Below are 70267 nucleotides of genomic sequence, written 5' to 3' on the forward strand. Positions count from 1 at the left end.
CATTTCCCTGAGTGATGAGCAGTAAACTCCTAATAAGGAAAATCATGCCTGTGTGCATGTTTTGGGGGCAGCAGGGAAACAGGAACCCCAAGAGATGTGTAGGTGGGGACAGCTTTTCAAGGAATGTGCAGGCAGACTGAATCTCCAGCACACGCCAGAGGCTAGAAAGGAAAGGTGAGAAGAACACAGGACCCAGTGGAGCCAGAAAGGGGTCCTGGGGCTTCACAGTGGAACAGCTACCTGGACCTCCCCCACCTGGAACCAGGTAGGAGGCTAGGCTTTTGGAATCCAGACACTTGTCACCCCATACATTCCCATCCAAATGCACTGACCCCATCCCTACATAATGGAGGGGCTCAGAGGCAGATCTCTGAGAGCTTTCAGAGAAGTTCTGAGAAGGGTGGACTAGGTTGGACATTGGCTGGATCTGCTGCTGAGCTGAGAGAGAAGGAAAGCTGGAGAAGGTAGCCTAGAGGTTGTGCCGCTAGAAGAATCGGGCTCGCGGTGCACCTGCGGAAGGCCTCTCACGCAGCAAGACCTTGGAAAGGGCAGCAGCGTTGGGCGTGGCCTGGATCCTGGTCCCAGCACCACCACTAACTCCTCTCTAACTACTCCTATGCTATTTTTTAAAACAACTTCTGGGGCCTCGGTGTCTTCATCTATAAAATGGGAACAAATAATTCCACCCTAACCATTTCATAGTATTCTGAACAAGAACTGATTAAAGTAATAGATGTAACAGAGCACTGAAAATTGTAATAAACCTGAAGGGATAGGAGAGAATTTCATATATTGTTTATTTTAATTAATTTTTTTTTTGTCACTGTCTGAACCACTAGTGTGGCCTCTGCCATTTCTTGCTGACTTGGAGTTCTCTGACCCTGGGTGCTGGGGTTTTATTTTCCCATCTAGACTGTCTGCTGGCAGAGAAGGCTGAGGTGATAAAAAAGTACTTCTCCATCTCCCTCCCATTCCTGTCCTACCCCATGCACCCCTGCCTCACCCAGCATCTGTGCAGGGCAGCTGTGCCACAGCGTCTGCCGAGGGGCTGACCAACTGATAGCTTGGCAGCTCATTCGCGGCGATATCCAATTTTTCTTCGAGCATATAGTCACTGCCTTCCCATCTGTTTGGGGGTGCGGCGGGGCGAGCAGCCAGCTCCCATGCCATCCAGCGTTAGAACAGAATGCTACACGCTTCGTTGGCAGCAACGTGGAGTCAGGCTAGACTACAGACGGGTTAAATTAACTAGAAGGCCTGAGGAATGAAAAGGGAAGGGACTGTGCAAAGTTCTGAGGTTTCTCTTCTGAGGTTTTTTGGTCTTTTCATTTTTTTCCTGAAATATTTTAGAGTAAGTTACAGATATTATGATTTTTCATCCCTAGATACTTCAGTTTGCGTCTCTGAAAAATTAGGGCATTTTGATGTAGCGGGGTGTGTATGTGGTGTGAGTGTGTGTGGTATGAGTGTGGTGTATGTATGTGGTGTGTGGCGTGTGTGTGTGTGTGCTGTTAGTGTGTGTACTGTGTATGTGGTATTGTGTGTGTATGGTGTGCATGTAGGGGTGTGTGTGTGGTGTGGTGTGTATATGGTGGGTGGCTGTGTTAGTGTGTACGTGGTGTGTGTGCTCTGTGTGTGTGTGTATAGTGAGAGTGTGGTGTGTGTGTGTGGTGGGTGCTGGGTTAGTGTGTACGTGGTATGTGTGCTCTGTGTGTGTGTGTATAGTGAGAGTGTGGTGTGTGTGTGTGGTGGGTGCTGGGTTAGTGTGTACGTGGTATGTGTGCTCTGTGTGTGTGTGTATAGTGAGAGTGTGGTGTGTGTGTGTGGTGGGTGCTGGGTTAGTGTGTACGTGGTATGTGTGCTGTGTGTGTGTGTATAGTGAGAGTGTGCTGTGTATATGAGTGCGTGTGTAGTGTGGTGTGTGTGAGTGTGTGCTATGAGTGTGGTGTGTATATGTGCTGTGTTAGTGGGGGGGGTGCGTTATGGTGTGTGAGCGTGTGTGATGTCGTGTGGTGTGGCATGTGCGTGCATGTGCGTGTGGGAGGGCGTGTGTGTGTGCAGCACAGACAGCTCTTTTGGGGAGGGTTTGGATGCTGCTCTACTCAGAGGTAGGAGCAGGGCCCAGAGAGTTCTCTTCCTACCCCTCCTGGCTCAGCCTGGGTCTCCCCAAGTCCTCAGAAAGTGGGGGTGCCGGGAGCAGAGAAGAGAGCAGCTGGGGAAAGTTGACTCAGGGCAAAGTCCCCTGTTTCTCTTCTCCTCACTGCCTTTCTCTTAGGCACTTAATGCCATTGCCAGGGAGCCATAATCTCTCACTGGGAAACCTGGGCAAAATCGAGTGCCGAATGTGGTACCCAAATTGCAAATCAATAAAGTCTGAATTAAATATTGATTTTCCCCCTTTCCTTGCAGAGAAGTTTCTGTAGAGTAATTGGCTTGCTGGTTTTGTTTTTGCTTTTTATTTTTCATCCAGATCTTTATACACCATATTACTGGAAAACTAATCCTGCGAGGCGAGCACGGTGTTCCCCGACCCTCCCCCCCCACTCTGGTAACTTTCCTCTCCAAAGATGAAATGTTGGCAAGTGGGAAAAGTGGTTCATAAAAATGGGATGTCTGCCATCAGCCCACAGGCTGTGGCTGGGCAAAGGCCAGCGCCCTGCCCCCAGACGCCCCTTGGCTTGGATATCTAGTCCCAGAAGGGAGAGCGAGACACCATCCCAGGCCATGGAAGAGATGCACATGGAGCCTTACCAGGGCCTGGGCCTCTTGGGACCCACCTAGGCTGCTCTGGTCACACCCTCCTCCAGGAGGTCTTCCATGATCTGCCCCTCCTAAAACCAAGGGCTTTATTTTAGTCCGTTTCTGTTGCTTATAACAGAATGCCTGAAACTGGATAATTTATAAAGAAATAAAATGTATTGCTTACAGTTTTGGAGTCTGGGAAGTCCAAAGTCCAGGGAACACATCTGGTGAGGGCCTTATTGGTGGGTTGTGACACTTCACAGCAGGGTGTCACATGGTGAGAATGGGCTGAGCAAGAGAGCTGACCTGCTCACTTGCTCTCCTTTATAAAGTCACTCGGAGCCACGCCCATGACCGCCATTAAACTACCAATGCATTAATCTGTTCACTAGGCCATGTTCCTCACAATCTAGTCACCTTTTCAAAGCCCCGCCTTACGATTACCATAATAGAATTTCCTACCTTCTGAACGCGGACACAGTGTGGGTTAGGTTTAATACATGGAACTTTGGGGGACACAATTCAATCCATAGTAGGCTCCCATCTTCAACACCTCCTCTGAGCTTCAGGAGGTCCTGAGCCTTAAAACGATCATGGTGCTTTTCTCAACTGCCCCATGTAACATAAAATTGAACATGAGATAAAGTAAGAGTAAGGAATGCCAAAAGAGATCTGATTTTTTCCACAACGATGACTAGAGTATCACACGGTAGGTCATTTTAGCATTTGTAGGGTATGCCTGCTTTGCTGGGGTTCCTGCAAGTGTTTGGAGCAATGGGTGTGGTGGGAGGGCAGGCCCATTTCTGAGGGGAGGCCTGGGGGCTTGTGGTCCTGGGGGCTTCCTCAGCCTCCCTGGAGAGCCTGCGGATCCCGGGCTCTAGGCAGCAGAAGGAGCTCCCCACCCCCAGGCCCTGCTCTCCTTCCTCCCGTGCATGGCAGTTTCCTGGGCCTCCTGCACTTCCCGTCAGCAACTGGCTCTAGCAGCAGAGTCTGTGTTCCCAGAGGACCAGTCTGGAGGGGAGGCTGTTCCAGGATGAGCTTGTGAGCAGAGAAGTTTAATTACTGCCTCCCACCAGGCTGAATGCTCTGTGTCTCCAGAGAGCCTCCCTCCTGAGCCCCTCAAAGTTCTTTAGGAGAAGTCCTGCAGGTCTCAAAGTGAAGCTGTAGAGTGTGGAAAGTTGGGACTGGCCCAAGAGACTCCAGAGCCGTCCCCAGCAGGTGGACCCAGGGCTGCAGCCTCCATGCTGCTTCATCCACCTTCGCTGGAATCTCCTTAGCCCCAGACTCTGGAATGGGCCAAATCTGGGTTTGAACGGTAGAGAATGCATTCCTTCACGAAATACTGAGACCTACTGTGTGCCAGGAGTGCCGAGGTGAGGAATACGGAGATGACAACACTGTGATGTTAAAGAGACCTCTCTGGGGAGACAGACACGTAAACCACTACGATATAGGGTGATACAGGGTGCTGTGATAGGTATATCCCCGACAGCACTTAAGAGGGACACCTAGGTCCAGTGTGAGGTGAGGTCAGGGCTAATTCTGAGCTCATCCTTATGAATGGGTTATTAGCCAAGCCGAAAAAGGGCTGGGGGACAGGGAAGGGCATTCCAAGAAGAGGAAACAGCATGGTGCAGAGGGAGGGAGACTTTTAGGGGCTGTGTGCTGGGTGCTGGTGCTGTCAGAAATGATGGGGCAAACAGGTGGACCTAGGGGTGAAACCGCAGAGGCAAGCTGCCCGAGTGAGCGGGTATCTCTGATTGGGGGAAGTCTGCACAATGGGACCAAATGGGACCAGCTTCATGGGGATTTGAGGAGGTAATGAGCTAATAAGATGATCTGTATAATGTGCTTAGCACCTGTCTAGCCTGGAGCTAGCAGTCTGTATATTTTAGTTGATATGATTATTGATGAGCTGTATGACCTTGCAAAAGTTATTTAATAGCTCTCACCCTCAGTTTTCTGGTAAAAGAGGTATTTTTTTGTTTGTTTTTGTTTTTTGAGATATGTTCAATCGTTCGCAGATGGAGGGGCTGTCGTATTTTCTTTGACTCCCCAGCTCTAAAGCAGTGCCCAGTATACAAACGTCGGTCTCTTTTCCTTCCCTCCCTTCTTGTACTTCTAGCCGTTAAAATGCTTGAAAAGGGTAGCAGCTGTTTAGTTTCCTTTCAGTTCGGGGTGCATTTCGCTCAATATCAAAAATCTGTATCAAAAATAGATCTGACTCCAAGTTCAGCACTCTTTCTACTAAACTCCAGTTGCTACAACATATTTCAGTCTAACAATGATGTACAGATTTCTGCCTAACAAGTTACGGATGCACTAAAAAAAAAATCTAATAGTAGTAAGAACTTGGAGAAATGGGCATATTTATACATTGCTAGTATAATGTTTTAGATGTAATACATAAACTGTTGGAATCCTTCAGGATAGCTAACTGACAATATGTATCAAAAACCTAAAAATGTTCCAGTTATTTTTTCCCAGTTATTCTTGATTCTGTCAGAAGTCCCAAGGAATTAATCCTAAATACACAAAAAAACTTGTTGCATAAATATATTTGTTGCTGCAATACTGAAAATAGGGAAAGATTGGAAACAAACCGTACAATCAACCCTAAGAGAATAGTTAACTAAATTATGACAGAGCCACCTCCTCAAACTTATGAAGTACCTGGAGTGGTCAAATTCATAGGGACAGAAAGTAGAATGGCTAAAAATGGTTAAAATGGTAAATTTTATGTTCTGTATATTTTATACAATTAAAAAATAATAATGCATTGAAGAAGACTAAAAAGACATGAAAAATTCTCTTTTCTGAAACGCAATTCACTTAAATGGACCTCGTTTTGAGTGTGGAACATGAAATAATAAACGAGACCAAGGAAAACTTTCATTCATTTATTCATTCATATCATGAAAACAATATTTATGTAGCAGGCAGCGTGTTAGGTACAGGACACACGGTGAGACTAGACCTGGACCCTGACACAATTTCTCCTCAGTGATGATCTGAACCGGGGGACTAGCAGTTCTAGGAAAACCTATCAACCTTTCTAAGATAATACAAACTGATGTCTCAGGTGCCTTGACTTTGCACGTTGGAGATGGGTTTCTCTGATGGAGAGGTGGGTAGGTCCCAGGTCAATGAGATGGGTATGGCCACTTCTAATGAACCCCCTGTATTGCCCGCATCCCCAAGACAACTCCTCTGGAAGGTGGTGGCTGAGCAAATCAGCTCACTTGTTTTTAGGATTTTAAGAGCAGATGAGACATGTGGAACAACCAAGCAAGTACATCCCCAGAGAGGCACTCTGGGGGGCTTCTGGGTTGGTGTCCTGTCCTCACAGCCATGAGGAGGACACGGTCCATGTTCAACACTTAGCCACAGTCGGGGAGAGATGAAGGGTGCTCTCCTGCAGGCCAGGGCCTCTTTCATGCTTGCCAGTGCTTACTAGAAAAACGTTTTAAAACATACTTAGACCCGGGGGGGGGGGGGGGTTAAACACAAGAAGCGTGGGTAGTGCTAAATGTCCCAATGTGGAGGGACTGGGAGTGAGAGCTTGAGGAGGTAGGACACTGGGGCAGCTTCGTGCTCCAGACTGTCAACACTGTTTATTGAGCATCTATGGTGTGCCAGGCGTAAGGTTACAGAAGCAGCATAGAAAGGAGTTAAGTGCACAGACGGTAAAGATGGATGACCTGGTTCATGTCCTGGATCTGCCACTTAAGGTTTAGGCACCTTGGGTAAATTATTTAACCAACTCTGTGACTCAGTTTCCTCATCTGCAAAGTGAAGATAATAACATCTACTTTGTAGGCTATTATGAAGATTAAATGAGTTTAGAGTTGCCAGATGCTTAAGGCAATGTCTGGCACATGGTAAGCACGACGTAAATCTCTATGAAGTGAGATTCAATAAGTTATCGGCCCCGTGGAGCTGACAAAGTGAGAAATTCTTGCAGCCTGAACTGCCAAACCCCAGACTCAGGCCTGTTATCCTGCTGTTGTCTCCAAGCACAGAGCTCTCTCCACGTCCTCTCTCTCTCCCTCTCCTCCCCGCTAAGGTTCCCTTTGTCTCCTCCCATCCAGGCAGCTCACTGGAAGATGGGGGTGTAGGGGGTGTGGAGCCCCCAGAGGCTGGGAGCAGGGTGAAGCCAGGCTGCCCGTGCTGGCTGGCGGCGCCTGCACCTCCTGCCGTGCTCCAGGCAAGGGCATGCCAAGAGCAGGCGGATGCAGATCGGGATGGAGGCAGATTAATATAATCACTATATTACCAGCCCCACTCACTCCCCTACTCTTTCCCTTAATGGTGATTATTATACTTATTAGAGGCTCAGCTGCCAATGGTTATTGATTCTCCCTGCTGCAGCATTTTAATCAGGGATTTGAAGCTACTGTTGGTAACACAAGTCTCCGAGGGCCCCAGGACAGGTGCAGAGCTGGGCATTAGGACAATTTCAGCCAGGCAGGCAAGGTCCCCAGGGTTCCAGAGTCATATAGAGCACTTAACCCAGAAACATTCTGCCTCTGTCTGGTGGCAGAGAAGTGGGAGACAGAGAGGGGCATAGCACCACCTTGGGCTTCCCTCCACAGAGGCTGACTGGCAGTTTTTTCCAGCTGGGACATGGCTGGGGACTTGCTCTGCTGGGGACACCACCAAACTTCCTCCCCTAACCAGGGAGGACTTGCTTCCCTGCCCCCTCCTGGGTCACCCAGCGTCCTCACCACACACTCCTACCAGTTGGTGCTAGGGGTGAATTGAATATATTTGGGTGTCTATGGAGCTAGGTGAGGAGCAGTGATGCCGGGAGTGGGGGGGGGGGCAGCCTAGCTGGATTGTGACCATGACACTAGGAGCTTTGCTCGCTCTGTCTCCTTTAATCCTCACATCATCCTTTCCAATGGCACATTATTAAGCCCATTTCTCAGAGGAAACAGTGACTTACAGAGTCAATGTAACTTGCCCAAGGTCACTCAGCTGGGTCAGGGCAGAGCTGGGATTGGACCCAGGTCTTATACTTTTGTAGGTGAGAAAAAATTCCATTTCACAGATCATTGGTGACAGAATCTTCCCGATCTATGAAGATGTCAGTCCTGCACTGCCCAACCCTGTGCTATGCAGGTTCTGAGGACCTCAGGTGAGTTTTAGACTCATCACATAGGTGAACTAAGCCTGTCTGGTGTGACAGCCACCTGCCAGGGCTCTGGAGTTGGGCAATGGCCCTGGACTGGGGGAAGTTCTGTGGCCAGCTCTGGCTCCCCATGTGTCCTCCAGGTCCCTTCCCCATTGGTGTGCCGAGGGTAAGGCTACTGGCTGCCTAAGGCCTTTCCCATGACTGCCAGGGGCAGGGAGGCACTTGTGGTCCCAGGGTCCTGCTGCTGGCTGGTGCCTGGCAGTCCCCCAGTGCACAGGATGCTATTGTGTCTCCTGGCTGAGTTCGTGGGAGTCACGTTCACGTGAGCGATTACAGCCAGAGCAGAAGGGAAGAGTGGCCAATAAAAGTCAGGTGAAAATGTAATAAATTAAAAATATTGAACTTTATGAGAATGAATTCCCTACACCCACAAACACGAAGATGTACAATGTGAATATTTCTCAGTTCTTCTGAAACTATGAAGTGGATTAGGTGTTAACAGCTAAGACAATTGCGGGCTTTTGTGGTTGACGCTGTCGAATTCTGGGTCCAGGTGCGGACCCACCTGCCTGCTCGTGCCACAGGGTCCAGGACAGCTGATATCCCAGGCACGTTACTGTTGTATGTTTGTACTGGAAAACATCTTAGAAATCCTGTGGCTGATGCTCTAGCACTCTTTTGACTTTCCAAGAGAAGGCAGGATGAATGGAGGTTCCTCTGGACACGCCCCACACAAATACGCTCCTGGGAGGGGTGCCCCTTTCCTCCACAGGGTGCACCAAGGACTCCCCAGCTCTTCTCCCTGTCTCCTTGGCTTCCTTCTCCTCCCTCCTTTCCCTGCCTCCTATGAGTCACCTCAGGGCCTGATGCAATGGCAGGTGGTGCTGCCATCTCTGAGATCACGTTGGCAGACTGGCTCCTGTGCCTCCGACAGCATTGCCCATGTCTCCCTCTGGCTCCTGTGGGTGCAGCCTCAGTCTCTGTCCAGTCTTCCCCACTGAGTCTCATCCCCAAGGCCAGTCTCTCTGGCATTAGAACCAGCCTTTTTTCTTTTTAAAAATTGGATTGTGCCTCTTTCTCTGTCTTCCCCCAATGTACTAGCTCCTCTGGGATCTTTCAGAGAACAGCGAATGTGCCCTAGGCTGACTCCCCAGCCCAGAGGCTTCTGACCCCCCTCCCCTCCCTGTGTGTGGCTCACAGCCTCTGCAGTTCAGGCCCAAGCACCCCCAGCCCAACCAACTCGGCCAAGTCGCGCCCTGCTTCTCCATCACTCCCCTGCCCGCACCCCCACGTGCAGACGCTCAACCATACTCTGGTGAGTCTGCGTCCCTCTCTAGGAGGAAGCAGCTGGGTGGGATCGGGCTGGACCCTGCTGATGAGCTGTGTGTTATATCACAAAGCTTGCCACCCTCCTGAGCCTTAGGTTTTTCTTATCTGTAACATGGAGATGGCACCTGATTGAAGGTATGGATCAAATGACATGGTGGGTACTCCATAGACCCTAGTTCCCTATTTCCCTTTCCTCTGTCTATCTAATGTGTGTCCTTCTAGCTGTAACATCTTGGGGAATGTGATAGGCCTGGGAGTTAGCACCTGGCAGGCCTGGTGCTGGCTGGAGCTGTAATGTTGCTGTGGGGTCACCTTGCCCTCACCTGTGACACCTGCTTCCCACTCCCTAGGAGTGACATATCTGGACCCATGTAACCCCAATGGCTCCTAATATGCCCTGAGCCTTGGTGAATGGGTCACAGCAAGCTGATACCACAGAAAGGAAAGGGGCCAGAGCTGTGATCTTGGTTATGATAATGAGCATTGTGAGCTTCCCCGGTGAAACTTGGAAATGCGTCTCCAGTTGGGATTCCAGTACAAAGGGTCTTTGTTAATTGCTCCCCTGCTGTCCCCATTGCCACACACATCTGCTGTTCCTGGGCTGTTCTGATGGCACTGGGGGGGGGGGGTAGAGTTCTGCTGGGAAGGAAAGGAACCTTTCCTGGGGGAGGGTCTGGGACACATGCCCCAGGAACTGTTCTGCAGTCTCTCAGAGGCCCAGAGCAGCCCCATACCTTGGTCACCATGACTGCTGGGGCACCATGAGGAGGGAGAGCTTAGGGCACATCATACTTCTCTTACAGCACAACCGCAATATCCTCTGTTTGCTGAGCTCTAGGTGCCAAATAATGGTAAGCAGTATGTGTGCATATGTTGTCTAATGTAGTCCTCTTTTTTTTGGCGGCTGGTGGGTATGGGGATCCAAATCCTTGACCTTGGTGTTATAACACCACACTCTAACCGACTGAGCTAACCAACCAGCCTAATGTAATCCTCTTAACAGCCCTGAGAGGGGGTGGTATTCTCATTTTACAGATGAAGAAAGTAAAACACAAGAGAGATAACATACCTAAGGGCAGAACTGAGATTCAAACCCAGGTTCATCTCCATGAGTTAACCAGCCCAGGCCTTGTTTTGGGAGAGATTGCAGTCAAAGGCATCTTTTCTCCCTGTTTCCCACACTGGTCAGGAGAGCAGGTGCAAGGTGCATGCTGGTGGGGGTCCAGCAGGAGAGATGGCAAATACAACCAGCCTTCCCTGGGTTAAAGGAAACTGGAAGAGGAAGGCAGAACATACTGAAGGGGATCAGAGAAGAGCCATTCCTGGGAACTGGAAAGAGTGTTGCTGGAGGAAGAGCCGCCTGACAAGAGCTTTGTGGAGGACCCCAGGCTGCAGGGTGTGTGAATGAGCAAGTGAGGCCCCACAGGCCTTCTCCACAGTCAGCTCTCTAGAGCTGGTTGGTCTAGGGAGCCTGGTTGGTGCAGTCTCAGAAGGTGGTCCTCCTGGCACAGGGCACAGAGCAGGGTGGGGCAGGGAAGAGGGAGTGAGCAGGATGCCTCTGGAACTTTCTGAAGGACAGACAAGGCCCTGATGCTTTGGGCCCCTGAGAAGGAGTGGGCTGGGGAGCGGTCAGTGCTATTCTGCCTACGTCCAGGGCAGCTGCTTCCTCCTGGCTTCTCTGACCACCACTGGACATCCTGGGTGCAAGGGCCTGGGGGACGGTTCCTGTTCATCCCTGTGGGGACTCGAGGACGTCCCAGACATGAATAAGGGCCCACCTGGCAGGGATGGGAGGGCCAAGAGGGGATCGAGGTGGAGATGGGAAGGAGTCAGGCCTGAGAAGCCACCTGGGAAGGAAGAAGGAGCAGAAGAGAGCATGCACGACCCTCCTGACCCCGCCTTCAGCATGCCCCTCGCTGTCCACAGCCTTCCATTCCTTCTGCAGGCTGTATCACGCCTGACTGTGAGCAAGGATGGTCCCTGCCACACAGAAGCATGCCCTGGGCAGCTGTCCATGTGCTGTGTGGGCCCTGGCCCTGGCCCTGGCCCTCGCCCTTGCCTCTGAGCAAGTGAGGAGGGGCAGCGCCCACTTACTGCTGCCTCCACCACGCCCTGGCCCTGTCCTGAGCTGTCTTCTGTTGTTAGCATTCCCGCCTACAGCTGTCACGGCAGAGCATAAACTCCCCAGGACAGGGCATGTGTTCGAATCATCATTATCACCCCCACAGGGGTAAGAAACCCCAGGGAGTGGGGTTCTCAGCTCTGAGATGCTCTGTGATCCTGACTGCCCCATGCTCACCTCCAGAAAGAGAGACTTTTCAACTACCCCACCAATAATGCAGTCGTTTCTGTCTGTTGGGCAGGTGAGACCTATAATACCAGCTCCAGAAGCTCCATCCCCCGTGCCCAGCATCTTGTCACATTAGCTGCTTAGCAAGGGAAGGTGGCTCCCATGACTTCCGTTTCTTTGTTCCCCTCCTCCCCACCCCAGCAGCTGACAGGAAGTGAGAGAACAGTAGTAACCCGCCAGCTTCCCCAGTGTCCTGTGTGCACATGGAAGGGATGCCATGCAGCCTGGGGGCCTGGGCAAATGGAATTCAAGGGCTCGGGGAAGAGTAGGCTGAGGCCTTATCCATCACACCTATGACTGCTGGGCCTGCCAGGAAGCTTAAATGGCAGGGTGCAGCTCCTGGAGAGTTCGGCTGCAGTTCTACTCTAGCTTGGTCCCTGGGATGGAGTCCTGATCAAATTGAATCACAGGAGATGTCCCTTTCCCTCTGCTGGCTGCTGGATCCAGTGTCTCCTATGCCTGAAGGAGTGAGGTGGCATGGTGGCGTGATCTGTGCCAGGAGAATCTGGGGCTGAGCCCATTTCTGGGGCACTGGGGCACTGGGACAGGGAACAGGGCTTGGCTGCTGGACAAGCCACCCTCAGTGTACCACAAGAGTTTTCCAAATCCATAGCCCTGAAGAGAGAAAAGAGATGACCCTGTGGACCCTTGAGCTTTCACCTGCCCCTCTCTGCTGTCCCCAGCCTCTCTGTGTCATTGTGTCACAGAACTGAGGATCTAGTTGGAGAGACAGGTGAGAGGATTTGGCTGAGAGAGATCCAGCTCCCTGCCACCATCCAGCCCCGAGAGCCTCTTTTTTCTGAGTTGCTTTGCCATCGTATTTCTCTTCCTGCTCAGCCCACCGGCCTCAGCTGCTCTGAGCAGCTCCTGCCTCCTCATCCGTCATGTTGGCTGCGGGGCCCCAGAGCACATCTTGCAGAGAAACCTTCCTGCCCTAGGCCTCCAAGGAGCAGGGCTCAGCTGTCAGAGAAGTGAGTGGTTTCCAAAAGGGTCAGAGCACTGGGCCCCCAGGATTGATTGGCTATGAATTATGGATGTCACACCCCAGTCAGTCCCCATGCTCCAGGGCCTTCCTTCCCTAAGTCGGCTTCTTCTCTCTGGCATCCCTTCAGCACATGTTCAGTTGACAATAGGTGTACTCCTGTATTGATACTACTTATTGGCTGCTTTTTTAATAGAGGGGTTTTGTGCACACCCTCCCGCTTAGATCAGGAGCCCTCTGAGTGTGAGGGCTGTGCCTCTTCCATCTGCTGGAGCCCGGCCAGCCACACCTAGCGGTGCTCAGTATTGAGCCACCTTGTGCCCAATGATGGGCTGTGGAAGAAAGAGTGGTTCGCCTCCAGGAGACCCAGGAGATGTGCGGGAGAGGTAGTCCTCAGCCTCTGAGGGCAGCAGGTCCCCGGAGCAGTTTGCAGCACTCTGCTCTGATCCTTCTTTACCCTCCACCCCTTCTCTTCCTTCCTCTGGGCCACGAGTCTCTCCTTTAGCTGCTCTCGCCCCTGCTCTCTCTTCCACTTGCAGGCCCCCATGGCATCCCCAGGTCCACCCCTGGCCAGTGCCCTCCCTGCCCCTGCCTGTCTCTGCCTTTCTCACCTGCCCACATGCAGGTGTGCTCTGTTAGTCCTCTCATGCCCTCCCCTGGAGCGAGCTGTCCCTTCTGCTGAGGAGTCCCTTATCCAGGAAACTATTTCAGGCTCTTAGGTGGATGGTTCCTTGGATGCCTCCTGCCCCTTCTCCCATCCCCCTGCTAGCACTGTTTCTACCCAGAACTCTCATCTTTCTGCTAATTCTCATGGCATCAGCCTCCTAACCAGCTATGCAGACTCCAGGCCTGTCCCCTTCAAAATCGCCTTTCACAGAACTTCTCAAATACCCACTTGACTCTTCTGACACCCTCCCCAGCCACACACCCTGTGCTGCAGCCACACCCTGCACATGCAGTCCTTCGTGCTGAGGTCACTTGGCTCTGCAGCCCTGCTCCCTGTGAGTTCCCACTCAGCCCAGGGTCTCCTGCTCTAGCGTCCCTGTCTGCAGGTGGCCTTCCTTGATGTCTGCCCCCATGAATTGGCTGCTCCACCTTGGGGCTGCCTGTCCCTGTGGTTACGGCTTTGTATTCTAATGGTTTACTCATGTATCTGCGCACCCTTCCCCAAAGCGTCTCACATCCCCAGCACCTAAAGGCCTTGGCACAGAAAAGCAATGACTCTAAGTCACTGACTGAGTGAAATGAAATGAAGGAAGGAAGGACAGGAGTGGACGGGTCCGGTGGGCAAAGGCTCCCAGGGATGGGTTAAAAGGGTGGGTACCAGAGAGCAACAGCATTTGAGGTAAATTAGAAAACAGTGCCAGCTTCAGCCACCAGGGAAGAAAAGCTTTGAATATACAAAACACCCTTTCCCTAGCTGCTCCTGTCAGCACCTTCTCAAAGTGAGGAAAATAAATCTGTTTTCCTTATGACAAAGGCTGATTTGATGATAAACCCTCGCAGCTCCCCAGGAGGTGGCAGTGACTCGGATAGGTGGTGAGGAGGCAGAGGGGTAGGTAAAGGAAGGTGGAGGGGGGAGAGAGAGAAAAGGGAGAGGAGAGAGAGACAGGCGGCGGGGGAGGAGAGGGAGGAAAGCTCTTGTTCTGTGCGCTGATTGCTAATGTGGCGGAAAGCTCAGCAGGTTCTGTAGGGCAGCGTTTACTGTGCATGAGAAAGCAGGCAGTGTGTTTAAAAAGCTATCCACAGGCTCTGCAGCCACAGCCGAGCTAGAGGCCAGGAGAGAGACTGCTCGGCCCTGAAGCCACAACGTGAGAAGGGACAGAGGGATGGCAGCCTCTGCTCTCTGAGGGCTGCAGTCATCCCAGGGCCTCTCCAGAAGAGGAAGGGGCCCTTCCGCTTTCCAGGGGGATACTTCATCCCCCGAGGTCACAGACTCCTTCCCTGAGGAAGTCTTTACATGGTCCCTTGGTCCCTTTCTCTACCTTCCTGGGGGCTGCACCAGCCCTGGCCTGGCAGCATTAGATGGCAGCTTATGGAGGCTTCTGAGAGCCCATAAGGGGTGGTTCCTTTGAGCTGGCTGGGCCTGAGCAGTGTGTGGGTGTCAGGGAGCAGAGTGGCCTGCCACAGTGGTTAGGCAACTCGTTCCTCATCCCCGGGTGGCCATCCAGGGTGGCCGACTGGCGGGCTTGCTCTGAGGATGGGCAGCTGGTCTCTGAGCCCCATCTTCTCATGTCTCTGAATATTCCTTCTGTTATGAAAACAAAAGAATACATAGAATCACGGAGTCTCAGACTGTTTGCACCTTCGATCCATGGAAGCCAATTTTCTCATGGCCAGAGGAGGGAGACAGAAGGGGCTTGCCTGAGGCCACACAGCAGGTTAGCAGTCGAGTAGGGCCATGACCTCTTCCACCTGAATTCCAGTCTCCACAGTGCAGCTCAGAACAGGGGTCTCTGCTTCTCCACACCCTGAATAAAACAAGGCCTTCCTGTTTCTACCGTGAGGCACATCTTAAGCTAGAGGCATGTCCAAAAAGAACTGACATCTGTGGAGACACAGTGAAGCTCTTAACTGAGTCTTCTTGAGAGGGTGACTGAGGGGAAATTAGCCTGCATTAAACCCAGCCAGACTTCCCTGAAACATTTTCCCCCTCTCTCACGAAAGCCTCACACCCCCTGGAAGCGCTCACATCCCCCCTGCTCTCTGAGCTCCGGCCCAGCAGGGTTTCCCTGCTCTCAGCTCCCTACTCCCAGCTCCTGGGATCTCCCTTCTCCCTCCACCTCAGTTCGCCATTTCTACCTATTACCCTGCCCAGGCCTGGTAACCACTCAACAGATCCTTCCTCCTTAAAAGGTTACACTTGCTCTGGTCACTGTCACCCTCCAGTTTGTGAATCACTCTCACTTTCCCTCCTGCCTTGTGTTTTTATCATGACTAACAGGGAAAGAAGGGGTGAGGGTGTTTGTGTTCGTCAGAGAAGGATCCATTGTGCTTACAATAAAATGTTACAAGACCTTTACATTCAGGGCACCCCGGCTTCTCCAATCCCACTTCAAACCCAGCTCTGGCTGCTCCCACGGGCCTGCTCTCTCCTCCTCGGAACTGCCACGTTTGTTCCTGCTCAGGGCCTTTGCACCTTCTATTCCGCCTGCCTGGAAAGCGTACCCCCCACATTTTGCTGGCTGCAGACTTTCCATCATGGAGACCTTGGCTCAGCCATCACCACCCCGAGAGGCCTTCCTTGACCGCCTTATCTGCTGTCACCAGCCTCCATCACCCATCTGTGCCATATTACCTCCCAGCATCTGTCCTGTCTGAATTCTATTGTTTATCTTTTATTGTTTATTTGTTCTGTTAATAAACTCTGTTACTGCCTGTCTACCCATCCCCCACCCCCCACTGAGACCAGGTACTTTGTCATTATTATTATAACTTCCCTGGTACTTGACAATAAAGATTTGTTCAAAGAATCAATGAAGAACACTAGAGATGGTTAACATTGAGGCAGGGCCCGGATCTATGCAAATCTCTTTGGAGAAGGGGCCTTGCAGACTCTGAGGTTCCTTCTCTGCCCTGTTCAGAAAACTGAGACTTGGGATCCAAGGGAGACTGAGGATCAGCTCTGTCCCAGAATTAGGAGATCCCCATCAACCTGGAGATGTGGGAGCTGTGGCTACCTGGTCTGTTTGGGGTAGGGTGTTGAAGTTTCTGTCTCATTTATTACTGTGTCTCTGCAGGCTGTCTTATAGGTTACTTGGAAAATACCACCCACCTACCCACCAGACCTCACCCTCAGAGTGGAGTGGTGGGAACTTGTACGGTGATGGTTGCAAACACGCACACGCACACACACATGCACACACACACACACACACTCTCTCTCTCTCTCTCTTTCCCATTCCCACTCCTCTTCCAGTGTTTCAAACAGGAGATGAGTGGGCAGTTACTGGACTCCAAGGAAGGAAGGGGGCAGTAAGTTTGGTGCCGTACCCACTTACCCCCCAAACTGCAGTGCACAAGAATGGAGGGGGTACAGCAGACAGGCAGGGGTGGGCCAGGCCACATTCATTGAAGTTCTTGTCCCCATTAGGAAGAGACTGTAGTGAGAGAGGCTCCCTCAGGAGCTCCAACCTGGCCTGGAACACACCCTACTCAGGCTTGTTGTGACTCTGTTTACCAACAAGCAGGAAGGAGTTTATTGTATTCAGGGTAAAGAAGCGGAAAGAAATTGGTGAATAAGAGCTCAGGAGCCAAGAAGTTGGGCTCAGAGACAATAGATAGGAAGGGAGGGGGTATGGGAAGGGAGATCTAGATCAGAGGTTTGTAGGAGAAATCCAGGTGTGTGGGTGCTACCATCTGGGGATATTAAAAGAGGGAAGGGAGAAAAGGGGCCATTTATGGTCAAGTTTTCTGTAGCAGCACCCCACCCCCCTGCCGTGCTATGGAGCTGGCCTGGCACAGGGCTTGCTGGGTGTGTTCTATGAGCAGTGCTCCCACAGGAAGTGTGAGATGAGATTCAGCAGGTGCCTCAGAAACCCAGTATCAATCCAGGAGGGCTAGAGGGGTCCTAGTCAGGCCGAGTTTTGACTTCCATTCTTCTTCTTCCTTGCTGTGTGACCTTGGGCCGGGAACTTAACCTCTCTGAATTCTTCTATAGAATTGGGGTCATGCCCACATCAAGTTACTGTAGGAATAACCATGATGATGCATGCATGCAAACAAAGGGCTAGCAGCAGGCCCAGCACAGTGCCCTACAAATGATGGCTGGCTAGCTTTCTGCAACCTGGACCTCGGCCTTGGCTTAAACCAGAGGCGATCACTATTTGCACTAGGTAGAGGCCTGCCTGGACACAGGGGCATGGACTGAAGGTCTGAGGACTCTCAGGTCCTTTGGAATATTGAATTTCTGCCAGCTTCCTATCTTTCTCTACCTCCCATAATCTCTGCAGGAATGATGTCCTTATCTGCTGAGTTTAAGAAGGACCCTATTTTCAGACTGACTTCTTCAAAGGGGCAGCATCTATATTGCAAGATAATTGCAATCCAAGTACACAGCTGAGTCCTAGAAGACTACATTTTTTTTTCTCCTCTGCAGGGTGCTTTAGCTTGAAATGTCTGGGCTTAACACCTTCCTATTTCGTAGAACATTCTCAGCATGGAAGCTGTTTGCATCTTTCTGGGCTGGTATTTTTCAGGATTATCCGGAGCCAAGGACCTCATGTTGCCAGTGATCCCTGGCTCTCCTCTGCCCACTCATTCTCCACCCCCTACCCCACCCCAGCACTTCCCCAAGGCCAGATGCTCATCTCCCATTGCTTGTCCCTGAGGTAAAAACTACCATCTTGCCTGTCTTCAAGGACACGAGGACATGGCTCCTTGAGGGATTTCTTAGATTCCCCAAGAGAGGTGCTGCCGCTGTCACAGGAGCTGGGTCCAGGAGCCTGTCTTGGGATGCAGGGGGCCCCTCTGGGGGTGGGACCACCTCGCTTGAGACTCAATGGGTCAGAATGGGTGTGGGGAGATTGGGTTGTTCTATCTCCTGCATGGACCAGAAAAGGGTCAGGAAGGCCTGAAGGTAAGCCAGCCTTAGCACCAAGGTGCAGTTGATTTGGGATCAGAAACCTTGACTTGGGAGACTAGACTCGTTCTGTGTGTCTGTATTTTCTGAGCTTCCTTCCCTCTGTTTTCCTTTAACATTTGATACCTCTTTGTCACTGCTGGTCTGTGCTGTAGGGAACAGTAGGAGAGACTTCAGTCTTATTTCTTTCACTAGAAATGAGATGGGTTGGGGAAGGGCACCACACCCCTCAGGCTTGGATATGCTTCAAGCAACCAGAATTGAACCAAGGGAGCTCCAAGGGGAAGGCAGGGGACAGAGTAAGGAGCTGGAGTGATTTGTCACATGTCACCCAGGGAGTCAGGGCACAGAGTGGTCAAACTCAGGTCTTCAGACCCTCACTCCAGTGCTCACTCCCCTGTGTCACAGCTCCTTTGCAGGTGGCCGCAGCATGAAGTACTGCCACTCCCTCCTGTGTCTGAAGCCCATGTTAGACACATGCCAGAGAAAAGAATTCTGGTAGACAGGGCTGAACCACCGGTGCCAGGAGGAGGCTAAACACTGTTTGCTCTGGTGCAGAGGGCAGGAAGCGGAGGAGCAGGTATTCTGTCTGTGCATGTTCGGGAGGGTGTGCACATGCAAGCCCAGGGCCACGGGTTTGGCCATGTGTGGAAGGACTGCACAGGCTGGACTGAGGTCAAGAGGGAGGCCTGAGCATGGGGAATTTTATTGTAGCAAGGCAGTGGTTCCCTGGCTTCTTTGTCATGGGGTTGGGGGACAGGGACAAGGGAGACATGGGAGCTGTGGAAAGCAGCAGGCATCCTTCCTCCACGTGGAGACCCTCATCCAAGCTGCTGGTGACCAAGGGAGGGAGGCATGCGAGATGGTGGCTGCTGGGGAATGTGAAGTCGGCTGGCTGGGCCTAGAGACGACCTTGAGAGAGACGGAAAGGCAAAACTGAGCTGGTGTCTAGTGAGGGGGAGAGGGAGGGGCAGAGAGGAGGGAGGAGAAAGCTGGGAGAGATCTAGACAGGGAGCGGGTGGGGAGGGCTGGGGCCGCCTCATGTCTGTCTGCCTCTGTCCTGGCCAGAGCTAGAAGGACAAAGACATGGGCATGTGGGGGTGAGGCAGAGAGGAGGGGCATGTGTCCTTGAGCCCTGGGGCTTTCCTGAGATGAGATCCTTCATTACCTCATGTGCTCCCTGAGAATGCAGGCCCTCATCCTGCTGGTGCAGGCCCCAGACTCAGGCTTCGTGGGTGGCATCCCTTTTTCCAGCCTGGGGGATGCCCTCCCCAGGCATTGCTTTTCAAAGCAATTTGGGGAGTGGGGAGTGGGGGCCCTGAATCCACTGCTCTAGGAGCTGGAGAAGATGGGATTTCTCATTTCTGCTGCAGGAATTCCCAAGAAATGATGGCTTTCTCTGCAGCCCCACCCCCACCCCCACCCACCTGGTTTTTGTGTGTTATACGTCGTTTATGTTAAGTCATCTCTCTCTTGGACAAAGCACTTAGCCTCCCATTTCCTATCGGTAGAGTAGGGATAATACTTTACTTCTTACAGAGCTGTTGGGACTATCAAATTAGATCCCATATGTAAAAGAGCTTCGTAAAGTGCAAATGTACAGCAGAAATGCAGGAGGTTACTATTTCCTGGCAGGAGACTAAAGGCAAAAGGAAGCAGGGACTGAGTCCAGGCAAGGTCAGGGTGAGGAAACGCCCCCTGCCTCCTAAAGTGCATGTAGCGGCAGCCCCCTGCCTCCTAAAGTGCATGTAGCGGCAGCCCCCTGCCTCCTAAAGTGCATGTAGCGGCAGCCCCCTGCCTCCTAAAGTGCATGTAGCGGCAGCCCCTCCCACCCTCCTTTCCCTCCTCCTGCCCTGGGCCTTGGTGGGTGACCTTCAGGGAAACCAGGGACCGTGGGGCTGAGGATGGGGCAGGTATAGGGGGTGGTCGCTGCAAACTCGTTCTTTCTCTATTGCAGAGAAGAGAGTCCCGGGCCTCCCCGCTCTACCTTCTCCCACTGATACAGAACAGGTTAGGGCTTTCCTCCCAGAGCTAGAACTTTCCTGAAGGCCATGGGATGCCCCAGAGGAGAGAGGTACTCCCCTTCCTACAGGTGGCAGGACCCACACCAGCGACCTTCTTGAGAGCAAGTGCCAGCGTCAAGGTCAAACACAGGTGGTGATGGGCCATGAAGGGCCTAGACGAGTTACGTTAGGAAAGTTTGGCTCTTGGAGGAGGCGGACTTGAAGCAAACCCAGGACGGCTCGCGTGTTGGCAGTGAGGCTGCCCGGCTGGTTGCCATGCCCGACGGGACCCCACGGCCTCCTCCTCTGCCCTCCGTTCCTCTTTTCCTCTCGGGCTGGCTGGCATCTACCACCATCTTTACCATTCTGCAGGACAGGAGGGCGTCACTCCGGGTACAGGGTTCTCTCTGCTTTTCTACCAGTTGCCTGACCCTGACTCCTCAGGTCCCTGAGAATTAGGAGCCCCAGCTCTTTCACATCAAGATCAAGACGGAACAGCTGCTGGGAACCGAGTTGGATACCACCCCCACCTCCCTGGGGCGCAGGGACAGATGCTCTGTTTAGAATTTCTTCAGGGAGCCGGCCAACAAGGGCATTCTTTCTATTCCTTGGGCTTCCCTAGCCAAAAACTGGGGATTAGTCAGGAGACAGCTGCAGAGGCGGCCGCCCTTGGGGAAATCCTCCCCACAGCCCCAGGGAAGAAGCTGTCGGGAGCCTGCCTCCTCTGCCTGGCATGAGAGTGGAGCCTACACTGGAGTGTGGTATAAGAGCAGGACTTCGGACTCTCGCTGGATGAACCTGGCTTTGAATCCTGCCTCTGCCACTATCAGCTGTTTGAATTTGGGCTGTTTCCATTTCAGAAGCCCAGTTCCTCATCCACAGTATGGAGTTGAACGTCCCTACAACCTAGGGTTGTCGCTAGGATTAAAAAGTTGATGTATATAAAAGCTTCTATCACAGTGTCTGGCATACTCCAGAAGTCCAGGAATTGTTAGTCCCCTGCTCCCGCAAGAGAGCAGGGGCCAGATGACTTTCTGTACTCAGCACAGATTAACCACGGGGCATTGGGGTATATGATGTGGCTTCTAGCACCCAGGAGCCCCAATTCTGGAAAATATCCTTTACACTTTTTTTGTTTTTGTTTTTTCCTTTTCATTGGATTCCTTCAGCCCAGAGTTTTTTGCAGTTGGGAATCTCGAGGCTTTCAACTGTTCAGTGCCGTAGTCTTGTCATAATCCAGTAAACAGGATATGGAAGGGAATAGGACTGTGGATGAAACAGAGACAGGCAGACAGACAGGCACACATATACACACATGAGATTCTACTGTAACAAACTCCTTGGGAGACAGGAAGAGGAAGAGGATGGGCCAGGGAGAGCTCTACTGTTTAGCAAGGCAAGGAGCTGCTGGCTCCCCTGTCCTTCTGGGGCCAGGTGCTCTGGAATCCTTAGATCTCTAGGAGAGAAGACATCTCTCACCATCTTCAAGATTTCCCACTGGCACATTGTAGCCTGCATGCCGAGTCTTGATCCAAGCCTAAGTCAGCCGCATGAGCTGGGGTAAGTGATTTATCTTCTCTAGTTCTCAATTTCTTCATCTGAAGAATGTGAACAATAATTCCTGACTTGTCTGCTTACAGGACTGTCGTGAAGATCCAAAGTACTCTGTGAGGTGTTACACAGAGGTGGGGAGGCAGATAAATGGGTTCCCTGCAATGTGGACCACAAGAAACACACATCCCTCCAGACTTGGGGCCACCTGGGACCTTAAGTGGTTGCCTTGGCAACCCACTGCCTGGCTAACTCCTACTCCTTCTCCTCTGAGGGTTCCAGCTGGAACGTTAGTTCTGCAAGGAGGGCTTCCAGACCCTTAGCCTTGGTGCGCCTCTTGTAAGCGCTCATAGCATTCTGTCAATTCTCTTTATAGCACTTATCATGAGTTGGATAGTGTGGCTGTTTGTGTGACGATCTGTTTAACACCTATCTTCTGTGCTAGATTCTAAGCGCCACAAGAAAAAGGAATCTGTTTCTGTTTCACAGTGAGTAACATAGTGTCTGGCACGTAGTAGGTAGGTGCTCCATGAAATCCTTGCTGGATGAATAAATGAATTGCCATCCTCACCCCCTCACATGCCTCAGTCAACACCTATGCCAAGCACCCATCCATTACATGCCCTTTGCCCAATGTCTCCTTCTAAGAAGCAGGGGAAGGGTGGCATCTCCCCTCCCTTATAATTCAACGAACAAGACAATAGTCACCCTTCTTCCATCCTCCCAGCACAGCAGGCCCCACCCAGGATCCAAAAGGCTGCAGGTGAGCAATAGCTGTATTTATTTGTCTTTGCACAAGGCTGCCCTCTGGTGGTTGAATATGCAGGAGCACATGGGACGGCTGGAAACCGGGAGGCCACCAGCGGGCTGAGCCACGCTCAGAGACTGGCCAGTGAGCCAGGGAATGGGTTGACAAGGAGGACATCCAGGTGCACATTCATGTCAGTTCTCCATCTTTATGAATGGCTGCTTCCAAATCTAACAGGCGGCCCTGGCCTAGAAAGAGCAAGAAATTAAGGGAGGCTCCATCGAGACCCTACCTCGCCCCCAGTGGGAGAACCAGTTTAAATAGATATTCTATCTCCTCAGTGGTGTGCTGGCAAACGTTTAACAAGCAGCTCTCAAAAAAAGAAAAAAATCCTGATTTGTAGCATTTACTGATTTCTGTGACAAGGTCAAACTACCAATGTGATGTCACTGAAAAAGGAGTTGGGAAGAGAAACCCATTATATAGAATTTCTACCATACAGACACCATGGACATAAATAACTTCAAGAGCATGGTTAATAGTAAAACATAGTAAAATAATTGAGAAGTGATGAGTTTTGAGTATTTATTACATTTGTTTTTAATATAATTTATTTAATTGCAAGCTGATATACTTTAATTTTTCATAATGGCTGCATTTAACAACTGACTTGCAGCATTTTGGATAATTGAATCATCAGCTCCTGCAAGCCTAGTAATAAGAGCTGGCTCCAGCACACCACTGCTTCTCTCCTCTTCCCCCCGCACCCCTTCCTCTTTCCCGTCCATCCCCCGTGTCTTGCCACCTTCCCTCTTCTCTTTCTCCTCCTCCTCTTCCTCTTTCATGGTTTTCCTGACATTCTGTGTGGGACGGGGAGTATGCAAAAGAGCTTTGCTGCAGACATCGCTATTCTCTGAGTCAGGAGCCATAAGGTGTTAAGGAAAGAGGATGGAGACACTCAAATGTGGCTACTGAAGGACACTTCAGTGTGCGTGTGTGTGTGAGTGTGTGTGTGTTTTAGTGCATGTGTGTGTGGTGGGGAGGAATGATTTTTGCAACTGGATCATGATTACTGTCTGGACTAAAGACCACAGTCTAGAGATAGGGGACTGGGATCTATGGCTGGGGAGCCGTGCCTTGGTGGTCCCTGAGGGCTCTTACCTGGGGGAGTGGAAGGGGTCAGAGCTAGGTGAAGCGCCCTATGGGGAGCCGAGGCAGGCAGAAGTAGGCACTGGGGAAGAGGCTGAGGTTGATGGGGTTGCCATCCAGGCGGACATCCTCCAGCTGCCTGCGGGTGTGTTTGTGCTCCTCGGCATCACAGAAGGCATCTTTCTGCATGGCCTCTATCATGTTATTCTGGAGAGAACACATTGCAGCCAAGCTCTGGCCTAGAGGGTCACCGAAGGCTCACACCAGCTATCCCCACCTGCTCTGCCTTCCCTTGTGCAACTGGAGAAACTGAGGCATGTAGAGCCAAGGCCACACAACAAGGGTGAAAAGAGGAGAACCAGGGAGGATGGAACAAGAAAGAGGGATGGAGGGAAGAGGAGGAGAGAGGAAGGAGGGAAGACTGAAGGAAAGGGAAGAAGAGAGACAGAAGATAGGAAAAAGGGGGAACTTAGATGAAATAAAGATGTGGAAGGAGAGGAAGTGTTTTAAAAAGAAGAAATGCAGAAAATTAAACTGGGGCCATGGATGATTATCTAGACAAGACTTACCTATCCAGGAGACCTTACCACTGCCTAAGCCTCCTACCTGTCACTGCCACGAACTGCTGCCTGGGATCTAACGCCCACCCTCTGTGCTGTGTGCTGCCCTGCCTCTGCGTGAGGCTCCTCACCTGCAGGTGTAGTGAGCGCAGGCTCAGGGGCAAGGGCGTGGGGACGGTATCCAGCAGGTTGTTTGCCAGGTAGAGAAACTGCAGCTTCTCCAGCGCCTGTGGAGAATATGAAGAGCATGGGTGGGGTTGGGTCCTGGCAGTGAGGAGGGGTCTGAGAGGACAGTCGTTCCCACAGCCTCAGCGTGTGCAGGGCTCCATGCAGGGTGCTGTGGGGATGCCCAGCTCTTTAAGGAGCTCCCAGACACTAACTCCAACTGGATGCAGAAGGAAAGCTGCTGCACTGAGGTGCCAGCATTGGGGGGAGTGCACAGGAGCTAGCTAGCTGTTAATGATGACTGGGAGGCCAAAGGAAGGGCAAGGACAGGGTGGACACGAGGACCAGGGGCCATTTCAGCTCAGCCCCAACTTCTCTGCTATCGAAAGTCTCCAAATGCTAAACCTGGAGCAGATGTGGTGAGTATACTCAGGAAACATCCAGACCAGCAGAACGAGAAGCACAAGGCACACCAGGGCGAGCTGGGAGTGCGAGTGTGGCAGAGCTACCGGAATCAGTAGTACCTACTACATGCAGTGAGTCTTCCTGTGCTCTTTGTAAATGCTATCTTATTTCATCCTCCCGCAACTATGTCAAGTAGATGTTGTTACCCTCATTTTGCAGAAGAGAAAATAAGATCAGAGAGGTGACGTGACTTGTTCAGGAACCCAGGTCTCTCTGGTTCCAAAGCCCATGCCTTGTCCCAGGCTGTAAAAACAGCCCCAAGTCAAGGCCAAGAAGTTTCTCCTAACAGGGAGACAGGCAGGAGGTTTCTTAGGCTGGAACAACAAAAGACTTCAGTGGTCAGGAAGTCCCAGTTCTCCACTTCGAGATGGGAAAACTGAAGCCCAGGGTCACACAGCAGATTTCTGATTCCCGGTCCAGCGCTCTTTTCTCACACGGTAGTGCTGACACTGTGTTCTGGAAAAACCCCTTGAGAATCACGGCAGACAGAAGGCTGAGAGGGTGGAAGGCATTTGGGGAGGGGAGAGAGCAAGCAGGCATATACCTCTATGCCCTCGCCCTGTTTCAAGAAGGCAGCTCTAATTTGATTCATTTGATGCTTCCAAATATGAATCAGTTTGCAAAAAAGATTCTGCTACAGAGAGAGAGAGAGAGAGAGAGAGCACTTGAAAGTGAGTCCAGTGAAGGAGATGAGCCTGAAAGAGGGAGCAACTGGTCTTTGAAGGCCACGCCAAAGAGTTCAGGCAGCAGGCTTGGGGGACGCCAGCCTGGTCCACACTCCTCTCCACTTCTGCACTGGAAATGCACACTCGGGCCCTCCCTAGCCCTGTTAAATGGGCAGCCCCAGGGGATCATACTGTGTCATATGATAGTCCTTCCCATCAAAATTGGACAGCTAGTGACCAATCAGATGGTTTCTCTTGAGAATTTGATTGTAGAAAGACAATGATTAGTCACTCAGTGGTAGTTTTTGGAAATAAAAGCACATGTAGAGATAGGACTGGAGTCAGCACTACTGCAAGTCAAGGTCACGTGTAAGCCAGAGTTTTTGGGGAGCAGAACCTGTGAGTATGTGAAGCCATTGCTGTGCAGAGAGGCGAATGGAGCAAGTGCACAGAAGGAAGCCATGACAAGAGACCCTGTGCACCAAAGAGGAAGAGAAAGAGTTGTCGTCCTTTGTTTTGTGACCCCTCATTCTCAGTTATGGGCCCATGATGCCAACAGTACTATGTTTCTTATTCATGGAGGCTCTTGGGATGGCATGCTGTAAAATACCCTTCTTTTGAATCAGAATCAGTTTCTTGCAACCAAAAGAACCTTAAACAAACAACAAATGGAAAAGGATTTTAAAAATGGGGTTTGATGTTTATAGCCTGGGACAGGGTTGGAGCAGGGATACATACGCCATGAGGGCGTGGTGAGTGGGTGGGTGGTGGAGGTGGGGGTGGCAGGTGGCAGACGGCGGACCGAAGGCCCTGACTCACCCCGAAGGCTTCAGGCTGTATCCCTGAGCTCCGGAGCCGATTCAGGCGAATGTCCAGGACCTCGAGGCCACTGGGCAGCACCGGCAGAGTGACCAGCTGGTTCTCTGCGAGGATCAGATCCTGCAGGGCAGGCAGCGAGCGGAGGGCATCGTTATCGATGGAGGAAATGTAGTTGCCAGAGAGGTCGATCCTCTTCAGTTTTGCTGAGGGGCGTTGGGGGAGAACAAAGGGAGGTATCAGAACACACTGTCCCCCCTTGCCCTGGTTGGATCTGTGTCCATACCCTGCTCATCCCCCTCAAAACAAGGGAATTCTGAATAGTTCTCCACCTGCACCAGGTCCAAACCAGAAGAAATAACATTATAAATCAGCCCTTGGACTCCTCAATACCTTTCCCTGGAGTTCTGTGCTGTGTGCTGACTGCCCACCTTGGATTGGTTTGGGAGAAGCACCCTGAGGGAGAGAACCAACAAGCCCAGGAATCCATGGAATTCCACCCCACTGGTAGTTTACACAAAAGGACGCTGAGGCCCAGAAAGGCTCTGAGTAACTAGTGGTCGACTCTGGATTAGAACCCAGGTCTCCTGTCTCAAGGAGGGTATAAGGCATAAAGAAGCAAAAAAACCAAACAACCCTGTAAGCAGCGTCAGTGCCATGGAGAGTGGATTTGGGATGGCCTCGTCCAGAGGCCAGCTGGGTACAGAGATAGAGTTGCTGGGACATCCTGAAAATGTTGGCTAGATTATACCGTCTCTTCCCAGCTCCCAGATCTTTGAGGAAAACAAACGAGAACAGGCCACTTCTACCATTTGAGTTCTTCAAGGAAAAGGATTAGGCAGGCTTGGGGCAATTGCCCTTTGACAGCTGGAGAGACTGAGAGCTAACAGAGAAAGGCTAACTAACACAGCTGAGGGCTAACACATGACTGTTCCTGTGGCTGGGTGGCAAGGGAAAGGACCCTGGTCTTCCCCTCTGCCTGGACCCCTCACCTCTCTTCCCAGGGCATTACATACTCAGCCCTTTGAAGTCTCCGGCTCTGACACGGCTGATGTGGTTGAAGCGGGCGTACAGGTAGGTGGTCGTCCGGGGAAGAGGAGGAATGCTTTCTAGGTCAGTGTCATCGCAGTACACAGAGGAGCCAAGGCACGCGCAGATCAGGCAGGTGGGCAGGTCTGGCTTGGGTGGAAGACAGAACATGGGAGATCACTGGTCAGACTCCCTTCAGCCTCTGGGTCCAATGGCCCTCACCCCAGGGAATGTCTAAGCCATAGCCATCTGTGTCTTCTTGATAGCCTATGGGTTGCTGCCCAGCACTGCCTGGCACAATGCACCCAGACATTGTCACTCAACCTTAGACCTAAGAGAAGCAGGTCCACCCTCAGTTACTACCCAGTCCAAGCCCATTCATGCTTTTATCAAACCCTGATCCTGTGTAGGTTTTCCTGGGCCTATGTGGGTGTTTCTGGGACATCCTTCAGTCTCTTTTCCACAGGGCTCCTCTGTAGTCCCAAAGGTTCAGAGAAGAGGAAATAAAGCCAGAACTAAGTGGGATGGCCAGTGGTTGCTGGCTATGCCAGCTGCCTTGGGGGAGAGGAGTTAGACGTGTTCTGTGTGGCTTCAAGAAGCATAATAGAGCCGAAGTGGGGAGGACAGTGTCTGCCTAGCATCCATTTCCCCTTCTTATGGCACTAGCATACCAATTTTCCACTGGGAAACAGCCGTCACCTGTTCTCAGTCCACGACCCCATTTCTGCACCCAGTAGTCATGAGACTTAGGCCAAGCCATCTAACTCAGACTGGCTTTAAAAGCTGGGAAGACTTTATTGAATCATACAACTGAATAGTGCAGGTGGTTTCTGTCACTTGCTGTCACAAGGCACAGAGATTGCTGGGAGACCAGTATTAGCCCAACTCAAGAAAGAACTCTGGTGGCAGTGACACAGCCCCAAGATCAAGGGGCAGCTCTTCTCTGCCAGCAGTGACCAGCAGGAGTAGGTGGGGCAGAGGGGTCCCCAGCACTGTTCTCCTCCCAAGACCCCAAATGGCAGGTTCAGCTGAGGCCCTTTATGGTCTCTTCAAGCCTGAGACTCTGTAGCTCTAAGAGGTGGTGATTTCTCTGCTAATGCCCCAATACCCCAGGTCTACCCAAGGCAAACATCCCAAGAGGAGAACGGGCAAGCTGGGCAAGCAAGTCCAGAATGAGCTTCATCGCTCCTCTGCCCCACTTTCTGATCTCCAGCAGAGTGCCAAACCCTCACCGCCATGGATGCTAGCATCCCAGTGTCCGGGAGGGCATCGGGGGAGGAAAGAGCTGCCAAGGAGGGAATGTGAAGCTGAAAAATGGTGTGACTGCTTCATTTGCCCCCATGCCAAGTGACAGCCACAAAGTTATTTATTCTCTACAGGCCTTTAATTGTCTCTAATCTAATTACCACTCAACCTGCTTCCCCAGCAGTGCTGGTAATTACAGGTAGGGAGGCTTTGCTAGAGCATAGAGGGGATCTCACATTTCTTTACTTTCTACCCAATTTGTGCATCTAGGCAAAAGTATTAGGGACAGCCAGCCTCTCTTTTTGGTTTTTTTCTATTCTTGCTATAACTATTCCCTTTACTCCCCTCTCCCTGCTGCTAAGGGCTAGTCCTGACCCTCCACTCCCTAGCCTGACCACACTGTACTCTGGTATCCCCTGGTACTGGGTCATGGCTGTTTGGCCTACGATCCACGGATATTGTGACCATGCACTTACTGTGGCTCGTCGGGGAACCCTGCAGGCCCAGCGTAGTAGGCCGGGGGTTTGATGAAGGTGTCCTTGGAGTTGTAGTGCTCTGGGTGGGACTGATCCTGGTTGGAGGAGCCAGGCTGGTCACCTTAACCTGGAGATATAGCACACAATAGGCCAGCTTTGGGCTTTGGGAACCTCAGTGGCCACTTTCAAACTTGCAAAGAGTCACTGTGGAGAAGGAAGAGGGAGGGATAGCAAAAAGAGTGGGCACGGAAGGGACCTCGGAGGGCATCAGGTCCAGAATCTTAATTATATGCATGGGGAAACTGAGGACCAGAGACAGGAGGGACAAGGATCATGGAGCCAGCTGGTGGCCAAGGCAGAGCCAGAACCCCGGTCTCCAGATTTCCTCCCCACATTCACCAAGCTCACGGGCTTCTGGGCTTGTGGCCCACGCTGCCGCAGGTCAGTGCCTGCAAAGGCCAGGAGCGCTGGGAAAGGACTTCAGCCTGGAGGACAGTTGAAGAAAAGAGACAAGGGTGTGGCATTTCCTTTTCTAGAAGGGATGTGGGGACATTGCTGGGCCCCCCTGCTAATTGGATGTGGCTTATGGTCCTACTTATCAGCAGGAGGAGGGAATGTATGACTTCTAAGGGTGGAAGGGTCCTGCCATGTTTGCCACAGACAGAGAAATGGAAGGTTTGTATCCTCTTTCTCAGTATCCTCTAAGCGACAAGTTCCTATGGAGGGACAAGAATTTCCATGTCATAGAGAGACGGATGGAGGCTTGAGACACCTGTGTTATGGGGCAGGTGGAGAGAGAGCAGACCACCAACTCCTACTTTCTTGCGGGAAATGCGGTGGCCTGCTGTGCCTCACCTCAGGGAGCTGGTCCCCATCGGAGACTGTGAGCTTCCCAAAGCTGCTCAGGTCACTGACCTCTCCATAGTTGTCCAGACTCAGGGCGTAGATGCCCAGAGGCAGAGCTGCATAAGAATCGCCTTCCCCGCGGGGCTGCTCCTCTCGCCTCTTCCTTTCCTTTGGGAGAGAAGCTGTCCCCGCCTCCTGCTGCACCAGGGCCAGCAGACTCAGGAACGCCGCTGGGAGCCTCATAGGTGTCCTGGGGGCAGGAATGGGGCTGAATCACTTCAGCGTCCAGTCCTGGGGCATGGCAGGAGGAAGGGCAGCTGTCTGAGGGGCAGGGCGCTTGCAGGCTCTGTGGGAATGGCTCACAAACGTCTCCTCCTTCCCACTCGATGCTTGCAGACTCCTGCCGTTCACCACACACACTCGCCCAGTGCAAGCCTGGGGGAGTATGTCTCGGGGGTATCTCCCACCAGCCCCCTCCTGCCACTGCCCCACCAGTCCCTTCCCATGCTCGCCCACACGCTGATCTTCACTCAGCGGCGCGTGCAGGCATCTGGCACCGGCGTGTTTACTCAACACAGACACACTCACAGAAGTCCACCTCTCTACAGACTAGGCACACGCTTGTGCACCCCTACGGATGTTCTCTCTTACACAACCACACACTCAGCATATGCTGGTAGTCATTCAGCTAGATTTAGAGAAAGCTCAATGTCAGGGAGACTTGTGGATTTTTTTTTTTTAAATCATTCATTCTTGCGTTTGCTCGGCAAACATTTATGGGGTGTCTGTTGAGTTCCAGGCACTGGCCTTGTCTCTTGTACAGAAATGAATAAGGCACCACTCTTACCAGAAACACCTAGTCCATTTGGGAGACATTGACTTACAATTTGGCACAAAATGTAAAAAAGAATGTCAGTTTAGTAAATGTAGACGCAGATTTTTAGAAAGTGACGATTACAGAAATAGAGTTCTTTGTGTGTGATTGTGGGAAGTTCCTGAGATAGCTGTGTACACGTGCGTGCGTGTGTGTGCCCAGGTTATTATGTATGCATACAGTGTGCATGTGAGTACAAAGGTCCATCTAAGTTCATCCACATATGCATAGACAAGTCAGGCATGTGTGTGGTGTGGCTGCTGCAGGATCCATGTACCAGTGTGTACACAGTGTATGCCCGATGACGCAGCCCTCCCCAAAGCCAGCTGCACGAGTTTCTAGTAGATCCTTCCCCTTTCTTAATTTCCTCTGGGCAAAGAGCCCCAGCACTAGTCGCAAGAGGTATCTCTTCATCTTACTCCCATCCTTATCCCAAACCAAATTATGTAATCTTAAAAGAATTCCCGAAACAGAGTTTCCTGCCCACCCAGAAGCCTCCTCCAACTTTTTTGGCCAGAGGCCTAAACCCTCTTCATCCCCCCTGCCCTACACCCCTAAGGCCTCAAACCTTGAACCTCACCTTTGGTTCCTGAATGGAGCTTCACAGCTTCCAGAGAGTGGGGACTCTGACGGCAAGGCTGTCTGCTGTGGGGCCTGGGCTAGACAGCAGGAAGGGCCCGCGGGCAGGGGAGGCGGCGGCCCAGCCAGGCGCATGACCAATCAGAATCCTTACTCTTCCTGATGTCCAGCTGTCACCTCCTCTTTCCTCAGGGGGTCCCCTACGCCATTCCTTAGCTTGACAAAAGGGAATTCTCTCGCGCGCCCCACCCCCTCCGTCCCCCACCTCCCACTCTTGTCTCTTCTTCTCTTATTTTGTCTGCTACTTCTCTCTTTTCCTGGCCCACTCTTCTGAAAAGGCCACATCTTGGAGGGGCAGGCAGTGCCCAGGATTCTGAACTGTCAGAGAAGGCTGGGGTGCGGCGATGTGGAGGCATGGAGCTTGCCTTTCTGGCTTTTTGCTCCAGCCAGAGTGATGAGGCCGCTGAATCCTAAGATAGAAAGAGGCCGAGCTGACCACTTCAACCAGCATCCCTATCCCCCACCCAGAGCCCCAGCACAGGGATCCTAATGGAATAAAATCATCAGAGGGAGAGTCTGAAGGCCTGGGTGGTTCAAAGAGGAGGTCAATGGGGGATGGGGCAGGGTTTGAAAGTTCATGGACGGTGACTCTGAGGAGGATAGAGGAAATTCTCTAAATCTGCTGGGAGGAAAGGAAATGGACAGGAGCAGGGGTTGGGCCCTAGAAAGGACTTCCTGATCGTACACACCCAAAAACATTGTGTAGGGTCCTTAGGGGGTTGGGAAGTGTCCCCTCAAAGATGTGTTGATCAGGTTAGTTTCTTCTTTCCCAGGTGCCTCAGGAAGGCCATGGGGCACATCTTTGCTGAAACGGGCTGGGCTGGCTCAGACATCGTCCCAAGATTCTGCAGCTGCACCTGTCACTGCTCGGTTCCTCAGGGATGCTCCTTGCTTCCTACGTGCTCACACCGCCTAGACAGGAATCCCAGTTGCGAGGCCCCTAAAGATCACCTAGTTCAAACCCCATAGGGTACAGATGAGGAAACCGAAGCCCACAGAGGTGAGGTGATTTGCCCAAGGTCACGTAGAGCCAGGGCCAACACCTAGGTTTCTTTCCTCTCAGGCCAGATTTTCCTTTGCTCTCTGGGACCTGAGAACAGATGGCCTTGGCAGGGCTCATCTCTGCCCTGGCACCCAGGTGACGGTCAGATCTAATTACCTGGCCCAAGAGGGCAGTGTTTGGCCTGCAGTGTTCCAGGGCACCAGCTGGTGTGGAAGGGGGCCTCCCCCAACCCAAGGAACAGTCACCAGAGCATGTTCCTATGCCCCTGGCAGCCCCCCATCTGGGGAGAGACACCATCAGGGGCTCTGCTGGGTGGAGGGAGAGATAGTCCTGGAGCCAGGAGGGTGCCCAGGAAGCAGATGGCACACTTGGCGGGCTGTGCTCCTGCATTTTCTCTCCGCAGCCCGGGCTTCGCAGCCGGAGCCCTCCGCCTCCACAGCCAGCCCAGATGCATCTTCCCTCCCACCCATCCCCAACCCATTTATTCCTGCGAGGAATGCAAACATGACTGTTTATTCATTCCCCCAGCGCCTGCTCCCACTCTCCATCCCCACTCTCTCGGTGACACACATTAGCCCTGCTGGGTCACCGTGCCCCCTGCCCTGCAATAGGACCTCTCCTGCGGGCTCACCAAACTCAAGGCCAGCCTCAGTACTGTGCATGCACCTGCCCACCCCTCCCCCTCACCTCCCTCTCATAGCCTAGACTCTCTCCCCACTTGTACTCTTGCTTTTGGAAGCTTGCAGATCCCACACTCTCATCCCCATGATTTCAGGAGTGTCCATGGATGTGTATGTGTGACCTGTGTGGGAAATGTTTAACTGCTGTGCTGTTGGTCCAGGCAGCTCAGCTCCCTGAAAGCCTGGCAAAGGGGGCCGGAGGTGGGGGAGGTTTCCTAATCCTGATGTCTCATTAGGAGAGGCACAGGGCGTGTTGATGGAATGGAGGTGGCAGGCCATGTGGACAGAAGTCTGGCCAGCTGACCCTGTTGCTTCCCCTTTCATGGCAGGGAGACAGGCAGGGGTGGAAAGTTCAGGAACCCTCCTGTTTTTTGGAGGACAGGGGTACAAACCCTGCTGAGGACTTATAGACACATAACTGCATGACCGGAACATGACCCTCTTCTCTTTCTCAGACACACATCCCCCACAGGGCCTTCCTACCTTTTTGTTCATGCTGTTTCCCTTCTGGTTATGTGCTTTTAAACCTTCTCCCACCTGGTAAAATCTGATTTATCCCTTATGATCTAGCTCCGATGATAGGAGCCTTTCTGGTTCTCCCAGGCAAAGGTGAAAGCTCTCTCCTCCCTTTGTGCACAGTGTTATTACAATACTTAAGGCACAGAAATCTCAATTTACAGATTTTCCCCCCTTTACCAGGTTATGAATTCCTTAAGAGCATGGGGTGTATATCACCCATCCTTAAATTCATAGCTGGGAACCCGCCATATAATCAATGCACACTGAACACTTGCTGAACTGAACCTGCAGGTGTTTAGCAGGCAGGGTGGGAGATGTGAGGGCATCACCTGGCAGTTTTCATCCTAAAGAAGGTGGTGCAGTCTGGGAGGAACTAGCCTTCCCTCCAGATATTCTGGGGTACCCTGTTCTTGCCCTTCTGTGAACTTCTGCATGGCCTGTAGATGGTTCCTGATGATTTGACCCTTTGTCCTCTGCGTTCAGTGTGGCTCTTCCAATACTTTGTGTCCATCACCCCAATTTGTCTGTGAGCTCGACTTGGTCAGGAAAGGCAATTGTTTTGATGTCTTTCTGTGTCTGCCTCAGTACTGAGCACTGGGAGACCCTCAATAATTTGGTGTCTGTGGGTCGAAAGAACCTAGGGCTCTGGGCTCCAAATGTAGCTGTCAGGTTTCTGGTCTGATTTTAGGAATAATTTTTCATGAGGGTTGTGAATTGGGGGGAAAGTCTTCAAGAAAAGGCTTTGGGATAGTTTTTCTGGGCATTTCTTAAGAATAAGATCTTTTCTCCGTGCACCTTCTCAGAGCAGGTAAGAAGAGGTGTGGGGCAGGGGGGTGGGTGGCATGGCTTTAAGGTGTTATTCTTGACCTGTTCACATTCAAGTTCAAGCAGGGTATTTTTCGTATTACTTTATTTCCTCTGCTGTGAAGTGTGCTGAAATGTGAAAGTTGTTTCACAACGTTAACATGGTCTTTGAGAGAACAGATATACGTACAGAGTACACATACATACCTACTTACACACCTGTACATGTAGATGCCAACAGCTCTAAGGGAATGAACTTGTGTATGGAGGAGTGGCTTGCTTAAACCCAAGGGAAACCAGCACATTGTGTGTGTGTGTGTGTGTGTGTGTGTGTAGCAGGGTGCCTGTAAAGCTATTTTAACTCTAATTCCCTCTGATTTACAGCTGCAGAGAGCAAGGGAGGGAACAGACATATTCTAGAAGGGGCAATGGGTGATGGTGGTTTTGCTGCTGCAAACACAAAACAGTTCACACTTGCAGGATCAGGGGAATGACCAGGATAAGGGGAAAGCTCCTGGGAGCAACAGGAGCTGTGCTCCCCTCAGGCCTCGTCAAAGGGGCTGAGGTTGCGAGGTGTAAGGTGCAAAAGGGAGGGCTTGTCCAGGCCATAGCACCCGATTGCTTGCAGCCATAATAACATACTTCATATTGACTTTAAGTAGGAGCCTTAGAAAACCCAGCTGCAGCTAGGAGGAATGAGCAGGGGGAAGGAGGCTATGATGAAATGGGCCCTATCATCCATAATTAGCAAAAGAGAAAGGTGAGACCAGGAATTTCTTAGAACTTAGGGACCCAGCTTAATTCAATTTCTTAAAAATCTCTGGAACTTTTCTCATCCTACCTTGAGGGTGGTCACTGTATCTTACTCATTTGTAGAATATCCACACCCCATACCAACATACACACTCAGGAGGCTGTGGAGGGGTAGCATCCCCTAGAGGAAGTCAGTGGAGGGCAAGAGGTGGAAGCAAGGCAGCCCCGTTGAGGTTTCCCTTGGAGACCTGCCAAGGCACTCATTTGGGTCAGGCATGGAGGGTGGGCAAGCCCCTGGGGGAGGGACGTCCACACAGGGAATAAATTACTGCAAGGGAAGGAGGTAATATTTAGGATTTGTTCTGCATTTGAATATCATTTAAAGTGCAGAGCTGCAGATTCGGAACATGAGACTGGAAGGACCTTGGAGGAGCATCTTATCCACCCCCTTGGTTTACAGATGTGGGAGCTGAGAGCAAAAGGGACTCTGTGAGGTCATCCAGCAAACAGGAATAAACCGTGTCCTCAGCTGGGTTCACCAGGGTTTCCCATTCGTGCTCACCCACGGCGGGAATGAGCTCCAGCCTCTGGACCTTTGTGCCCTTTAGCCCCCAGAGGAGAGAGGAACCACGCCCATCACCAGTGGCTCCTCCAAGTTGGAACGTTGGCTCCTTGGAAAACCACCCCAGGGAGAGGGTGAGACTGGAGCCAGCCATGACCTCCACCAGCCACCAGGTGTCACTGATGTGTCTGTCTGAGAGGCAGAGGCCAATCTGCGAACGCGGCAGAGGCTTCTGGGAGATTTCCAGGCGCTCTGCCCTGTCTTCCCGGTTTCTCAGGGACCGCCCTCCCGGGGAGTGGAAAGCACCGGGCCCTCCACGCTGATAGAGAACAGATGGCGGGGGCCGGGCCGGCGCCGCTGGACCCTTCACTGTGAACACTGTGTTCCCTGGGGCCTCAGGCCCCTGATGAGGTTGGGCAAGGGACCCGTCCACCCCCACGTGGGCCCAGCCTGGGGCTCTGACCCCACCTCTCCAACTGGCCGCTTCCTAGTTCCTCGGGCCATGCTTCTCCTCCTTGGCTGTTCCTCTCTGAGCCCCAGCCCGCAGGGCGAGTGCCACGTTCACCCGGAGAAGGAGGAGAGACACCCAACTTGTCCCTGCCAGATGCAGGCCCTTGTGGGCATCCCGACCCTCCACCCCACCTCTTTCATTTCCTCCCTGCTGAATGTGGGCCAGCAGAGAGCCAGTGCAATGTCGTGCCGGGGAACGGGGCTGTGGAGCAGCAGTTTTGGAAGAAGGGATCCTTGGCTGAGGAAACTGGGGTTTCTCAACCTCTTTGAGCCAGAGCTGCCCAAGTTGGAGGAGTCTCCAGCGGCACTTTCGAAACCTCACCTCTGGACTGCCCTGTCTTCTGCTTGCTTGGCCAGGACCAAGATGAGATGTCAGTCCTTGGCCCTGATTTACCCAGGAGTGACGGGTGGAGAAGAGAGAAGGGGCTATGAAGTCTTTAGACATACATCTGTGTTTCTGGAGGAAAGGGAGACCACAGAAGGCCAGAAGCTTGGGGGTGCAGTGGGTGTCTTTGAACTGGGTGGGACCACATCAAGCCCTTGGAAGTCTTGCTCCAGAGGCTGCAGCAGAGTATACAGCTTTTTCCCTGCCTCAGAAAGATGGAGTAAGAGAGGCAAAGCTGGAAGCAAGAAAGGGAGATAGAGAAAACGAAGGGTGGGCACGGGCGCCTGGCCACCAGCCTTCAAGTGCAGTCAGAGGAGATCCAGCGGCAGAGTGAGGCCTAGATGATGACGGACTGCAGCAGGCGGAAGCACATCATGAGGTCCAGAGGGATGGGTGGCTTCAGGAAGTTCCCATCCAGCCGCAGGTAGCGCAGGTGTGGCACGTTCTCCAGATCCGAGGAGAAATCATGGAAGGCGACTAGGTTGTTGGGGCAAATCTGGCTGCCATTGATTTCTATGAAGAAAAAAGGGGAGAATCAGCACAGAACGGGGTGGAGGCAAAGGTGGGAGGACAACCAAGAGCAAATACTCTGGAATTCTCCCCTGGATCTGGCTGACTTTGGGAATGTGTGACCATAGGTAAATCGCCCTAACCTCCAGGCTCAGTCAGCTCATTTGTAAAATGAATTAAGTTGGAACTGATCAACAATTGCTATTGCAAATTCGTTCTGGAGAATAGGAAGTAAACTTTGAGCTGGGCCTTCAAAGATAGGATTACAACAGGTGGAGATCTAGGGGATGGTGCTCTGATAGAGGAACCTGTTTGAATGAAGTTGTACAGGCCAAAATTCTGCTCATAGCAGCAGCTGGGTATAGTAATAGTGCCATGTGATGTCCTAAGGAGAGTAAGCTGGTAAGTTGCAGCCACATTATGGTAGCTTTCAAGTATTTCACTGAGGGTAAGGGCTTTGACCTCCGGTCTGAGGAATGGCATTGAGCAGGATTGTCTTTATGCAAGTGATGTTAAAGTATATGAACCACGGCATTCTGGGGTGTTAAATCTGGAAGGGTCCTTAGAGATGCCAGTGATCAGGTTTATACTGTAGAAAAATGAATCTAGTTGCAGTGTGGAGAAACGATAGAGTGAGTTGATATCTGAAGCCAGCAGGTTGATGTGAGAATTATTCTGGAGGTTCTCCTGTGAATTGGACGTGAGGCATAAGGATGGACAGAAGATGGTTATGGTAACTGAAATAGGGACGTCAGGAGGAGGAACGCGGAGCCACAGGGACATGATGAGCCTGTTCATTCTGATGTGTCCATGGCCTGAGATTCTGTTTTCTTCTTCACCTCTTGTTAGATGACATCAGGCATGTCATCTTCTAAATGAATGTTTTACTCTCCCTAAGCTTTGCCTCGTTTTTCATCTATGGAGGAGACAGAGGAAAAGTCATCTCTGTGTCTTCTTCTTCCTCTCCCTCCTCTCCCTCTTCATCATTGGGAGAGCAGAAGAGCCCTGACACAGGGACGTTTTCCCCTTATGGGCTTTGTGACTTTGGGCTGTTGCCTTACCACCCTGGCAACCCAGTTCCCCAGCCTGTGAAATGGTGGGCATGGTGCCTGCCCCATACAACAGGGGAGACAATGTTGGTGAAGGCATTTTGCAAACTGTAAAAGACAGTACAGGTGGTGACATTATGATCCTTTCTAAGAACATCACCATCACACTGACATAGGTCCTACTCAGCTCATTCTGTCTGTCAGTGACACAGGAGACAGGCTGGATGGGTGTGAGGCGTGATTTTTCTGACTGCAATCTCAGAAAGCCGGGATATCCCCCAGCAATCTGTTCTTCCACAATCTGGTAGAGACCTGTCAGCCATTTATTAATCAAGATATCTTTTCTGTCTATATTTTCAGCCTATACAGCTTCCTGGGGGTAATGTGTTCCACTTGGATGTGCTACCTGCAGGGTAAAATTAGACAGTTTTTCCCTTTTCCTGAATTTGTTTCTTGCAAGATTTTTAAGAGCCCTCCTCCACTTCCTGTAATTATTCTAGACAAATGAACCGGCCTGTTATCCTACCCATTTGTTTGAAGATTGTAGAAACTTCAGCAATCTCCCTCTCATTCTTTGCCTTGGAAACTAAAGGTCCCCTAATATTGTTCTAGAGGCCCTTCTCTCTTCCCTTGGTTCCCTTTATCTCTTCAGCTGCTGCATTGCTTGTGTGAATGTACCTTGATTTTGTTCAAGGCCAGATAATATTCTTTCACTTGTTTCTAAACATTTCTCTTGATGCTCTGCTTAGAGCTGACTTTTTTTTTTTAGAGCTGACATTTTTGATTGAAGCTAAACTGTGACTCTCAGCCTCCTCTTCTGGGCTGCAATAGATACCCCAAGCACAGGACCCTGTAAATGTAGCTTAGGCAAACTTTGCCTTAAATGCACTGTCTTATACAACTGAACATTGCAACCTCCAGATAGATTCAGAAAGTACCAGCATATAGACATTTTTTTCTGGCTGCCACATTTTTACCAGTTGTATACCCCGAGTATGTAGCTGTCTTTCTGGCTATAGCTTTTATAGGCTCTTCAAAACCTAGGCTCAGACTTGGGAAGAAGCATTCTTCTGTGGCTGTGTGCTTCTGCAGCAGGCAGGCCCAGAACATTTCAGGGTGGACACTTAAATGTCTCTGTTCTGCTTTTAAGATAATGTCTAGGAGTATATTTCATGTCTACCGTACCTATAGATCCAAAGGCCAAAGAAGCTGGAGCCGATGAAAAGAGATGAAGGAAGAAAACCTATTACCCTCCAGGCATGGTATTCTGGGCACTTTATCTACATTCAACTATTAAATCCTCATATCAACATTGTGCTAGAAGGAATTATTACTGTTTGCATTTTACAAATGAGGAAACTACCCCAGGAGGTCAAATAGTCAAAAATCTTTTTAAGGTCACACAGATAGTTAGTGGTAAGGCCAAGATTTTAAGTCCACTGCCAAAGTGGATGCTTTCTGCACTGCCCCACCCTGAGGCTCCTGAGAAAGGGTGGAGGCAGGAAGAGTCTCCAACCTCCCTTCCTGTGGCCCCGCCCCCAGCCCCGCCCCCACTCACTCTCAATGCTGTTGTTGTTGAGGTACAGGCGCTCCAGCTTGCTGTTGATGGCAGGCACATTGCTGATCCTGTTGTGGGACAGGTGGAGCACGAGCAGGTTGGAGATGTTAAAGGAATTCTTGGGGAGTCCCCTGTCTGACAGCTTATTGTAGTTAAGCCGAATGAAGGCGAGGTTGGGGAAGCCCTTGAAGTAACCACTAGGGATGGTGTCGATGTTGTTGCTGTCCAGGTAGAGCTGGTGAATGGCCTTGGGGACTTTTGGTGGCATCTTTCTCAGGATGTTGTGGGCCAGGTTGAGCTGCATGAGGTTCTTGAGACCCTGGAAGGTGTCAGGCTTGAAGACGCCATCACTTAGCCTGTTGTGCTGGAGATCCAAGAGCAGCAGGTTCTCCAGCTTGCTGAAGACGCCGGCCGGGATTCTGGAGATCTTGTTCTGGCTCAGCCTCAGCTGCTCCAGGTTCGGGGGCAGGGCTGAGGGCACCTCTTCGAGCTCGTTCTTCTCCATGTAGAGGAAGATCAGGCTGGGAAGTTTCTCCAGTACCCTCTGGTCTATCTTGCGGATTCGGTTGTTGTCCAGATTGATCCACCTCAGGCCCGTGGCGTTCTTGAAGGACTCCACTGGGAGCTCAGAGATGAAGTTGTTCTGGAGATAGAGGTAATGGATGCGAGATGGGATGACAGGGACCTTGCGCAGGTTGCGGCTATCACAGTAGAGGGCAGACGGGAAATCAGGGGGGCAGTAGCATTCCCGGGGACAGTCAGGAAAGACAGATGGAGGGCCTGGAGGAAGGGGCGGAGGCAGGTCTGTAGGCTCTGATGGCTCATGGGGCTGAGGAAAGCTGGGCGTGGGCCTGGGCCTGGGTCTGCGCCTGGGCCCAGACCCGGGTCTTGGTCGTCGTGTTGGTTGGCCTTGGGCCACTGAGGCCAAGAGGAGTAGAAGTGGGAGGAGCCAGCAGAGGGATGACCTCATGATCCAGGTGACACTCCTGCAGGGAGGAGATACAGGAGGTCATTAGCCTGCTGGGCTTTAGTAAGGGGATGCTGTGTCTTTGCAGCTGGAGTCAGCCAGGACCAGCTCCAGTGGAGTTGGGCAGAGCTTGGGGGCCTGTTTGCCCACAGCCAGCAGGTGACGAGGTAACAAGGGCTTGAGGCTCTGGGTTCCCTGCCCAGAGGTTGACACTCAAGGTGCTAAGCCCGCTCTGGAGAGGGTGAGCCATACTAGGAAAAAGCACATTGGACTGTGAATCAGGAGTCCTGGGACTTATTGGAGAAGACCATTAACCCCTCTGGCCCTCAGTCTCCCCATTTATAGCATGAGAAAATCCTGTCTTTATAAGAGGGATGTTAGGATATATGAACCATAGAGTCCTGAGGCATTAAATCTGGAACAGTCCTTAGAGATTCAGCAACATGGTGGTTTTCAAACTGTGCCTCTATTTCTGTGGAACCCTCCTGTAGGAGAGAGACCGAGGAGATGGCCCTGGGGTACCCCCAAACCACTCCTATGCCAACCTAGGCAGCTCTGTTTTTGTTTTTTAAAAAAATCTGTTATATATATTGTGGGTTAGGTAAAGTATTCATTTGAAAAAAAAAAAAAAGTTTCATTGCTGAAAATGGTTTGAATCCACCAATCAAGTCGAGGCCCCACTGTTTTCAAAAACTGAGGACTGGAGGGAAGAAATGGCTTGCCAAGGCCAGAAAGCTCTTTCACAGCAGAGCCAGGACAAAAATCCAGGTCTCCTGCCTTGCAGAGTAGAGTCTCAGAGGTCCTGGGAAGGAGGGGACGTGCTGCAGACACCCTGCATCCACCCTGCTCGCCAGTGTCCCGGCCTCCCCTCTCCTTGCCCCCCGCACTTGGCTCTGAGAATGCTGGTCTTTGCCAGCGGGAGTCATGCCAAGAATTTCTCCCCAGATGTGGAGGCTCCCGGGAGAACAAACAGGGAAGGGATAGAAAAATGTGGGGAAAACATTTCATTTCTTTTGACCCCGTATTGCTGCTCCCCATATCCTTTGGAGTTGGCAATCTTGAGGTAGGATATCAGAGAGAACTTCCTGCTAGCCTCAGTGGCACTGGAGTAGGGAGCAGAGGATGTTTTGAGGTTGCCCTTGCTTTGGCCCTGATGACCCTTCAGACAGGACCATGTTGAATTGAAACGGGGGAAATAGCAATAGACCCAGGGCTGCAGACAGAAAGTGGCAGCTCCCACAGGCTTCCTCCCCTAGCCTGGGGTGGGAAGGGTCTATGCCCTGCACCTTCCCCTATGATGCCCTCAGGCCTCCAGCTAGGGTCCCCATTCCCACATTGCTTTAACCGGCCTTGCTTGCCTCTTCCTCACAATTGTGGTCCACCCCCCTCCTCCCTGGGGTCTGGACACATTGGGGATGCAGGCTTCTTGGGGTTCTCTGAGATAGAGTGGGCTGGAGTGTGTCCCCAGCTTGCATCTGGACCTGTGATCACTGCCTCCTATCCAGGGCCTGCTCTCTCCTATCTTCCCTTTGAGCCCACATCAGCTGAGATGCTTCCCTTGCTAGACCCGGGGCCTGGCTTCTTGCTGGCTTTGATGAAAGGGAGGCAACAGAAACCCCTCACCAGCTGCTGAGTCCTGGGCCAGATGCTCAGGAGGAGTTGAATGTGACAGGAAACAGGAAGGAGGGCAAAGCTCAGCCCCGGATGGGTGGAGGGAGTCTCACTGCAGCTCTCACACACACACGCACGCACGCACGCACGCGCACACACACGCACGCACACACATGCACACGCACACACACGCGCGCATACACACACGCACACACGCACGCACCCTTGACCCCCAGCCTGCACACCTCACACACGGCCCCCCTCCCCCCGTCACACACGCACATAAGCAAATATGTTCGCTTGCCATCTGTGTGTGTGTGTCAGCCCTTATGCAGTACACTGAGTATGGGAGGGAGGGAAGGAGGGCGGAGACTGTCCCTTAGCCTCTGCTGCTTCTCTACCTCCCCCTGAGGTGTTCTCTTCCCGGGCAGCCCTCTCCAAGGGGGTCCAGAGGACCATTTCCTTCTGACCTCCTATCACAAAGGACTTGGACTTAGATTCCTGGCTTTATCTCCAGTTGAGGATATAACAGTCTCAAGGATATACTGAAAGGACTAAAAAAGAGAAGACATTCATTGTAAAACTTTAACCGGAGTCTTGTTGCAGGACCCCACTTCTCTTATAATTGGTGAACTATGAATTAACATTTTGTAAGTCCTGTAATTTTCTTGAAAAAAGCACATACAGTCTTATTGCATATAAATTAAGGGGGAAGTTAAAGCATTAGTAGTCTAAAAGTAAACATTTTTAAACCCCCAATTTTTGTGACCTTTTTTTTTGTTTTGTTTTAAATTTCTTTGTTTTCCAATTACCCAGAAGCCTGGAAGTAGCTGGAAATCTCTCATGATCTGAGAAGCCTACCCCAGGGGGTTCCCCTATTCCCCATCGTTGCCTTTGTCACCAAAAGCATGTACCAGATACTGGACACCGAGTTGAGCAGCCTCTCTGTGAGGCGCAGTGACACGGCGGGCAGCTGGCCTCTTCTGGGGGTGGAGCTGTCAGCAGCCCTGGTGACAGGAGTGGGCAGGTCAGTCACAGCCACCCCCAGCAGACTGCCCACCCTGTCTTTCTCATTCGCAGTGGGCACAGGCCTTCTCATCCCCGTCTCTAGCACCAGACCCTTTGGGAACTTGTCTTATCTCCCCACTAGTGCTTCTGACCCTTTTACATTCCAAATCTCAGGCTAGCCAGGCTCCTCCCAGAGAAAAGGAGGCTCCTAGGAAATGCTTCCTGGGGAGTGTACCATGGAGAAGGGGATCATTCACCTCCCCTTCTCTCAGCCCCAGCGCTGGATCACCACCAAACTGCTGGAGTGCTGCTCTCTTAAGGAAATAGCGTGCGTTTCCAAGGCTTTTCTCATGGGTCACGCCCCTTCCTGCTGGAGCTTGGCTGTCCAGCGGGGGCAGGCGGGAAGTACTGACAGCACAGCCTTCCCTCTGGCAATACTCTGTGATGTCCTAGGTCTCTGCAACCAGAATCCGTGTGACAGACTGGAGGAGCCTACACTCCAAAGGGAGTCATAGTCCCTCCCACAAAGCCTCAAAGCCACACTCTCCATGATCTTACCTTCCAGAACCTTCTGACTGGTCGTAAGCACCCTTAGAGTGCGTCATATGTGTGCAAGCGCACCTCCCCACCCCCAGCTTTCTAGAGAGCTCTGTTTATGCTCAATCAATGAACGCTTGTTGACCACCTACAACAACCAACTTCATGCAACCCTGCTTTGGTACTCAAAAAGCCCCTGCTTCCTGTGGGAGAAAAGCAGTTACTTTGCCCAACCCCAAACTCACTCTCTACATTTAAGAACATTTCTGAAGAGTTCTGAATTCAAATTTCAGTTCCAACTGCTGTGGATCTGGGCTTGAATCCTGGCCCTGACTCTTCACCCAAGGCTCCTCATCTGTGTGAGGATCAGATGAGATCCTGTGACTGAAGGCATGTTATGGAGTGTAAAATCCCTACAAATGGCAGAGACTTTACTTATTCATTTTTTTGTTTACAAAAGAGCAGATTCTCTAGAGAGACTCCTATCTATCTCATTCATTTAAGGTTAGAACTCAGGACCGGTGCAATGTCTGTGCTCAGGGCAGGGCTGGACTGAGGTCCAGATGGGTTTGGCAAATTATCAGGAGCAGCTTAAAGGATAATTGGTTTTGTATGGAGAGGTTGGGCTTGGACTGGGAGTGAGATTGAGTTAGTCTGCCAGGGATAGGAAGGGTTAGCACCAGGATTACTCCATACTATGTCCTTGTCAGATTGTCTACTTAGTCACCCCTAAGCTTCCATGGCATAACCCAGACAGCTACCCCACCACAGAGAACGGGGCTGCCCTTACCGCTGGGTAATGCCCATGCACATCAAGATGCCCCTCTCCCTTCCTTCCCTTCTTTCTGTTCTAAACCCTGACTCTGAGAGCCAATATGCTTCTATTATCTCTTCCTGTAGCCTAGAAGGGAGTTGGAAGCAGAGAGAGTCAGGTGATCTCTGCCTGTTTGTTAGAGAAGTGAGCCAGGCCCACCCAGGCTACCTGAGACTCTCTCAAGGCCCCCATTAGGGCTGGTGTGGCCCTGGGTAACAAAGGGGGCTGTATGGGGGCACGATGAATTCAATACACCATTGTGCAGCTGCTCCTTTCCTAGGGAGTGAAACAGTCCAAGGTGAGCCTGCCTGTGACAATGGGAGAGAGCTTCACAATGCACATCAGTCAGGAGACGAGGATTCTCCGCCACTACCTAGTGATGTGACCCGGTCCTGAGCCTCAGTTTTCTTACCTGTAGAATGGGGATAACAAAACCTTCTCTATCCCTATATTCTTCATCCAATTGTCAGAAGCAAGTGTGACAAGCAACTTTAAAATGCCCTGCACATAAAAAATAGCTAAAAATAAATGTAACACTATTATGGAGAGACCATCTGTCTCCTCAATGTCTACCACAAGGCAACAGAATGAAGTGTAAACAGAATGAAGTTTTTCTGGCCTCAGGCCAGAAGAGTAAGTCTTCCATTCTGCAGGGTGGGGAAGAAATAAGGGTGGGATGGCTCTTCTCCTCTGACAGCCTGTTGCCCACCACATCCTTCTCTCTGCCTCCCTCCCCCAGTATTTCCAACTCCTGAGGAAAGCCTAGAAGAATCCGTTCTGTGCCTTGGTGGTTGTAGAGCTGGGTCCCAACTCTGCAACTCCTCACCTCTTTAGCTGGGCAAGGCCTGGGTTTCCTCATCTATAAAATGTGCATGTTAGCACCTTCTTATGGGATTGTTTTGAGAGTTAAATGAGTTATGTGTGCACAGTGAGTGCTCAGTGAATGTTAAGGGACTGTTGATATTATTTCAAAGGCATGGGTTTTTTTTCCCTTCAGGCTGGCTAGAGAGCAGCCCCACCAAATACCTGAAGACTCTTCCATACAGAGCAACTCCCTCCCCATGTGACTTGTGAGGCCACACTCGGGTCTCAAAATCCACTAGTAGGAGAGACCCTAGAGAGCCACCTGGGGAAAGCTCACTCTGTCCCTCCAATACACTAAGGGGACCCTGGCCGGAGAAGGTGTGAGTCTGTTGGGGCCCAGAAAGCGATACCCCAAAGTGAAAGCCTCCGAAGCATCCTCAAGAGCAAAGTTTTCCTCTGACCTTCTCCTGCTCCTGTCTCAGCCTCTTTCTTCCCTGATGCAAGCCAAGGTGGGTCACAGATATCTTCTAATCTTCTCCCCCTGCCTTTCTGTCTTGGAGCTGGCCCTAAAGAAATTCCCTGACCCATCTTGTCTGATGGTGGGTCGTGAGACTCCCATTCCAGAAAGGAATGAATGCCAAAAAGAATCTGAACAGACAGGCTTTGCTGGATGTCCCCACTCAGGCTATCAGCATTAGAGCATGCTTCTCTCATCCAGTCATATCTCTTCACGGCTGTGCCTGCTTCACAGGACCTAAGCGTAAAAATGGACGATTTTCCCTAGATCTTTGGGTCTTCGTTCTGAAGGCTCCTGTGTCACTTAAAGCGATGATATAATAAATTTGTTATGTCTTTTCTTCATATTAATCTGTTAGGTGATTTTTCAGAGAAGCTTCAGGGGGGTGAAGGGGATGTCTTCCCTTGGCCCCTATACTTGCCCCTGAAGCTGCCTGTGGAGTCCCACTGTGACCCATGACTTCTCCTCCCAACTTTTTGTACCTGGCTCTTCTGCCCCTTCCAGCCTTGAAATGCTCTGCTCACGTGCCCAGTAAATAGGGCTGCCGCCACGGAGGTGATGGGGAGTGAAGAACTTAGTGTTCCATCCATCCACCGTGAGAGCCCAACAGAGCAGACAGCTGTCGAGCAGGAGGAGAGGGGATCCAGAAGGGACAGGAGAGTGGCTCAGCACTGCTCCTGGGGTCCAGGGGCAGGCAGGTTAGCAGGTGAGTGGAGGCATAAGCTCTTTGGAGCTATCTTGAGGGAACTTTCTTTCTGGATTATTCCTCTGTGATATGGCTGTGTGTGCTGGTGAGGAGGAAGGAAGGGACAGCTCACAGATCTTCCTGGTTCACTCAGGTGCTCACTTCCTCTTCCCAAAGAAGGATGGCCTATCTGGGACACTCTGGAGCTCCTTTCCCAGGAAACCACACAGCCTTTCTGCCCAGCTAACAGTGCCAGGAGTCCTGGGCTCGTAAATCACAGCAAAGTTCTCTCCCAGGCCCCTGATTCAGGTCCTCAAGCTCTGGCCTTCCATGAGAATACCCTGAAATACTAAAGCAACAGATTCCTGGGTCTTGATACAATATGTCTGGAGCAAAGGTCGAGACGTGTGTCTTTAGTAAGCCCTCCAGTCCCCTCCCTCCTCAGCTCCCAGGTGATTTGGAAGATCAGCTGTGTCTGGGATCTTGATTTAGCCCACACCCTGCCTGCCTTGGGATAGACCCTGTCTACTGTTGGAGAGAGATGAGTTGGGAGCTGGAGAGGGGCTGCCCTCCAGCTTTCCCCTCGCTGACTGGCTGACTGGCCGACTGCTTAAGGAACTAGTATCATTTTGTTTTCCTCTGCCACAAGGACCCCTTCCCAATCTGAGTGGTTGGGATAATTTCAGAATGGCTTTAAAGAGAAATTTGTTCTGGCTGCCTGCAGAGGAAAAGAAAGAAAAAATAAAAACAAACACAAAAACCTACCCCCAGAGCTGGAATTAGGACCTCCAAGGCTTGGAAACTGGTCGCTTTCTTCTCTTTCTTTCCAAAAACCAAGTAGTTTGGACCAGTGAGACAGAGAAATTCAGAGCTGCTGGGAAGATACTGTGCAGGTTGGAAAGCCACTTTTTTTCTCCCTCCTACCCAATAAAGCTCTAAAGAACGAAGAAATGCTTTCAGCTCCTGCTCCTGCTCCTCTCCTACCCGCTCGGCCTGGACCTAGCACACATGATTTTCTTTGGCTCTGCCATCTCAGTGGGAGACGCACTTTCTCTTTGCTCTTGCAGCTGGGGAGGCGTGTGAGAGGGCGAGAGACAAGATGCAGTGTGTGTGTGTGAGTGTGTGTGCACGCAAGTGTGAGTGTCCGCTGATAACTAGTCACTCTGTGGTCTAGCTCTGCACATCAGAGAGTAAGGTAAATGAACAGGGTGTCTTCGTTTTGTGCATGCGGATGGGGTGGGGGTGAAAACGCAGCCTCTGTGTGATGTGTTTGCGTGTGTGTCTTCGACAATATGTGACAATACGTGAAAGGTGCAGAGAAATGGGTTCTTGAGTCCAGTTTCTATGGAAACACCTGATCTGTAGAAATACTGTGTGCAGCAGAGCTCTCCATGCTACAACAAACATCAGTACCAAAAAAGTTTACATTTTGCAGCAGGCGAACATAGGGGTATAGGATGGTGAAGAGAAGAAATGAGGAAGGCTAATGTGAGCTCACTTGAGAGGAGAAAAAGGTTGAAGGACAGAAGGAAGGAGTGAGAAGATAGAGGCTAGATCAATAACCTAGCTTAGAGCAGGAGGAAACTTGCAGAGGAAGAGCTCTTCCAAGTCTCCTACCCGTCTCCCGCTTAGGCTTACCTGCACACACCTGCCTCTACTCTCAGCTCTGGGTTTAGTCTCCTCTTCCGCCCCCACCCCTCGGTAGAGCTGTGGCAGCAGAGCCAGCTAGAAGTCCTGATCTCCAAGTGCTGCGTGCCTGCTTGTCTTTTCTTCCACCAGATCCTATTGGGGTGGGTTAGGTTAGGGGGAGGGAGGGGCAGAACAGCGGGAGGGAGGAGAGGGGAGAGGGAGGGAGCTTGGGAAAGGAGGGAGGACAACAATGAAGTCTTTATTTGGCAGCCAAAACTCCCGAAGACTTCATCCACACGCCATGCCCACTAACGGACTTGTTTTTAATAACATTTCCTTCTGCTGCTGCTGCTTCTGGAGAGGGATTGTTTGACCCGTGTTTGGAAAACAAGCCAAACTAACAGAGGAAAAAGGAATGAAAAGCAAGCTCTGTGCAGGCCAGGGCTGGATGGCTAGGTCCAGAAGGAGGCTCTTTAATTCCTCCTCCCAATTGCCTTGCTTCTGGTGCCTGTCACTCTCCTGGTGTTAAATTCCCAAACCAGTGAGGGGTTTGGGATGCTTCCTCTGAGCACTGACAGTCCTTTCCTAAATTACCTTCTCCAGGAGGTTGCTAAGGGAGTGGAGTCTCACTGTACAGTGAACTGGCATAGCAGATAACTTTGGCTGCCAGACGGCTATTCTGAGGATCAGAGAGGGAAAAGTCTGGTCTGGGGCCACACAGCAAAGTTAAGGAAGAATTAAGATTTGATGTAAGACCTAGTCGCTGTCCCTAGCTCACGTAGACAACGTCCATGTCTTCTTTCAGCTTCTCTGCATCACAGTCAGGTGAGATTAGGAGGCTGTACGTTCATTACTCAAAGTGACGGGAAATCCAAATTTCCCCTGTGCACGTCGACATCCCGTTCAGGTGACCCCATTACCTTTAACAATGCTCCTCAGTTATAAAAACACAACACACTTGCAGTTAAGTAGCAGGCCCTCAAAATTTCCTGCCATTCCAGTTGACTACTTAGAAAACAATGAAATTTATTTCTCCATCATAGTTTCATCAAGAGCTGCAGAGCCCAATGATAGAGGACTCTGCCCACCCCTCTCCAGTCTGGGGTAAAAGAAAGAACATGACAATTAGGGTCAGCAGCCCTGGGCTCTGCCACTCACAAGCTACGTGATCTTGGGCAAGTCACTTGATCATGGGGAGTCTCAGTTTCCTCATTGATAAAATGGGGATAACATCTACCTCACAGGTTTGGGAAGGTTAACTGGTATCATAAATGTGAACGCACTTTATAAATCAGGAAGATGTCAAGGTTTAGGAGAGGGATTATGGCAAATGGCAATCAGTCTAAGAGAGGGAGAAGGGAAAATAAAACCCATACCTTCTTTCCCCACCCTCTTTCTACCCCAAAGAGTGCTGTCCACACCCTGTTGGTGATAACTTGCTGGAAGTCCACGCAACTCATCTGCAGACCGGACATGCCAGGCCACTCATGCAGTCCTTTTCCATCCAGATGAGATATGGCTTGTTCTGCAGGCTGAGAACAGCAGGCCCCAGGTTTGCTTGTTTCTCTTTGTGTGTTGGATGGTAGGGAGAGTACAGGAAAGGTGAGCAAAGTACAGTGAGGTGCAGGGAGGGTGGGCAGGGAGCCAAGGAGATGGGCGGGCCATAAGGAGTGTGGGCAAGGGCAGGGGTGCCACCTCCATCATTTGCATGGGATCATCCAAATCCTGAGAGTCTGTGCTCCTGGCATGACGGTCATCAACTTCTGAGCCCTTCCCAAGCCAGCACATCTCCCTTCCTCCTTCTGTCATCTCCCCTCCTCCCCCTCTCATCTCCCCCTGTCCCAGAGAGACATTGGAATGAAGGACGGAAATGAATTGGAATGCAGAGAGAATTGGAATGAAGGACAGAGATGGCTGGTGAGCTATTCAGGAACGTATAGGGGAGAGTTTGCTGATTGGTGGCCTGTGGACCTAATATGGCTTGAGGACCTAATATGTTTTTTTTGATAGCACATTAATTAAAAAAATCACTTTTTATTATAAAAAATTTAAAATGTATGCATTTATACAGTTTACTGTTAATAACCCCGTTACTTAACACCCAGCTCCAACACTGACCAACTTGTGGCCAATCTCATTTCTTCTGTGCCCCCCACTCCCACAAACCCTACTGATGTATTTAGTCGGACTTGAATGCTTTTAGGCAGGACAAGCACTTCCAGTCTGCAGTCACTGTCCCTTCCTGCTATATTATCCTAGAGTCCAGGGCCTAGACTGCCCCACTTGACTACTTACCTGCCTGTCCTTGCAGACACCTGAATTCACAACCACTGGTCTAGAGGCAACTGCTGAGAAATGATAACGATTTGGGACAAATCAAGGACATGTGGGTGTCAGGTCATCTCTACCAACCTGCCATTCTCATCCCCTCGACAGAGGATAGAATGGCCTCCAGCTGGGCTCTTGAGACCCAGATTTGCCTCTTACATGCTGTGTGACTTGGAGATGTCCCTCTCCCTCTCTGACCTCAGTTCATCATTTGTAAAACACAAGGTTGTACGAAGTGACCTCTAAGTTCTCTTTCAACAATATTGTGAAGAGAGTCTGAGATTTGGAGTCAGTACACCTGGATTAAAATACCAGCTCTGCTACTCTCTACCTACCTGGTTAATGTCTGAGCCTCAGTTTCCTCATCCATACTTGGAAGATAATAACCTTGCCCCACCTCCCTCCCAGGGTACACCCAGCATAACATGAGGATCATTGGAAGCAATGGCTATGAGAATATTTGTGATTCACTGACTTCATACAGCCAGACCCTGAGACTACGAGAGCCTCCCCTACTCCCCTAAAGTCTTGGGGACACCAGTGATATAACTTCACCCAGGCGAGGTATTTATCTCTTCCTGGTATGGCCGGAGGACGCTCATGAACACATGATGTGAATGCTGGGGCGAAGCTGCTGCTGCTGCAGCCTGCTCCTAGGAGAGGGCTAGGGGCAGCATGGTTGGGGGGCAGAATGCAGGGACAGAAAACACAGGGAGGGCCAGGCAGGGGAGGAAGGGGGCTCTCCAACGTGGTGGATTTTTGACTGCACTTCCAGAGATCTGGACCTACCCACACTTCCCACCCAGGCTGAAATCCGTCCAGGGGGCTGTTTCTTTGCCCCTCACAGTGATGGCTGCCTTGGTTACAAGCAATGAGTGCTTAAAGCGAGAGAAGAAAGGGCACGATTGTGTGATATCCCTTCATGGAAATGCGGAAGGGAGGTGGCTCAAGCTTCCCACCTCCCTGTGAGACTCTGCCGGGAAGGAGTAGTGTGGGCCTGAGGGGTTTTGGCTCAGACTGCCCAGTGACCATCAGGCCCCACAGAGGCTGGCTCTGAACAGACCCTCACCCCTCACCACTTGAGGCTCCCAGCCTGGCGTGGCTGGGGGTCTGGGCAAATGCATGACAGGAGAGAAGCTGTGGGAGTCCTGTGGTCGCTTATCCCACCAGCCAGCTTGGGGGGCCTGGGTTGCCTGGGGTGAGTGGGGCCCTGGTGGGCAGAGACAACATTCTGTTCATCATGCTATAACCCACAGCACCCACCAAGGGCTTGGCACACCCTGGGTGCTCAGTGGGGGTCTGTTTCATCACATTTAAGAGGGTTGAACAAGGAGATTCTGTCACTCTCTTTTTAAAAAAAATCTTATTCTTTGAATAGTTAATATGTTCTCTTGACTCAAAAGACCGAAGGTATAGAGGTTGCACAGGGCAAGGTCTCCTGCCCTTCTCCCCATCACTCCGTTTCCTCCAGGAGACAATCAGTGTACGTTTCTTGTGTCCTGCCAGGTTTATTTAATGCACATACAAGCAGTAAACAAGCAACTGTGCGCTTTTCTTTTCACTTAGTCGTATATCCTGTGGATCACCCCGCAGTGTACGTAAGGTGCTCTCTCTCCCACTTCCATAATTATTTGACCGGTCCCTCTTCATGGCCATTGGGCTCTTCGTTTTCAAGCTAGGCAGTGCTGGGCTTGGAATCTCACAGACTTGGTTCCAGTCCTGGCTCTGCCTCCTCTCCATGTTAACTAGGTGGCCTTGGGCTTCTCATGTGCCCTCTCTGAGTCTCAGTTTCCTCATTTGCTTGGGTCAGGTATTACTTGCAGTCCATCAACTCAGTAGTGAAAGAAATACAACTATATTCTATCACTTAACTTTCTTCTATAATTTCTGGACCAAGTGCTCACTTCAATGGGATGATGGAAAACTCCAGCTCAGTCCCTCTTAATACCTCCGGATCCCCTAGGGGTTGGATAGCAGTTTGTGGCAAGTTTCTGTGGTGCTGGGGCCAGGTGGGTGGGGCAGGGGTGGGCATGGATGTGGCTCCTGGCTAATGACACTGCTGTACACAACCTTCACCCAGGCAGGGGACATTTCTTCCCTGAGGGAAGAAGTTTCCTTTCCCGTTTACTTCTGGCTAACATAATGTGTATATGCCCAGAAGTCCCCAAGGGCTTAGGCTTGGGGAAAATGCAGCCAAAGGCACTTGTAGGCTGTTTGCATTTCCTGCTCCTGCACAGACCTAGTCTGCTTGTTTCAACGAGAGGGGAGAGGAGCATAGATAGGGAAGGAAGACATAAAATTTATCTGTCGGCCACACAGCAAGCACAGTCGGACTGGAGGAGCCCTGAATCCCTTACCGCTCATTGTCCATGACTCGACTTGTGGGCTGTCTGAGCAGTCCTGCTGATAGACGGCTGTGTAGGACACCTGGTGCAAATGACAGGGCTGACACATCTCTAAATCCATGGAGCTTTGTGTCATTAGGCGTTTTTTACTCATGCAAGTCCAACTATCATCATACCCTTTTTTTTTCCTCAATGTTGAAAGAAATCTTTACACTTAAACCTAGGAGCTACCGATCTAGGTCTCAGTTTCTCCTCCTAAAAATAGGGAGTTCCTCTCAACTCCTTTCTCTTCCTTACTTCCCTCCCCCACCCTGTGTGGACTCCCCAAGTTCTGTCAGTTCTATTTCTTCTATGGCTTTTAATGCTGCCCCTCTTTCTCCTGGCATGGCACTGTTTTCCTGCAGACTGATAGGTCTCCCTCCCTCTTGTCATCCCCCCTTGCCTAGCCGTCCCTAAGGCATGGATCTTACTGACCAGGTCACCTTTCCATGACTCCCGGGCTATGGTTCTTAGCCCACAGTGCATGTCGGATTCACCTGAGTGCTCTTAAAAGTGCCTGAGGCCCCACCCCAAGAGATGCTGATTCAAGTAGATCTGTGTTTTTAAAGGCTGTCATCATGAGTGATTCTGATCTACACCCTTGGCTGAGAGTTATAGGCCTATAGAATGCAGCCCAAGCTCCATGCTCTGTCCCTGGTTTACCTTTCCAGCCTCATTTCTCAAACTCTAGACTCCCAACATGGGACTGTCTCAGAGCAGAGTACTCCAAGCTATCCCACCTCTCCATGTCTTTGCTTGCTGCTCCTGCTATGCAGAAAGCCCTTCTTCCCTCAGGTGTTGCATCCTCTAGGACACCCTCCTGACAGCACTCTCCTCTTCAAGCCCTGGCTCTGTGTGCTCCAGCAGTCAGTCCCCTAGTGGGTGGCCATCCCAGACCTGTGCCACTTCCCTGCCCTCTTCTGCTCTCTTGTCTACCAGCTCCCATGGGCCTGTGCCAACTCTGGTTCCTACATGGAGCCCCACGACCCGGCATAGTTCTGACATACAGCAGGTGTTCAGCATCCTGCATGCTGGTCCCAGTGGTAACTGGGCAGTGAGCCTGGAAGCACCAGAATGGTTTCTCCTCTTGTGCTGTTTGCCCAAGTCATTGCAAAATCCTCCTGGGTTTTTTTTTTTTTTTCTTCCCCCTGCAGGCTTCTCACTTTCTCATCTATTTTCCATGACCCATCAAGTGTGTTATGTCCCCAAACACAAGCCTGATCATGTAATTCACTTGCTTAAAATTCTGCAGTGTCTTTCAGTTGTTTACAGAATGAAATTCAAATTCCTTAGCAGGACATTTGAGCCCCCTGCGGTCTGACCTGGCTCCTCTGCTGTTCTCGTTTCCTTCCATAGTTCCTATGGAACCTAGAACCAGACTCGTGGGATCATGGTTCCTTGGATTTTCATATCTCTAGGTCTTTGCCCAATCTGGGCTCAGAAGTTCTTCCTCTTAGGCTCCATTTGGGGAGCTCCTATTCACCCTGCAAGGTCCCATTCAAATGTTACCTTTTGTGTGAAGCTCTCATCCCTATAGGCAGGGTGAGCTTGCTCTCGCCCGCACTCCCATGGGTCACAGCTCTGTTTCCACCCTCACTGCACAGTGCAGTTACTGCTTGTTTCCATGCCTGCCTCCTCTGTGTGACTGGAGGGTCATCAAGGCAGAAACCCAGATCCTGATAGATAAGTAATAATAGAATAGCAAACATGTACTGAACTCTATGTGACATACACGTACTTACAGTGCATTAGCTCATTTAAACCTCATAACAACCCCAGGAGTAGGTACTAGTATTATCATCCTCATTCTATAGGTGAGGAAACACCTCGCCTATAGAATTCACCTTAAATTACGGTCAGTAAGAGTCGAGGTATTACAGGAAGCAATTGAAGCTAGGATTAGATCTCAGGCAGCCTGGCTCCAGGGTCTGTGCTATCTACACTATTCTGATAAATGCTTGCAGAATAAATGAGTAATCTACAGGCTCTGAGCTAGTGAGAGTGTGTGCGTGTCTGTGTGTGTGTTAGTTAATAAAATGTGATATGACTTGGTCCCTACCCACGTTATCCCTAGTGTCATGCTGGGTGGAAAACTTGGTCTCCTGATGCCTGGTCTGTGGCTTTCACTGAAACAACAGAACTGTCATCTCTTCTAGCAGGTGTCGCCGGCGCCGGCCGTCACCCACTCCTCTCACTATTTGCACAAGCCTCCCCCTCCTTTCTTTCTATTTCTTCTTTATTTTGCTCTGCTTGCCCAGTCTGGAAAAACGACTGGTTGGCCTGCAGCTCGGAGAGTGGTGCCCGATCTCCCCTTGCCTCCTCGGACCCCCTCCTTCTAACCCCATGCACAGCCTTGCCTTGTTCACAGCCAAATCTCAGGGCTCAGGGGCTGAGCCACGTGGCTGCCCACTCCTGGCTCCCTTCTGGGTCTGTGAGTCTCCCAACTTCTGCCATCAAAGAGAAAGGACCCAGCCAGAGGCAGAGACTGAAACCAAGAGTGTGCTCAGTCTTTTGTCTCCCTCCTCAGCCTCCCGGGCTCAGAGCTGCTACTGCAGATGTCACCAGCAATGTGCTCTGCCTTGAAAAGGCATGAACTCCTGCCCACTGTCTGAGGCCCTTTCACCTACTGGGGCTGGTGACATCAGGTTGGGAAGGGGGCGCATAGGCTGAGGCAGAGGGAGAGAGAGCACAGCCACTTGGCAGCTGCTGTGCCTGTCCCACAACGGGCTTGGTTCTCTAGAGAGTTGGGGCCACCATCCGGCCTGGAACTGTGTCACAGCAGCCCTCCTCCAGGGAAGGCGCCTACCTGAGCAGACCCTTGTATTCCTGCTCACTCGGCCTTCCTCTAGCACTCACTTGCCCATGGACTGTTCCTGGACTCCTATGTCCTCTCTTCACATGGCTCAACTCCCTGGGAGCTCTTGTGAGGTTGAGGCTGTGTCTCCCCTGTCACTCTGGGCGTTTCCCAAGAGCAGGAGAGAAGGGGTTCTCTCAGTGTTGATGGTGTGGGATGGAGAAGCCATGCTCAGCTCTGTCTTTCTCTTCTTCCCCAGTCAGTGCCCAGGTGGGAGGCAGGGGGCTTCGGGGGGGAGGGGGTGCTATTCAAAGTGCCCCTTGGAGCAAGTGCAGAGACTTGCCTTCTTCCGCTCTAAGGGCCAGCCCACACTCAAAGACAGCAATACAGACACAGACAGGGCAGTCTGAGGACACCAAAAACCATAACTACTGTCTGACCCCAAAGGTGCTCAGTAAAGGATAAATACTTTTAATGGCTGTGGCTCATGAAATAGCGTCGTGGAGGGAATCCAGAGCATTGTTAGGAAGTGTCCTCACCAAGAGACATCGTGTTTCCTTCGTAGTGTTTATGCTGGCCTTGGCATCCATCAATAGGGGATTTAGCCAAGAGAACTCCAGCCTGAGGGCTTCGAGCTGGAGAAGTAACGTACTGGGCACAGATGCTGCCCCTTCGATCCAGCCACCTCTCTGAAGGCTTTCGAAGCCCATTCTGGGTGCCCTTTCTTGGGGCACTCTGGGGTGGGACTAGGGGCTATGCAGCAAGTCCAACCCTCCACACCATGGCCTCCTGATGCCCCTCCCCCATGTGGTCCCTGGAAGCTCACCCTTGCTAATTTCAGGGCCTCAGGGCTGGCTGTCCCATCTAATAAGACCATTCTGAGGACAGAGCAGGGCATTTGGGCTGGAAACATTGATGCTGCTGATGGAGCAGCCCATCTTGGCCCACCCCAGGTGTGGGGAATTTTTAAGCCCCATTGAGCCAAGCCGCAGAATGAAGGCAAAAAGGCAAAACATGTTTTGAAGGTGGCTGGCGGCCCTGACTGTCTGCTCCATGGGCCAGGGCTCAGGGAAAGGCTGTGGAGTTGGCGAAGTGGTGTGGAGTGCGGGGGAGAGGCGGCCGGGACAGGGCGGCTCTGCACTCACAGAGACCCTCAGAAATGGAGGCTCCCCACCCCAGCGTGCCCCCAGCCCCCAGTCACCATCAGCCTAGCACTTCGGGAGGGAATGACCTTGTGCAAAGTAATCCCTTGTGTCTACCTTGCTCCCTCGTTCAGGCTCCTTTCCTACATTCAGATCCTCGCTGGAGGACAGAGAAGCTCTCTTCTGTCTTAAGCGGAACTTGGATTTGAAGCGAGTTTGGGCTCCTTGGAGACAGGTGCTGGGTACACGGCGGGCGTTGTCATTAGTGCTATTCTATCACTAGGATTACTCATCTGTCGGCTCCTGAATACAGTAGCTCTCTGGCAGGCAGCCACCTCCCTCCTGTTTGCTCTGGAAAGGGGAAAAAAGAGGGGAGTGGGAGGCGTGGGGAGGCGTGGGCAGAAGCTGGAAGGGAAAGGCAGAGGGGAGCCCACTGTTTCCAAATCCAGACTTATGATGGCTACCGGCTGTCCCCACCAGGCGCTAGGTTGTTGGAGGGGAATCTGGCTCGTGAGGCAGGGACACTGTGCTGTGGGCAGAAGAGCCCTTCCCTCTGTTCAGCCCCTGCCTTCCTGCTGTCTCCCTGCCTCCCTCCTCTCCCTCTTTACTCGGTCCTCCAGCGGCCTCCTCCTCTCCTGGGCTGCTCACTTTATTCTCCCTTCTTACTCTCTGCCTCTTCCTCTCTCCCCCAGTCTTTGGGCCACTCTTGCAGCTGAGCTCCAGGAGGGAACATGAAACTCATTAGCCGTCACATCCATCGCAGTGGGGTTAAATCATCCTGGCACCTGCTCCCGGGAGCACTCTCCCCTCCACCAGGGCCCTCTGGAGCTTCAGGCACCTCCTGGAGCCCTGCGATTCTGCCAGGACTCCCAGCCCTTCAACTCAGCCCCCAGTCTCACCTCGACCCCACCCCAGTTCCCGTTACCCAGAGCGGGGTCCTGTCCCTCATCCCAAACCTGCGGTGCTGGGGGTGGAAGTGGCTCTAGGCCCACTCACTTCCCAGCTTCTTCTTTGGGAGTCTCCATCCCAGCCTCCAGGTTCAGCCTTGGACTCTGAATGCCTTGACCAAGGGAAAGTGCCCCTCTCTCTTCCTTTCTGCCTTCACCCCTGAGCCCCTCTTCCAGTGCCCCTGCTGTTTTGCTGCAGAGCTTCTGTGCTAGCCCTGTCCCCTCCCTCCACTGCCCTGTCTCTCTGTCCTCCCCTGTCACCTCCAGCCCCTTGCCTGGTATCTTCTCCTCTCACAGAGATCTCCAAACTGCCCTCAGAGGAATTATCTAAATTAGTGCTGCTCCCCCTTTAGACTAAAAGCTCTATGAGGGCTTACATGTAACCCAGAACCCTGCACAGGCCAGGCATTCATTCAACAAGCATTTATTGAGCACCTGCTATATGACTGGCACTATGGTAGGCTCTAAGGGTACAGCTGCGCACAAAATAGACATGACCCCTGCCCTCCTGGAACATTCAGTCTAGTGGAAGATACAGAAATAAACACATAAATCTAAGCTTACCACAAATGGCGGTGGTGCTATGGAAGGGTAAAAGAATCCATAGTAGGTCTCTGCCTTGGGTTGAATGTCCCCAAATTTAATCCCCACTGTAACTGTTGAGGGTGGGAAATCCTATTATAACTGAAAGGTGGGGCCTTGAAGAGATGATTGCACTGTAGGACCATACTATAGTGAATGGATTAATAATGACGGTCATGGGTGTGGCTCTGGAGGCTTTGAAAGGAGAGCATGTGAGAGCCTCTCTCTCTGCTCCACTATTTTCTGCAATGTGAGACAGCAATGTGCCCTGCATTACTATAAAGCCACTACCAAAGAAGACCCTCACCAGGTGTGTCCCCTGGACTTTGGACTTCCTAGCCTCTGAACTATAAGCAATAAATTTCATTTTCTTATAAATTACTCAGTTTCAGGTATTTTGTTATAGGCAACAGAAATAGACTAATATAGTCCCTAATACATATTTATGTAATGTATTGTTAAATAAAAATTATAGGAGGCCATTATTTTGGAAATTTCTGCACTAGTCCCCAACAGACCAGAATAAAAACCAAAATGGAGTCATGCCTGCTAAGACCCATGTCACATAGGTTGTGGTCTGACCTGAGAAATCAGGAGGAGATACCAGCCAATATCCTAACAGACCAGTTAAAACCTTCACTATATATAATAATGATGTTCCCTCTGCTTTAGTCCTTACACGAAAGGGATAGCCGGAAGTAACCTGACGTTAGCTACTTAGTCATTTTTCCACTGTTCTCTCTTCCTGTCCCACCTTACAAGGAAAGTAAGTTTGAAATAACCAATCTGCTTTTTTTTGTCGCTGGCCATGGGGATCTGAACCCTCAACTATGGTGTCATAACAGCACACTCTAACCAACGGAGCTAACCGGCCAGCCCAACCGATCCACTTTTCATTCTTTATTTTGGCTTCCTTCAGCCTTTTCTGTCTATGAAACCAACCTCCTCTGCTCAGCTCATTGGGACACTTATTCTCTTTTATGGAATGATGTGTTACCTGACTGTAAAATCGCAATAAAGCCAATTGAGATCTTTAAATTTGTTGTAATTTTGTTCTTTGACAGTATGAATGACGAATTAACTCCATTTTTTTTTTTCCTGTTTTCTTTCCTATTCTGCTTTTAAGCCTGAAGGCTGGTGATGGAGTTTGGGTGTGTTGTCCCCTCCAAAACTCATGTGGAAATTTGGTCTCCAATGTGGCAGTGTTGGAAACTGATTGAGTCATGGGGGTGGATCCCTCATGAATGGATTAATGCTCTCCCTGGGGGAGGGGAGATTAATAGATTAATGAGTGAGTTCTCGCTCTATTAGTTCCCATGAGAGCTCGTTGCTTAAAAAGACCCTGGCACCTTCTCTCTCTCTCTTGCTTCCTCTCACCATGTGATCTGCTTGTACCCGCCGGCCGTCTGCCACTTTCCACCATGAGTAGAAGCAGCCTGAGGCCCACGCCAGATGCAGCTGTCCCAGAATCGTAAGCCAAATAAACCTCTTTCCTTTATAAATTACCCAGTCTCAGGTGTTTCTGTTATAGCAACACAAAACGGACTAATACAGCTGGTCTGGTCTGTACCACCTAAAAATATCCCTAATTATATCCTGTCCTAAATTAGTCTCTCACTCATTCTCCTTGTATTAGTCTTGTCTCCCTAATAATAATAATAAATTTCCATGCATTAAATGCCTACTATGTGCCAGGTAATATGTTAAGAACCTTAACGTATTGCCTCATTTTAGTTTTTATTCCTGCTTTAAATATAAGGAAACTAAGATGAAGATTATGTAACTTGTCAAAAGCCACACAGCAAGTGGCAATAGATCCATGTTTTACACTTTTCATTGCCCAAGGTCCGGCAAAAGGAGCTGGAGAACCAAGCTGGTGGGGAACATGGGATCTGGAGACATAGCTCCTGCCGATCCAGCAAGAGTGGGGTTGGCACCCTTTCTGCCCCCAGAGGGTCCTGCCCTGGTGCCCTCACATGTGCTCTCTGTACCTGAAGCACAGGAAGACCTACTCTGATCTCCAGCCATGCCACCCACCTCCCGGAACCCTGCCCATCATCTTCACTCTGTATCTCCCGCCCTACCTTCTGTTGTCGAGGTCTGCTCACAAGAGCAGCAGAGACAAGGCATTCTGGGTCCTTATACTCTCATGTGACAAAGCTGCCTTCTCTAAGAGGCATCCCTGAGCTTATCCCACCCATCACTAGCTCCTCTGTTCCTCTAGACCCATTTCCATCTAGCCCTGGGTTTATTCTGATAAGTAACTGCACCCATCTTAATTATACAAGCTCATTAACACTGCATTTATAGTGTTAATATAGTGCTTTTGCCCCACCTATAATCAGACTCTAGACTCCACAGATAGCTGGGACAGGGAACAGCGCCTGGTCTTGACTGTGTCGAGGGTCCAGTGCAGGGCCTCTTGCCGCTGTTCAATCCATTCTTCACTGGAAACAAGAGATATCTTTTCCTTTTTAAATCAACTTTTTTGAGTTACAATTTGCATAGAGTAACAGGTTCCCATTTTAAGTGTACAGTTTGATGAACTTTAACAAATGTATATACCCATGTAACCACCACCCCAATCAGATGTACTGAAAAATTTAATACTTTAAATCAACAAATAAATATTGTATATATTTATGTTATACAACATGATGTTTTGATATATGTATACATTGTGGAATGGCTAAATTGAACTAATGAACATATGCCTTACCTCACGTGCTTGTTTTTTGTGGTGAGAACACAAAATCTACTCTTACCAATTTTCAAGTATACAATATATTGTTAGTAGGGCTGGCCAGTTAGCTCACTTGGTTAGAGCATGGTGCTGATATATTGTTATTAACTACGGGCACCATGATGCACAATAGCGCTCTTGGACTTAAGGACTAACAGAAATTTTGTATCCTTTGACCAGCATTTCCCCCACTCCTCCACAGCCACAGCCCCTGGGAGCCACCATTCTACTCTTTGCTTCTATGAGTTCAACTTTTTTAGATTCCTCATGTAAGTGAGATCGTGCAGCATTTGTCTTTCTGGGCCTGCCATATTTTTAGCATAATGTCCTCCAGGTTCACCCATTTTCATGCAGAAGACAGGATCTTGTTCTTTTTTGAAGGCTGAATAGTATTCCATTACGTATATATACCACATTTTCTTTATGCATTCATTCATTGATGGACACTAAGGTTGAATAACGCTGCGAAGAATGTGGGAGTGCGAATATCTCTTTGACATACTGGTTCAATTTCCTTTGGATATATATCCAGTAGTGGGATTGCTGTATCATATGGTAGTTCTATTTAATTTTTTGAGGAACCTCCATACTGTTTTCTGTATGGCTGGATGAATTTATATTCCTACCAACAGTTTACAAAGGTTCCCTTTTCTTCATAATCTCACCACTACTTGTTATTAGCTATTCTAACAGGTATAGGACATCTCACTGTGGTTTTAATTTGCATTTCCCTGATGATTAGTGACATTGAGCATTTTTTCATATAGCAATCAGATATAAAATATTTTCATCACTGCAAAAAATTTCATGTCATGCCACTTCCCACACCCCAAAACCAGTCAGTGGTATTCCCAATTTTCAGTAATGGTTGGCTAGGTTATTTGGACCAAACCTACCATTGAAAACAAATAAAATTGATAGATTAAAAAATTTTTTTTAAAAAAGCAAGAGCTAACAAGAGTTGATAAGAGAGAAAAAAACAACCAGGCACACGTTCAGTTGGGATTTCCAATTGAAAATGGAAACCCCAAAGACAGAAACTGAAAGTTTGCTCTGAGGGTATTTGCTGATCCCAGTAAATTTGAACTTTTGTTTTGATGCCTTCAACGACAAAGAGATAGAAAGAGAAGCTCAGGCCTTGAAGAAGATGGGGAGATATTCCCCTCAATAAGTGAGGACCACAAAGGTCTACACCCTTGGGGTAAAGGTAAACCAATTTAAACCAGGTTGGTAACAATGTGATAGAGTTCTCATCACTGTGTGGCCCAAGGAACCTCGATACCTTGAACTTGATTTAAGGTGGTTTCAGATCAGTACTGCCCACACGTACTTGGCAAAAGCCAAAAACAAAACAAACAAAAATGCTTCTCTGGAGAAAGGCATCCTCATTCCCTAGATCTCAAATTATTCCACCAAACTGATTTTTAGATAGATGAGCAGTAAACGAACCAACAAAACCCCCAAATATTCCAGGAAACAGACACCATGAGTAAGAACCTATAGAGCTAAACTGCAAAAACTTCAGCTTTTTGTAATTATCAGACACAGACTACAAAGAAATTATGATTGCTATGTTTAGAGAAATAAAAGTCATGCTTGAAAATATTTGCAGTTAATAACAAACTAACAATTGATTTAGATTTGCAAAAAGACCAAATCAAACTTTTAAAAATAATAAATTCAATAAATAAAAATAAAAGCTCAAAAGATACAGGTGGAGAAAATTAGTAAACTAGAAGACAAGCAATTATCCAAAATGTAGCACAGAAAAACAATAAGAATGGAAACTGGAGTATAAACATTAGGAGCCATAGAGGGCAGAGTGAGAAAAACCAACATGTGTTTGATTGGAGTCCCAGAAAAACGAGAGAGATAAATTGTGTCAGAGGCAGTATGTAAACAAATAAGAGCTAATCATGTTCCAGAACTGATGAAAGACAATAGATCACAAATTTAAGACAAATTAATCTCAAGCAGGATGAACCCCTACCCATACACATTATTGTAAAACTTTAGTAAATCAAGATACAAAGAAAAATATTAAAGACAGATTATCTTAAATAATTTTTCAATACGTTGAAAGAAAATAACTGCCCACTGTATGGCTAGGGCATTTGTTGGAATTCTGCCAATGCAGCCAATTGCTGGGTTAGGGCTCATAGACCCTTCAAACCCATTTTACAGACTGGGTCACAGAACTCTCATATGCCAGGCAGGGTCACCAGACCCCGCACATGCCAGGTCCATGTTAGGTCATTGGGAAAGATCCCAGGAGCCATTGGCCAATGACATGAGCTCAGTCCTCAGCTTCCTCAGCAGCAGCAGCAGCTTCTTACAGCAGCCTCCAACAGCAGCAGTGGTGGCCTCCTGGGGGCCCTGGTAGCAACAGCTGGCAGCAACAGCCTCCAGCAGCAGTAGTGGCCTCCCCAGGGCATCCCAGGGGCATGGCGCCCTGTAGATCAGAGCCATTCATCCTTTATACTCAAGTCCAATGACCCAGGACACCTGGGTGTGAGTCAGACAACCCAGGAACACCTGTGTGCCCACGCACATCCACAGAAAATACCCAAAGAACACCTGGGCGCATGTGCACAGTTACATATTTACATTACAAGCTTGGCAAGATTCCAAACATCCAAGGGAGCCCTGACCATATTCCTATGTTTCCCCTACACCACCTAAAATTCTTTTCATAGTGAAAATACACGTGGAGAATGAGGGGAGAATACCAATGCTAAATAAACGACAACAACAAAGAGAGTTTGCTACCAGCTGATTCTCACTAAGGGAAATTCCATTCTTCAGGCAGAAGGAAAATGATCCCAGATGGAAGATCTCAGAGGCGAAAAGAATGAAGAGAAAATAAAGTGGCAAATATGTGGGTAAATCTAACAATTACAATTCCTTGAAGTTGATACGACAAGCGAACAGAAAGGACATTGTTGGGAGGGAGGGGGGAGAGGGAGCAGGGAGGGAGGTTTCGGTGATGGGCACAATAATCAACCTCATTGTATATGGACAAAATAAAATAAAACTAAAAAAAAATAATAATAATAAATAAATAAATAAATAAATGAATAGATCAAAGGACATTGATTGTATAAAACAGTAGTAGCAATGTCTTGTGAAGTTTAAAAAGAAAAGATATAGTTGGTTTCTCAAACTTATAATATCCAAACTGAGATCCAGACCTAATCTCATCATATTCTTCCCCATCTGAATAAGTGATGACTCCAAGATTTTATCAATTGTTCAAATCTTGGAGTCCTCTCTGTTCTTTTCCTCTCACCTCCTGCATGAGTGAATTCTGTTAGGTCTACCCAGTGGTGTACTGAAGCTGGCCTGTATTGACTTGCAAGAGCCAATTCGTAAATTTTTAGGAATCTTGCAAGCTACTTGACATCCTATTGGTAGCTTGAAATCAGCAATGTTTAGAGTGTTTAATCCACAGAATTTACCCACCCACCCCAAGAGCCAGTTGTTAAACCTTTACCAGCACACCACTGGATTACCTACAGAATATGCCGGAATCACTTCTCTCTACCTTTACAGCCACCACTCTGGCCCCAGCCAACCCCATTCCCTCACCTAGATTATTGCAATAGCCTCTTCAAGGGTTTACCTGCTTCCTGCCTTACTTCTCTTTGGTCTATCCTCAACACAGCAGCAAGAACAATCTTGGTACTCCGATGGCTTCCAATATTCTCCAAGTAAAACCCAAGGCCCAGGGCGTCCGACTTCCCCATCCTAGTCCTTTTACCTCTCTGACCTCTAGTCCTACCCTCACGCCTTCCTTCTGTCCAGCCACTCTTACCCGCTTCCTGTTTCTCAACCACTCCAGTACTCTCCTTTGGGCTTCAGGGCCTTTGCACTTGCTATTTCATCTTTCTAGACGTTCTTCCTAAAGATATCTACATGTCTCCCTTCCCTTCCCTCCTTCGGGTCTTAATCACATTTCACCTCCTCAGTGAGGCTGTCTCTGGGCACACTATTTGACATTGCGATATTTGCACAAAATTTCTTAACCGCCCTTTCTGCTTTAGTTTTCTCCTTATCAGTTTTTATTAACACACGATAAATTTTATAAATTTATCTTTATGTTATGTCTTCCCGATTAGAATATAAGCTCATTGAGGGTGGATTTTTATCAAGTTATATCTCATATCCCCAAAACTAAGTCTGACACATAGGCACACAATCAATAATTCGTTTGTGTTGATTTGTTTGACCCATCTCAGGGGCATTTGAGTTTTTAAATTCAGCTGGAGAGGGTGAGGGCTTATCCTGGTCTTACTGGCATCTTAGAAGCAATGTGTGGGTTCCAGTCTGCAAACTGGCAGCCTGGAGCTGAATCCAGCCCAAGAATGTGTTTTGTTTAGTCCAGCAGACATTTTAAAAGAAATTAAATTAGTTGTCAACATTAAAAAAGGGAAGAGTTCACATTTTAAAAATCTCGATTTCCAGCTTCCCTGGAAAAATCCAAAGATCTCTCAACTCTGCGGCTACATTCCCACCTGGCAACAATCAGCAGGCATGAGTATCCCTGCCCTGCGACCCCACCCTGCTCCTGCTGGCTTAGCTTGTTCTCGCGGCTGGGACCTGCTGGCCTCCTCGGCTTGGGTCTGTGTCTGCCCAATGGTGAGGTCATAGCAAGACCTCTGAATTGGAGTCAGGACCTCTGCACTTCAGTTCCTCCTCTGTGAATAGAGATAATACAGGGTGGTCAGAGGGTGGTCGTAAGACCTAATGAGATGACATCTGTGAAAGGACCGTGTGGGCTGCAAAGCCCAGAACACCCTGAAGGGATCAGCATTCATATCACACCCACTCACATAAACGCCTCATCAAGGGCTGCTGGTGTGTCTCTGCCAGGCATCCCTGTCTGAGGATCCCACCCAAGTATCCTAGGCAATATCCGTTTGCCTCTCAGATAACATCTGGCTCCTATGCCCCTCTTTACTCAAGCCCCTCTGTCCTCAGCCCGTCCAAGGACCTTACCCACCCCCTTTATGGCTCCTCTGGGCTCTCAGGCTGCCTCAGTGGCAGAGTCATGGGGCCTGTGGCATCGCCTCTGACATTACTCCATTGCACTGGGCTAGCAGCAGTGCCAGCAGACCCTGTAGGTGATGCCAGGAGATAATCTATAGGGTCCTGTGCAGGCAGGACCTGGGAGAGGCAGACGAGGGCTGTGGCCCCACCGCTCACAGTGCCCACCCACTCTGCCACAAGCCCAGGGTGGTTCCTGCCGGGCTCCCTGCCTGAGACCAGGCAGGCTGGAGAGTGGTGAGGTGGGTACCATTCCCCCGCCCGAGGTGGGTTTGGGTGGGAACTCCGACTGTTATTGGGAGGCTTCAAGAATGTGTGGAGAAGCCACAGGAATGCCAGAGGATGGGGAGATGGCGGGACACCAGAGACGCCAGGGCTCTGGGCTTCCATGTGCCACGTCTGTGGGGCTCAGAGAGCCAGGGCTTTGAGTAGCTCTGTAGTCACTTATTAGCTGTGTTGCTTGAGGAGAGTCCCTTAACTTCTCTGAACCTGGTTTCCTCTTCTGTGAAGAGGAGATCCTTTTTACCAACTTTCCAGTGTTGTGAGAAACCCATGAGATCACATTAATTTAATTCATGAGCACATTATGTGCTCCTGTGTGGCAGGCACTGTCCTAACCACTAAATACATGAACTCACTCCTCACACCAGCCCTATGAGATAGGGCTATTTTCATCCCCATTTTACAGATGAGGACAGTAAGGCACAGAGAGGTTAAGGAACCTGCCTATGAAGTTAGTTAGGAAGTGGCAGAGCTGGGATTTGAACCCAAGAAGTCTAGGCCTAGAGTTCAGGACCCCTTTATGCTCTTGCAATGTCACTTCTCTAGAAACAGTGCTGGGACAACCCTAAAATCTATGTAAAAATGTAAGGGCAAATTATTCACTCAGATAGCTGGAGGTTATTTCATTGGGGGGAGGTTTTGTTTCTTTGTTTGTTTTTTTGACTTAGTATGTGGAACAGCCAGGCCATCGTAAATCTCTTGAGCCCCAGCGGGGTGCCTGGGATGTGGAAAGTTTGGGATGTATGAGGTTCACATCTCCTTGAGGAAGCTAGACTAGCAGACTGGGAAGAGAGGAGGATTGCCTGAGGGAAAGCCCTGTGTTGAGTTGTGTGTGGATGTCAGAGAGGAGATACGGCAGCATGCAATTTCTGGGAAGGCTTCTGGAGGAGGTAGTCCCTGAAAAAGAGAGCGAGGGTGGGAGTCACCCAGGTGCCACGGTGGTGGTGTGATTTGGGGTCCCACCTGCCAACCTCTCTGCACTGTCTTCTGAAGCCCATTTGCCCTTCCAGCAAACCCTTTGCTGGGAGTGGTCCTGTCATTAACTGTGTGGTAAGGGGCAGGATTCTATGGTTTTGTTCAGCTTAGGGGTGAGTGTGAATGGGCGCAGCCACCTGCCTCCTATGCTTTATAATAATAACTTTATAGTTTAAAATGCTCTCCTGATCACTTTCCTTCCAAGACAGCAGATGGCAGCTAGCAGCTGGGTCTTGAGGCTGGTGGCCATGAGAAGGAGACGGGAAACTAGCGTGCCATCCTCCCTCCCACGGCGGCACTCTCCAGTTCTGTCCCGTGCCCCACCCCACTTTTGCTTTTGGGAGAGAAGCCTGGGGTTTCTCAGGTGGGTTTCTGGCAGCCCCTGTCTGGTTCTGCCGCCACTCAAGTAGGTCTCTTTTCTAGAAAATAATCACATCTCTCTCTGGATTCTCCATTTCTCCTCTCCCTGGACATGTCCAGAACAGAAGGAGACATTTCTTCCCCTGAACTCTGCGGGCTTAGAGTCTGAGCTGAGTGCTCAGGGGCCCACCTCATGCTTGGTTTGTCTGCCAGTTACTCATCTTCACACTCTCCATGAAAGCTCCTAAGGCAAGGGACCGCGTCCTACGTACATTTCTCTCTTATGTCCCAAAGGGCCCGTAAGGTCCTGAGCATATGATACACTTTTACTCAGACCTATTACATCCGTTAGGATATAAGTCCATGTGCTGTCACAGAAACTTTGAATAAAAATGTTTTAAGCAAAACATAAATTTCTTTCTTTCTCATATAAAAAGTATGACTGTCTGCTTCATAGAGCCATCAGGTACCCAGGCTCTTTCTATCTTGTCACATTTTCTTTCCTAGCTGCAGTACTTGCTGCATGGCCCATAGAGCTCAGCCCCATGACAGCCTTTCAGCTGGCAGAAAGTCAAGGGCCTGGTAGGCAGAAGTAGCAAACATCACCACTGTTTGTATCCCATTGGCTACTTACTCCAGCATCCACACCTAGCTGCAAGGGAGGCTGGGAAATGTAGTTTTTATTCTGAGAAGCAGTGGAAGGCATATTTTAGGACACAACTGGTAATATGGGTTGTGTTCCCCAAGTTTTATGTATTAGTATCTTGATCCCCACTGTAACTGTTAAGAGGGTGGGAAATCCTATTATGGTAATTGAAAGGTGGAGCCTTGAAGAGGTGATTAGATTGTAGGAACACGCAGTAGTGAATGAATTAAAAATGGTGGTCAGGTCTGTGGTTCTGAGAGCTATAATAGGAGAGCATGTGAGAGCCTCTTTCTGCTCTGCCATTTTCTGCCATGTGAGACCCCTGCATTGCTGTAAAGCCACCACCAAAGAAGACCCTCACCAGATATATTCCCTGGACTTTGGACTTCCCAGCCTCTGAAACTGTAAGCAATAAATTTTGTTTTCTTATAAATTACCCAGTTCCAGGTATTTTGTTTCAAGCAACAGAGATGGACTAATACAACATGTAACTTACATTATACTCACTAGCTGAAAAATCTGATTTATTCAAAGGATGAAGTTATGTTATGAATTGAATCCTACTCAGATTTCCCTGAAACAATTGGTTCTCTAGAAAGTATGATTCACTCACTTATCCCTTAACATTTCCTCATCTATAAATGGGATTGATGATGTACCTTATGGGGAAACTGAGGATACTGAATGAGTTAATACAAATACAGGCCCGAGCCCCGTGCCTGGCACACAGTAAGCACCGTATCAGGGTTTGCTCACACTTTTACTCCTTCGCATTGTCCTAAGTGCTATAAGGATCAGAGAGTTGACTGAGACAAGGTCCCTGCTCTCAGGGAGTTCCCGTTCTAGTGAATCAAAGACACAAGAACACAGGAAAGTCCCTACAATTGCGGTTTTCCATGCAGGGTGTGCCTCAGAATCGCCTGGGTCCTCCCTTCCTCACAATTTTGATTCACTGGGGTGGAGACAGGGCTGGGACATCTGGATTTTATTAAAAGCTGCACAGGGGATCTGAAGTACACCCTGGGAGCGATAGACTGCCCTACAGTTTGGTGGGTGCCCACTCACTGCCTCTAGATCATGAGAGCCCTGGTGAGGGCTGATTAACTCTGCTCGGGTCAGTCAGGGGGGCTTCCCAGAGGAGGTGCCACCTGAAGGTTGCAGGCAAAGAGGGTGAGAAACACCCTTCAGTTAGAAGGACCAGAATACGTTAAATCAATGGCACTTTCCAGAAACTGCAAGAGTCAGTCAGTGCCCATGAAGCGTAGGTTCAGAAGGGGTGGAGGCTGGAGCACAGAGGAAGGGCTGCCAGAAGATGAAGCCAGAGAAACAGAGAGGGGCTTGACTCTGTAGCTCAGAGATCATTTTGTTTTTCAGTCAGGATCTGAAAAAGCTGCCGTCCGTTCCTGCAGGAAGAAAATGTGTATACACACAAAATCTTGCATATAATTTCAAGGGGTTTGCAGACACCACCCCCACCACCCAAACCCAGCCACCAGCATGCGTAGACTGAAACCTCTGTCAAATGTGACAGGCCAAGGCACGGAATACCACGGAGGATCAAGTTTATGGGGAAACGAATGAGCTCACTTTTGGACAAGTTGAATTTGATGTGTTTCAAAGTTGACATCCAAGTGGAAATGTCTAGCAGGCAGGCCAGGGGATAGGTGGTATGGAATTTAGGTGGGAAGTGTAGGTTGGAGACAGAGATTGGCTCGTCTGCAGACTGTTGGCAGCTGAAGTCATGGGAGTAGCTGGGATGACCTAGAGGCAGTGAGTGGGTA

At 50.2% G+C, this 70267-nt stretch overlaps 2 protein-coding genes across 3 annotated transcripts; both read right to left on the minus strand.

Annotated features, from left to right (window-relative positions):
- Positions 1–23608: 23608 nt before the first annotated feature.
- OPTC (opticin) lies at positions 23609–30082 on the minus strand. The gene is made up of 6 exons (XM_063115277.1): positions 29849–30082; positions 28994–29120; positions 27260–27418; positions 26247–26449; positions 24264–24359; positions 23609–23779 (listed from the first exon to the last, which is right to left on the minus strand). The coding sequence occupies exons 1-6, from the start codon at positions 30080–30082 to the stop codon at positions 23609–23611; spliced, it is 990 nt and encodes a 329-aa protein (XP_062971347.1).
- Positions 30083–36548: 6466 nt separating this feature from the next.
- PRELP (proline and arginine rich end leucine rich repeat protein) lies at positions 36549–48336 on the minus strand. 2 transcript variants are annotated; one of them, XM_063114945.1, is made up of 3 exons: positions 48267–48336; positions 39686–40671; positions 36549–37081 (listed from the first exon to the last, which is right to left on the minus strand). In XM_063114945.1, exons 2-3 carry the CDS (start codon positions 40653–40655, stop codon positions 36906–36908), a joined length of 1146 nt encoding a protein of 381 aa, XP_062971015.1. In that variant the 5' UTR covers positions 40656–40671; positions 48267–48336; the 3' UTR covers positions 36549–36905. The 2 variants fall into 2 exon arrangements, with proteins under 2 accessions (XP_062971015.1, XP_062971016.1); XM_063114946.1 differs by lacking the exon at positions 48267–48336 and adding an exon at positions 47394–47481.
- Between the last annotated feature and the right edge of the window lie 21931 nt (positions 48337–70267).

Source organism: Cynocephalus volans, chromosome 11 (genome assembly GCF_027409185.1).
Source record: "Cynocephalus volans isolate mCynVol1 chromosome 11, mCynVol1.pri, whole genome shotgun sequence".
NCBI classification, from domain to species: domain Eukaryota; kingdom Metazoa; phylum Chordata; class Mammalia; order Dermoptera; family Cynocephalidae; genus Cynocephalus; species Cynocephalus volans.

Coding starts and splice junctions, on each gene's coding strand:
- PRELP (XM_063114945.1), bottom strand. CDS start 40,655: ATGAGGTCATCCCTCTGCTGGCTCCTCCCACTTCTACTCCTCTTGGCC. Junction 37,082..39,685: donor CAACAACAACAGCATTGAGA/GTGAGTGGGGGC, acceptor TTTTCTTCATAG/AAATCAATGGCAGCCAGATT.
- OPTC (XM_063115277.1), bottom strand. CDS start 30,082: ATGAGGCTCCCAGCGGCGTTCCTGAGTCTGCTGGCCCTGGTGCAGCAG. Junction 29,121..29,848: donor ATGGGGACCAGCTCCCTGAG/GTGAGGCACAGC, acceptor CTATATCTCCAG/GTTAAGGTGACCAGCCTGGC. Junction 27,419..28,993: donor GGGTTCCCCGACGAGCCACA/GTAAGTGCATGG, acceptor CACCCAAGCCAG/ACCTGCCCACCTGCCTGATC.